General features: G+C 41.6%; 2 protein-coding genes across 5 annotated transcripts; both read right to left on the bottom strand.

The window, feature by feature from the left end:
• Positions 1-18,178: 18,178 nt before the first annotated feature.
• Positions 18,179-41,964, bottom strand: UBQLN1 (ubiquilin 1). 2 transcript variants are annotated; one of them, XM_075278031.1, is made up of 11 exons: positions 41,422-41,964; positions 37,388-37,539; positions 36,979-37,097; positions 36,601-36,863; positions 30,892-31,050; positions 29,451-29,673; positions 28,588-28,727; positions 25,445-25,528; positions 22,324-22,439; positions 21,176-21,341; positions 18,179-19,368 (listed from the first exon to the last, which is right to left on the bottom strand). In XM_075278031.1, the coding sequence occupies exons 1-11, from the start codon at positions 41,554-41,556 to the stop codon at positions 19,216-19,218; spliced, it is 1,710 nt and encodes a 569-aa protein (XP_075134132.1). In that variant the 5' UTR covers positions 41,557-41,964; the 3' UTR covers positions 18,179-19,215. The 2 variants fall into 2 exon arrangements, with proteins under 2 accessions (XP_075134132.1, XP_075134140.1); XM_075278039.1 differs by having other exon boundaries at positions 18,179-19,362.
• A 7,163-nt stretch (positions 41,965-49,127) lies between these two features.
• Positions 49,128-70,866, bottom strand: GKAP1 (G kinase anchoring protein 1). Of its 3 annotated transcripts, none has more exons than XM_075277976.1 (13): positions 70,751-70,866; positions 68,849-68,916; positions 66,726-66,982; positions 65,609-65,749; positions 64,823-64,900; positions 62,361-62,484; positions 60,923-60,945; positions 59,586-59,729; positions 58,589-58,690; positions 58,429-58,492; positions 55,313-55,383; positions 50,197-50,274; positions 49,128-49,301 (listed from the first exon to the last, which is right to left on the bottom strand). In XM_075277976.1, exons 3-13 carry the CDS (start codon positions 66,942-66,944, stop codon positions 49,254-49,256), a joined length of 1,092 nt encoding a protein of 363 aa, XP_075134077.1. In that variant the 5' UTR covers positions 66,945-66,982; positions 68,849-68,916; positions 70,751-70,866; the 3' UTR covers positions 49,128-49,253. The 3 variants fall into 3 exon arrangements, with proteins under 3 accessions (XP_075134077.1, XP_075134085.1, XP_075134093.1); XM_075277984.1 differs by having other exon boundaries at positions 66,726-66,966; XM_075277992.1 differs by lacking the exon at positions 68,849-68,916 and having other exon boundaries at positions 66,726-66,966.
• Positions 70,867-72,089: the final 1,223 nt, after the last annotated feature.

Raw genomic sequence — 72,089 nt, 5'->3', positions numbered from 1 at the left:
GTGACATTAATATTTAGTAGATCCTCCTTTTGCAAAGATAACAGCCTCTAGTCGCTTCCTGTAGCTTTTAATCAGTTCCTGGATCCTGGATGAAGGTATTTTGGACAAACAATTCAAGTTCAGTTAAGTTTGATGGTCGCCAAGCATGGACAGCCCGCTTCAAATCATCCCACAGATGTTCAATGATATTCAGGTCTGGGGACTGGGATGGCCATTCCAGAACATTGTAATTGTTCCTCTGCATGAATGCCTGAGGATTTGGAGCGGTGTTTTGGATCATTGTCTTGCTGAAATATCCATCCCCGACGTAACTTCAACTTCGTCACTGATTCTTGAACATTATTCTCAAGAATCTGCTGATACTGAGTGGAATCCATGCGACTCTCAACTTTAACAAGATTCCCGATGCCGGCATTGGCCACACAGCCCCAAAGCATGATGGAACCTCCACCAAATTTTACAGTGGGTAGCATGTGTTTTTCTTGGAATGCTGTTTCTTTTTGGACGCCATGCATAACGCCTTTTTTTATAACCAAACAACTCAATTTTTGTTTCCAAAATGAAGCTGCCTTGTCCAAATGTGCTTTTTCATACCTCAGGCAACTCTATTTGTGGCGTACGTGCAGAAACGGCTTCTTTCTCATCACTCTCCCATACAGCTTCTATTTGTGCAAAGTGCGCTGTATAGTTGACCGATGCACAGTGACACCATCTGCAGCAAGATGATGCTGCAGCTCTTTGGAGGTGGTCTGTGGATTGTCCTTGACTGTTCTCACCATTCTTCTTCTCTGCCTTTCTGATATTTTTCTTGGCCTGCCACTTCTGGGCTTAACAAGAACTGTCCCTGTGGTCTTCCATTTCCTTACTATGTTCCTCACAGTGGAAACTGACAGGTTAAATCTCTGAGACAACTTTTTGTATCCTTCCCCTGAACAACTATGTTGAACAATCTTTGTTTTCAGATCATTTGAGAGTTGTTTTGAGTAGCCCATGATGCCACTCTTCAGAGGAGATTCAAATAGGAGATCAACTTGCAATTGGCCACCTTAAATACCTTTTCTTATGATTGGATACATCTGGCTATGAAGTTCAAAGCTCACTGAGGTTACAAAACCAATTTTGTGCTTCAGTAAGTCAGTAAAAAGTAGTTAGGGGAATTCAAATCAATAAAATGATAAGGGTGCCCATACTTTTGCACCGGTCAAATTTTGGTTTAATGCATATTGCACATTTTCTGTTAGTACAATAAACCTCATTTCAATCCTGAAATATTACTGTGTCCATCAGTTATTAGATATATCAAACTGAAATGGCTGTTGCAAACACCAAAATATTTAGAACAAAAAATGATTAAGATTAATAGGGGTGCCCAAACTTTTTCATAGGACTGTATGCCTCAGATTCTTCTATATTTTCTGCCCCTGGCTCATGGTGCAGAACATCAGCATTTTGTTGTGGTTTTCCACCCTGATTAGGCCCAAATGAATCAGTCTAACTAGTGAAGAGTCTCAAGCCATAGCCTCCGAATCAGCTGCAGAATCTGTGGCAAGATCCAGCAATACGCTTTTTTTTGTTCAGCTTCCTGCTCCAATTAGTTTCAATAAGACGCAGGATGAGGGAGGAATCTGAGGCTGATTTAGGTGCAAAATCCGCTGAAAAATCAGTGCCAGATTACACTGTGTGAAATGGGCCTGATACTGTTAATAGTGCCACTCCACAGTGGCCCCAACACAGTATTATATGCTCTGCAGTGGCACCCTCACAGCATTATATACCTATAGTGGCCTCCACACAGTGTATGGTTGTTCAAGTCTTCATACACGGAGTCATATAATTTTTCTGCTGCTTATAGCCTCATTATGACTGCAGTTACATTTTGAATTTCTGTCTGAGATGAGGGTCTGTATAGAGCAGTATTCCATACCTCCCAACCATCCCGGATTCCGCAGGACATTCACGGATTCGGTGTCCTGAGACATGAAACTGTGGGCAGAGATGGGGGGACATGAAACTGAGGACCGAGATGGAGGGGGGACATGAAACTGGGGACAAAGATGGAGGGGGTATATGAAACTGGGGGAGATATGGAGGGGGGACGTATAATTTACGGGTAAATGTAGGAGGATTATACTATGTGGGAGCACATGAAAAATTTATGAGAATCGGCGGAGTCAACATAAAAGTGGGCGGAGCTAAATTTGCTGCAGCGCGCTGTGCGCACTGCACATTTTGTCCCTCTTTCTGCTCTTCATAAGTTGGGAGGTATGGTATTCCCCCTCCCCTATCCATTATAACTACTGTTTTTTTTCAGGAGAAACTGTAAAATAGAAAACAAATCCTATTCTATTAATATTATAAATGTGAAAGTTTGTGAGTTTGTGGGTTTGTGTGTTTGGATGTTTGCATGTTCGGATGTTTGTTCCTCAATCACGGAAAAACCGCTCCACCGATTTGGCTGAAATTTTCCACAAACATAGTTAATACACCCGATTAAACAATAGGCTACTTTACGTCACAATAGCACACATACGTTTGTGCCAGGACCCCCACAAAACCCAAACTCACACCACCATCTCTGCAATCTCACACACTTTGGACCATAGCAAGCCACAAAATTCATATTGCCCTCTACAGCCTCGCCCCTAACCCCACACAATCATATATACATATACTTTACCACTTTGCCCCTCACCTTAACGATACTCCAGGAGGCGCTCTTTAACGCTCCGGAGCAGCCATGTTTGCCGACCCCCACCGCTCTGACAATCTGCGACACCGCCCACCCATGTCAATACCCCTAGGCGGTCTAATAAATGCAATAAAAAAAAGTTTAAAAAAAGGAAAAAAAATATAAAAAAATAAATAATGAAGAATTAAAAATTCAAATCACCCCCCTTTCCCAAGAACACATATAAAAGTAGTTAATAACTGTGAAACACATACATGTTAGGTATCCCCAAATCTGAAATCGCCCGCTCTACAAAGCTATACAAATATTTTTCCTGTTCGGTAAACGCCGTAGCGGGAAAAATGGTCAAAAGTGCCAAACCGCTATTTTTTCACTGTTTTGATTCTGATAAAAATTTGAATAAAAAGTGATCAAAGCAATAACATTTCCCGAAAATGGTAGAACTAAGAAGTACACCCGGCCCTGCAAAAAAAGACGCCCTATACATCCCCGTACACGCACGTATAAAAAAGTTACAGCTGTCGGAATATGGCAACTTTTCAAAAAATAATTTTTTAACACAGTTTTGGATTTTTTTTAAGGGGTCAAAATGTAAATAAAACCATATAAATTTGGTATCCCCGGAATCGTAACGAAACACAGAATACAGGGGACATGTCAATTTGGTTGCACAGTGAACGCCGTAAAACCAAAGACCGTAAGAAATTTGCAGAAATGCATTTTTCCTTCAAATCCACCCCATTCTGAATTTTTTCCCTGCTTCCCATGACATTATATAGAATAAATAATGGTGGCATCATGAAGAAAAATTTGTCCCAGGAGAAATTAAGACCTCATATGGGGTTTAGAAGGAGGGGAGTCAAAAACGAAAATCAAAAAATGCCATCGGCGGGAAAGGGTTAACTTCAAATACTTCTGTCCCAAAGTCACTATGTAAAGTTTCTCACAACACCGTATAGCAGCTCAAATACAAATTAACTTCAACACAAAAGTCTCACGTATTCTCTGAATTACAGCAAAAACAAGATACAAAGTTACATTTCATATCCCATACCTTATACACACTACAAAAACCTTACCCATGCCTGTATATACCCACTTCTACAATCACCGCAGACGAAGTCGCGGGTACCAGCTAGTAACATAATACAAGAGACCCAGGGATCCTAAACTCCAAATACAGGTTATGATGCAGCTAAAAATATTCCTTTCACAGAAAAAGGTGATTCTGAGCACAATCAGAAAAGCTGCTTGTTATCTATGACTAATATCCCATCAGCAATAACACAAGCAGCTAGTCAGAAGTACATAGACTCTCCTTACATTCACTGTGAGCTGTGAGAAGCTACAGACTCCTCACTGAGTATTATACAGGCAGGGAAAGCTGTTTGTAAATATGCAGAGACTATTAAGAGAGACCCTTCCCTTCCCTCTCCTTTTCCTGTGTTTCCATCTTGATATTATAGTAGGAGGCAGACACCTAGTGACAAGAACTTTGGAGAGTTTATTTCAGGTAGAAAACAGCAACACTTTTAAATAAAGTGCATTACATTTTCACCCAGAATCACATGATCTATTAAATTAGCTTAAGTGTCTGAAAAGTTAATGAAATGTAACTTCTATTTCTTTTCAGGTTGGTTCTGTTGAAGTTGGTGCCTTTCATTTTTATTTGATCCCATACAATAATCTTATAAGGTACCTCCAAACATGACACAGATGCTGCCACAGTATTCCATTAAAATGTATTACGAGGTTGTTTTTTTTTTTAATGTTTTTGAAGTTTATAGCAGCATGAGTTTGTAGGTTACAACAAAGACATTAACTAGGAAACTGGCTTAGCTGCCCATAGCAACCAACCCCAACACAGCTTTCACTTTTTATGAGCCAAATATGAAATGTGCTTACATAGTGTATTATAAGATGGTGTCATCCAAGCAAGAACAAGCTTTCTCCATGTTGGAATTTGCAAGAGTGGGGTTTGTTGTGACAGTACAGTGAAACTTCCAAAATAAATTTGGCAAATGTGCTCCACATAGAACCTGCATTTTCCATTGGGTGAAGCAATTTGAAACCAAAGGGTGTTAATGTCATGGACAGCCCAAAGACTTCAGAAAAGATGGTGAATAGGGTTTAAATACGAGCGTACTCCACAGGATTTTCCCCGCTGTTTCTGATCGGTGTTGGCGCTGTGGAGTCGAGAGGGGCACCATGATCCACATTTGGTGGGACTGTGACGTTCTTCGGCCCTTCTGGGATGCAGTCTTCTCACTTTATGCTAAGGTATATGATCATCCTGTCACTCCTACTCCTCAGCTGGCCTTACTGTCAGTTATACCTGGTAAGCTCTCCCGGATTAAAAAGAATCTATTGGGTCATTTTCTCATTGCCGCCAGGGCCGTCATCCCGCAACATTGGCGGAGCTCTACGCCGCCCTCGATGCTTGAATTCTTACAGGAATTTCTCCTCATGTGGAGAATGGAGGCTCTGATCGCGGAGGACTCTCCTGACTCCTCCCGGTTTGATCAGCTCTGGCGGCCCTGGGTGATCTTTCAGGAATCTTCTGCTTTCTCGTCTTTCTCCCTTGACTAGTCTCTGGCTGCTCCTTCCTTTCCCTACCCCTCCTCCTTCTTGGCTACCCTCCTTTCCCTCCGTGTCTGCCTTTTCCCTCCATTTTGTGGCTGTCTTGTCATCGTGTTGGTCGTTTTTGTCCCCGTATAGTGGTTGTCGCTGTATTTCCCTTCCCACTTTTTTCTTCTTTTTGCTCTCCTAATGTGGCCTGGTTTTGGCCTGTTTTTGTTATTCTCCTTCCCTTATTTTTGCGTTTACGCGGCCCATGTAGCCTTTTGAGTTGCGGGGTTAGGGGGCTTCCCCCTCTTCCCCATTTATACTGTTTGGGGCGTGCGTGCCTGGTTTGATGACCCTTCTTTCTTTCCTTTATTTTGTTCTGTTGTACTTTTAAAATCTCAATAAAACCCGATTACACATAAATACGAGCGGAATCTTAGAAAGTTGACCAGGCTGCCGTTTATGGAATTATAGGTGCCACAAATTACAGTATGGCATATCTTATGAAAATGTCACCATTGTAAATCAGAATTTGATGACAGGTGACAAACCAAAAGACTGTCACTTTTTTATTAACTTGTACGGCTGATTGCATGCAAACGAATTTATTGGCAGGCTGGAGGTCATTGATGAGGTGACCTTTCACCTCAGTGGGAAGATCAATCACCACATTAGAATTTAGGCCTCAGAAAAAACATGTCTTCAGAAATGTGTTCTGTGCAATGAACAGGCACAAGGTCTATGGTCCTTCCATTTTTGCCAAGGATACTGTCACTGACCACTCCCACCTGTGACCTGTTAAAGGGATTCTACCATTAAAAATCTTTTTTCTGTGGCTAACACGTTGGAATAGCCTCATAGTTCCGAGGCCGCAATTGCGAGCATGCTCAGTCGGCTCTACTAGTGTAAGAGCCGACAGAGGGACGCTGCTGAAGAAAGAAGGTGAGGATCCAGCAGAAGATAGAGGCGACGCAGGATCCTGTTCTCGGGAAGCGGTGGGGACGCCCTCATCGCATTTTCAGCACTGGAGCCCGCCCCCATCGCTGCCAGAGAACTAATTTACATACCGGTAAAAAAAGGCATTACTAATGAATGGCCCTTTCTAAAGGCTATTCCGACGTGATAGCCACAGAAAAAAGATTTTTAATGGTAGAATCTCTTTAAAGGAATGGTTTATGCTAGACATGGAGAAAGATCTGTCAATATAGACCATCAGCGGTATAGTGCACTTGCACATTTCCACTTGGATGTTAGTCAATACCTAAAAAAACTATGAAACTGTATCAGAACATTGGACTGGCCACACGAAAAACAACAATTCATCTATGGTATGCTGGCTACACAATCGCCAAACTTAACACCCTTTGGGGCTACATCAAGGACTTAGTGTATTTGTGTACTCAGAATTTGTACCCACTGCAGCTAACTTATAGAGTCCCTTTTACTGTTTGTTTTCTTCCTACTGGTGGGCCATATCGTGTCACTCACAAAAGTGCAAAAGTAAGAGACAACCCCTCTTCTTGGCATACAGTCCCAGAACTATTCAGGAAACAGTGTTCATCCAGTATGGCTGAGGATGGATCTCCACACGTTAGTACCACATTATTAGCTTCTTCTGAACACTACCCTCCATCAGACACCAGAAGAGAACTCGAGATGGGCTCTAAGTACTCTTGATACAAAAATAAAATAGCTGTTTCCCAATGAACTTTCTAAAGTCATTACAGACTTTACTAAACAGATAAATGACCTAGGCTCCAGGAAGTCAGAAGTTGAAGATCAGATGGATGAATTCACTGATACCCTGGAGGGAGACAAGTCCCACCTAGATGAGTATGCTCAGCAGTTTGAAGCCATGGAACTTAAATTAGAAGACCTGGAGAACAGGTCCAGGAGGGCGATTATATAGAAAAGGGTTGCCAGACTCTATTATCACACTGAAGGACACTGTATAACCTGTTTCAGTAATATTACCTCAAACTGACCCGACACTATAACAGATGGATTATATACAAAGAGCTCTAGGACACCGTAAAACCCCTAATATCCCTAGCAATGTCATTCTCAGCTTGTATTACCCACAACTGAGAGACTAAATCCTAGCAGCAGCACAGAATCTTCAACCATTGATTCAACTTTTTGCTGACTTAGCTCCAGCCACGTTTGGTAGATGCAGAACTATGTATCCTGTCACTGTAGCTCTCCAGAAAGCATAAGTATGATATCACTGCAGATTGCCTTTTGATATTGCTTACTCTCTCAATGATAAAGACTGGGTCCTCCACTCCTTGAAAGAAGACCAGGACGCCTTCAAGATCGAAGGAATTATGGTTAAAGACATAAAGGGTTTGGGACCCCTTCCACTGAAGTCCTAGTCGTATATGGCAAATTAAACAAAAGCAGGCTTCAAACATACTAATGTCCCATTGACCACCAGGCCATACACATCAACCTATGATAAACAAAAAAACTCCAAATATAACAAATGGGCTGAAACAAAACCTTTTTTTTTTTTTTTAAATGTAGATTGTGAGCCCCGCTGAGCCACTGTGTGTCCCCCCGAAACAAAACTAAACACAAGAAGCGGAAAAGGGAAACAGCCCCTCACAATAACTACAAAATACCATAAAAAAAATAAATATAACTTTATTGATAAATACTCATAAGTTATGTTAAAAACAATATACTACAGCAGGGCAGATGGAATATGTGAAAAAAGACTCATGAAACAACAAGGACAAGACTCATGGGCCTAAATATAATACTAAATAACATACAATTCAAAAGGGCATATCAGGATAAACACTCATGGCATGCACAACAAAGTGAGCACATATCATCAATCATACATATAAATATCACGTATTCACAATCATATATACATATACGAGAGCCTATATCTGAAATAAAACCACAAGATGGCAATCAATGTAGATGTCATATATATGTGAAGGTGGCCAGTGCGCAAGGAATTAAAGTCCAACATAAATAACATAAATCATATGAAATAAAGATAAATACCTAGAGACATGGGCACACAAAATAAGCTCAGGATCAAGGGGAGCCCAGTCTTAAACAGACTTCCTCAGGAGGTACGGTACCCATCAACCTGACATGTATGTTACTTCTATTATACCCTGGCTAGGTGGCCCTCAGGTATGGACTTTTTTTTTTCTGTGTATCTGTATTGCTGATATATTATTCCAATGGATCACTCAGTAAGTACTGTGATGTATACTTTGGGTGAGCTTATTGCATATACATTTATATATAAACTGTATAATTTCTAATATGAGCTTATATTGTTTGCTATCGTTGTTTCTTTTCTTTTGTTTTTTGCATATATGAGTGCCTTTCTCTAACCATATAGTGGCTTCCTAAAGTTGCTAACATCTTGTCTATCTGGCCTTATTTAGGTAATTGGGATAATCATTCCCCCCTCATGTGGGGGAAGCCATGGCACCAAATTCCATGTCCCCCCTTCCATGCATTGGGCATTTCGGGGATTGCCAAGTACTATTCTTATCTGTTACTAGCATCTGCCCGCGACTTCGTCTGCGGGTTGGTGTTGGCGCTGAGCCGCTTATATTTAGCCAATTGCTGTTGTGGATGATGAGCCTGCTCCCGCGTCTCGGCTCTGCTAAGTATATGCACAGCATACTCAGTTGTATGTACATCTCTGCATATGGAGAGTGTACTCAGTTGTGCTACAGCACTGCTTAAGCTCTGCTACATCTGGCCATTTGGATTATAGGGGTGTTCTTATGTCAGTGTGTGAACAGCTTCTGTGTTACAAAGAGTTGAATGGATGTTGCTGAAATGTGTGTCGATTAGCCTGCTCCCGCGTCTCGGCTCTGCTACATCGCTGCATATGCATAGGATACCCAGTTGTATGTACATGTTTGCATATGGAGAGCCTATAGAGGTGTGTTACAGCGCTGCGTAAGCTCTGCTACATCGGGCAATTGTGATTACAGGGGTTTTGTTATGTGACTGAGCAGCTTCTGTGTTACAAAGGGCTGAATGGATGTTGCTGAAATGTGCCAAAGTTCTCCCCCCTCCCCCATCAGAGGCAGAACAACACATTCCCCGTTGTACTCACTGAAACTCTACACCCGATATAGTCCTCTTGCCCACACACATCCTGCATGTTCTGTAGTCTCCTGATCTTCCATGAGACTCCATTTTCTTTCAGCTTTTACACTGTCCAGCTTCATCCTATATAGCCCCTACTACAAAATAGCATGTAGCTCCGCCCACTGCCTAGCATGATCCTATCCTAGAATGGTTGAAGGACCTGTTATGATGTCATCACAGGTCCTTTAGTGTTGTATGATCCGAAATTCCTTCATTGCGGTTGTGTAGTGACGTCATTTACCGGGAAAAAAAAGTAGCCTATGTTTTAATCGGGGTTCCTATCTATGTATGTGGCAAATTTCATGCAGATCCATTCAGCCGTTTTTGCGTGATTGAGGAACAAACATCCAAAACCACAAACTTTCACATTTAGGATCAGTAGGATAGTAGGATTAGTAGGATAGGATGTGCTCTCCAGTATCTATTTTTCTTAAGTTGTTTCCTGTTATTTGTGTTTTTATTTGTCTACATCAGAGGTTCTCAATGACTGGGCCATGGACCAGTACAGGGCTATGGATCACTTGGTACTGGGTTGGTCTGGTCATTGGGGACCTCTGTGGGCTACTAGGCATCAGCTGATTCATCGTCTGACACCTGGTAAGTGTCCACAGGACCCGTTTTTTCATTTCTCCCTCTGTGTGTTAGTTAACCTCCTAATCACCCATGTATCCTGTGTTGCATCGGGTTACTAAGCCTGCATCTCAGACAACTATGTCTTATGTACTATTATTCTGCATACTGTCCTTGTTGTTAATCTTCTTTGATACCTTATGATTGTTGTACTTGTTCATCTTATGTTATATTCAATAAATACCTTTGAAACTAAAACTTGATAAAACTTATCTTGTTTTTCTTGTTTCTGTCTCTTCATGTTAATACATTAGTGTATTATTCTCTTGGTAATGAATACCAAGACTTTGGTATTAAGTTTTGTGCTGAACAATATTAAAATGAAATAACAATTTAATATGTTGCTACCGTAGTAGCATCTTCTTTAAATTTGTGCGGAATAAAAGCTAGTGTTCCGCAGAGCTTACTTGGTTTAGAAAAGGATTTTCTCTTTTCTTAAAGGGGCTCTATCATTGGGAAAAGTCATTTTTAGCTAAGCACATACTTGCATAGCCTTTAGAAAGGCTATTCCACACCTACATTTTGTATGTAAATCCTCTCAGTAGTTTTTGAATAAGTCCGTTTTTATTCATATGCTAATTAGCCACAGCGTGCACTCCGGAAGTGTCTGTGATCACCGTCTGCTATTCTCTTGGCACAACAGCACTTCAGCAGGGGCACAGAACGGGAAAGCCAAATTCAGCGCACTGTTGGCTTTCTAGCGGTGTATTACACCGCATGTGCCCTGAGGACGTGAAAGGTCCTCTTAAACAACTGAGCTGCAATAACAAGCACTGCCACAATGTACAATGGAAGCCTCAATAAGCAGTGAAGACTGCTGTGGTTGTCTGAACACTGCAGCCTCTTCAAACATCTGATCAGTGGGTGTGCTGGGAAAGATAGACAGGCTATCAATCTCAGGGTCTAGAAAGGCCCCTTTAACACTAACAGCTATAAAATTGGTTCCAAAATTATTAAAGTTTTCACAATCTGAAAATTCATGTGATTTTGTTGCAAAGTCATTAATTCTTACTCTATTTGTCACAAAAGTAATGACTACTACCCTACTGGCTACTTTTAATATGACTTTCTTATAGATGAAAGAAGAGCTTGTGTGTTGATACTTTTTACCATATCTACTCATTCAGCTTCGGAAAGCATAAGGAAAAGTGGGCCTGAGGCGTCTGCTATTTTGTATTGAATATTTTCAAGTGTTTGATCCACTATGTCATTCTGTGCTGACACTGCAGTAATAGAAAGAAGGGCTAGATGTATTTCTTGTAATATAAGAGCCTGTATATCAGGGATATCTATTTGATGTTGGAAAACCAATTCATGTTATTTTATTAGGACAGATTTGAAGACCACTTGATTGCAAAATTACACATATCTGAGAATAATTTGCCCCGCAATCCCACTCATCTCATTTGTATATGTCATGGCTGACAGCAGGGTCGTAACTACCGGGGTAGCAGCGGTAGCGGCTGTCACAGTGCTCAGGACATTAGGGGTCCCGGCAGAAGCTGCTACTGCTGCAGATTATTTTTTATAGTCTGTTACCTGCTGGAGTAACTTCAGCAGGTAACGGGCCCTATTTATTTACCGATCCTGGCTCCTGCTCATGGCCGCCAGCGCTTCTTCTTCTGCGGAGGCTGTGAGCAGGAGCGGGGGATTGGTAAGTGTGGCCACGGGCCCATAACCCCACAAACACGATCATTATACTCGGGTGGTCTTTTCAGACCTGGGCAAGTGCCAAGGCTCCAGGTTCCCAAGGGGCCCTTCCGCATTGGCGCAAGGTACGGGGTCCTCAGTCAGCTGGATATGGCCAGAACCCCGGACCACCATGATAGTAGCCGGAGAAAGCCTGGTTCCCAGACTGCTATACATACTGCTAAGGGAGAGGGGCCTGGTGATCGCCTGTACTGGGCTCAGCATCCACTCTGGAGCTCTTCAGGCTGGTGAATGACGTCCTGCTCCCCAGGCCTCTCTGCTGGGGCCTGTGATTGAGCCCCAGTGGTCATGTGGGGCATGCCGGCATAATGACGCCATCATGCCGCCACCTGACCGCTGAGACCCAATCAAAGACCCCAGCAGTGACATCTGGGAAACAGGACCTCAGTCGCAAGCCAAAAGAGGAGCAAGAATATCCATTAGAGGTCAGGTAAGGTAGTGTTTATTATACCCCAGAGTATAATAATATCACAAACTCTGGAGGAGGGGGCCCTCTTGGGAGCATATAGTACTGTGCGAGGGACCACTGTGCAGCATATAACACTGTGTGGGGGCTATTGTGGAGTATATAATATTGTGGGGGGGGCTACTGCAGAGCATGTAATACTGTGTGGGGACCACTGCAGAGCATGTAATGCTGTGTGGGGGCCACTCTGGAGTATATAATGCTGTGTTTGGGCAACTGCGGAGCAAATAATGCTGTGAGGAGGCCAGTGCGGAGCACATAATGCTATTTGGGGGCCACTGCAAGGTACCTAATGCTGTGTGGGGGCTACTGCGGGGCACATAATAATATGTGGGTGCACTGCAGGGCACATAATGCTGTGTGGGGGCCACTATGGAATTGCATTATTAACAGTATTAGGCCCTGTTCACACGGAGAAATCTGGTACTGATTTTGCAGTGGATTTCGTACCTAAATCAACAGAAGATTCCTCCCTCATTCTGCCTCCTATTGAAACTTATTGGAGCAGGAAACTGGAATAAAAAAAGTTTCCGGCTGGATTTTGCCGCAGATCTTGCAGCTAATTTGCAGGTCGCGGCTTGAGACTCCGCACTGATTAGACTCATTAATTTGGGCTTAATTCGTAGTGGAAAGCAGTAACAGAATGCTGATACTCTGCAGCTTGAGCCAAGCAGATGTCCACCTAAAATTCCTTTCTAATGTCTGAACAGGTAACGTGTATGAAATGGACTGTATCTTACACAATCCTGGAGCCGGCCCTGGGTACAGAGGTAATAATTGGGTTGTTAGTGCTAGCCCTATCACTGGCTAACACTAAGCTCTGCTTTAGTAAAGTGATAATTGACTCAGTCATAATCTAAGCGATCCAGCGTAAAGTGAAAAAACAGTATGATGAATAAATTTTTTTAATTAAACTCTGACTGTCTTCTGCAGTAAATACGACGGGAGTATTCCTATCACACTGAAGTATAATAATATCGATCTAGCATAGAGGCAGTTGACAAGCAGTTAAGACCTTGGAAAGCTGGGTAATACACGTGTACCACCCAGTAGCCAAGGACCCATGAACTGCCTTGATGCTGGATCAATGTTATAAAGCACTTTAGAGAGGCAGGAGCTGGTGGATCGTCATATGAATTACTGGGCAGCTCCTCACCTGAAAATTAACACAGGCATTGCAGGGCAAATTCAGATGAATAGTTGGCAGCATTACAGGCAGATTGTGCTAGTGGAATCTACCTGTGATCAAACTTCTGCTATATCAGCATCCAGTATTTTGGCATCCAACAAAATAAATAAATAAATGGATGCCACATATCTGACATGGATGGCCGACAAAAATACTCTAGGAGCTATAATGTTTGTAACATATATAATTGTACTGATCTGCTGAATAGCATTAACATGTCACTATTACTGCCCAGGGAAAAGCAAAAAAAACAAGCTCCTACTCCCCCTCCAAAAAAGGTAATATTGCTCATTTTTGGTCATGTGGCCTCCTAAACAAAATGATACATATCCCAGAATACTACAAGAGAACTCATCCTGCAAAAAAAGAAACACTCACAGAGATCCATTGATGAAAAACAAATTTATGGCCCTTAGAATATGGCCCTTCTTAATCAAATTGGCTAATGCTTTCTTAGACACCTTCTTGCCCTTGTTAGGGCCACAAAATATGACTAAATAATCATCTTTTCTCCATTCCAATATGTCGATGATCTCCTTCCTATTTGCAGGATATTGACAAAACGAAGAAAGAATCATTTCCTGAGACATGTGGAACTCAAGACTATTTTTGGGGAAAAAAAGTGGAATCAAGTATAATTTTTATTCTCTCATGTAACTTCATTATAAAATATGGATGGATTTAACTAATAAACTGCATTCTGCAGCCGATATTTCAGTACATATTCAAGTAAGCTGCAAAATTCATCAACTCATTCAGTTATCTGAGGCGACTTGTGCTTTCTTACAAGGATGAGGCAGGCAAAAACCTGTGTACAGTATTCTGAAACAGAACTTCCCTAGAGAGTACTGGGAGAAAGCTAAAGACATAGCTCACAGACATATAGGCATATTATCCAAGGAAAATAGTACAACTCTGCTGAATTGTGAAATGTAGTCTACACTACCATTAAGCACTTGCGCCAGGTCATGCTCACACTCCGTTCTACCACTTTGTCCGAGATACCGCATAAAATCAGCTGAGAGAAAAGCCTTGCAAGGAGGACTTTTCCCTCTGACAATTTCATTGTAAAATCAGCGCAAACCTGGCAGACCCCATTAGAGTCTATGTGGTCTGGGGGTTTCCACCTGTAACCCCTTTTTAAGTGGATAGTGTTTCCATCTTTTGGGTCCCCTCGCGGACCCAAAGGACAGAAACCCTAATGCTAGTGTGAACCTAGTGTTACTGAAATTATTTAATGATGGATAAAATCTCATGAGCTCCCAGTAGACACTATTTATCAATTATCTAAAGGCGCTCTGTAAAGCTATAGCAGTGACTGAAGAGGAACAACAATGGTTTTCATGTATTAACCTAGAAGGACCACTTACCCAAATTCAGAAAGCAAGCTGAGCAAGCAATAACAAATAATAGATGAAGAAGGGGATAAGCAGTTATCAACTGGCTAACAATGCCCTCTTGTGGCTATTAATTGCCTATTTTCCCTAGAATATGGTTGCACCTTAGTATTCATATCCCAAATTTTACCCCTGGAACACCACTATTTAGGTTTAGATCACTGCAGAAACCTATAGTGATCTAGGTTCTTTCAGTAAAAGGAGATGCATGTGCTGCAGCAGTGTTACCGTATTAGTATTACGACAGTGTATCATTGATCTTCATTTCATAGATTTTTGTCAGCTTGTTCTGCACATGAACTAATCAGATCGGATTCGCACAACAGCAGACACCGTGAAACCGTCTTTCCATCAGCCCCACATACATAAAGCGGTACTGTACGTGGTCATACCACTTCATCTGAATCCCCCACCCCGCCCCACTGTGGTCCTGTTGTAAAGAGGAACGAGACACTAAACCCCTTTTACAGTGATTGCCGGGCCCCCACTGATCAGATATTTATCACCTATCCTCTAGATAGCTGATACTTGTTAAGTGTAGGAAAAGCTCTATAAGCTCAATGGCATGTTTTTTTATTGTCAGGTCTACAATTATTTTTTTAGTCTTTTGACACATGGAATAGAGCTCATGCACCGCACTATTATTGGGGTGCAGGGGTCGTCTCCTCTAACTATAAAGGAAAGGGGAAGAAAACGCTTTCTTTTTTAATGAACAGCACTTGGCCCCATAGCAAATAATGGAGGTATTCCCGGTCTGCATGAGCAATCTATTAAATAATAGAATATGCCATTTCTTGGGCAGTTCTCACACATGTCATCTGACAGTACTATGTGATAACTGATTATCCTCAAGTGTGAGTGTGTGTGTGTGAGGGGCACTTCTGCATAGCTAATGACATGGCCCCATAAGCTCTTAGGGGGTAAATAGAAGACTGTAGGTTGCCATCACCTATTTACAGTGGTTTGCAAATGTATTCATACCCCCTGAACATTTTGTCACCTTATAACCACAAACTTAAATTGTATTTTATTGAGATTTTATGTGATAGAATAACAGAGCATAGCAGATAATTGTGAAGTGCAAAGAAAACGATACATGGTTTTCAAAATTTTAATCAAATAAAAATCTGTAAAGTGTGATGTGTAAAAGTATTCAGCCCGTGTACTCTGATACCCCTGAATAAACTCCAGTGCAATCAATGGCCTTCAAAAGTCACTGAATTAGTTAATAGAGTCCGGCTGTGTGTGTGATTTAGTCTCAGTATAAATATACCTGTTCTGTGAAGGCCTCAGTGGTTTGTTAGAGAACACTAGTGAATAGAGATGAGCGAGTACTGTTCGGATCAGCCGATCCGAACAGCACGCTCGCATAGAAATGAATGGACGTAGCCAGCACGCGGGGGGTTAAGCGGCCGGCCGCCGTCAAAGCGGAAGTACCAGTATCATTTCTATGGAGCGTGCTGTTCGGATCGGCTGGTCCGAACAGTACTTGCTCATCTCTACTAGTGAACAAACAGCATCATGAAGACCAAGGAACTCACCAGGCAGGTCAGAGATAAAGTTGTGAAGAAGTTTAAAGTAGGGTTAGGGTGTAAAAACAAGCAAACAAAAAAAAAACAACCATATCCCAAGTTTTGTGCTCTCCACAAATCAGAAAAAGGGGGGGGGGGGGGGAGACCCCCACAATGCAGCACATAGCGTGAGACTGTTTTCATAAACAATGAATTGTGCCCGAAAGGAGGATGATGTGATAAGAAGAGTACATTCACACAGATGGACATGTATGCCAGTGGTCTAGGTGTACTCGCACTTGAGAGGTAGAGAGTTGTCACAAGTAGAAAGTCATTCACATATAAAAACGTTAATAAATACAGTCATTGCACTTTAGTACAACTATTGCTATTTATCCTCCCATTTGGAGCACACAAAAACAAAATCAACTGATCATTTTGCAAATTACTGAGACATCTCATCAGTTGGGCCCTGCTCTTTTTCTGCTTCGCCACTGCGAGTCTCCAGTGTGAACCTATAAGCGATTGCTACTCTATTTCTTGGTTCTTGCAGCCCGAGCTTGCATTCTGCAATTTTGGAAGAGAGTAGAACCTACTCCTATCTCCCTTTGGATTTTCAAGGTCAATGAGATTATGAAAGTGGAAAAACCTCACTTCTTTCCTGCATGACACAGGTGAGGCCTTTAACAAAACTTTGTTTTACTGGTTGGAATTCCAACATTCTGCAGCGTATGAGAGGCTTCTGGCCCATGGACAACCCTCTAGAGCTTAGATGGTGGATTACGAGTCCTGACTGTGATTCCCCACCATTGGCATTAGTACTACCAGTGTCTTTGCATCCAGATCTATCCTTACATGGTGATTTTTCAAGCCCTTCTGCTTTGGCCCTGAAACGGGATATCCTCCAGGCCCACATCTGGTATCTTACTCTACACACTCCCCCATTACTGTTTTTTCCCCTTCTCCCCCCCTCCTCTTTTTTCTCTTCTCCCTTTCCCTCTTAATATTCTTTATTCAATGCTTACGTTATTTTGCTGATTGTGTCCGCCTTGGGTTCCCTTTGGTGGCTCTGATCTGCATTGTTGGTGTGTTATATTCGTGTATTCAGGTTCTGTTCTGTTTTATATTGGAAAAATTCAGACTCCGGGACCGCGATTTACAAATCCAATGCAAAATTTACTTTCATCGGAAAACACCCATGACCACTAACAGTCAGCTTCTTTAGCAATGACGTTTTGTAGCTTTTCTTCCTTGTGGAGTGTGTCAATGACTGCCTTCTGGACATCTATTAAGTCAGCAGTCTTCCCCATGATTGTGTTGCCTACTGAACCAGACTAGGGGTTGGTTCAGTCCATGCGGACTCTTTGTGGATGGAATACAAGCGCTAGTGTGAACCAACCCTAAGGGACCTTTTTAAATGCTTAGGAAGCCTTGCAGCTGTTTTGGGTTAATTATTCTAATTTCTGAGATAATGACTTTTGGGTTTTTCTTGGCTGTAAGCCATAATCATCAACATTAACAGAAACAAACTTGAAAAAGTTAACCGTTTGTAACAACTCAATATAACATGTCTTTCACTTTTTGATATTCTAATTTATTGAGTTCCACTTGTAGGGCGGCTGAATACTTTTTCACATCACACTTTTCAGATTTTGAAAACCCATGTATAATTTTCCTTCCACTTCACAGTTAGCTGCTACTTTGTGTTGGTATAGCACTTAAAATATCAAAACACATTCAAGTTTGTGGTGATGGTGACAAAAGGTGAAAACGTTCAAGGGGTATGAATACGTTTGCAAGGCACTGTACATGGCTACAAAGTGAGGCGGCACAGAAAACTGAATGATGTCAAGTGCAGTGGGAAATAAAAAGGGACCAAGAAGATTTCTTGTTGGCATTTATTTATTACCTGTGCACAGGAGAGAGAACTACTGATAAAAACGCAGGATAATCTGTTTGTACAATGTGGTTAAAAATTATTCGAACACATGACACTTTCTCACATCCTGAAATCAAGTCACATGAAACAGAAGTGGACTGTGGTGCTACCTGCTCGTGTCAATACATACGCTGTTATAAGCGGCGACTGGCAGGACTGCAGGTCAACTTTGTCTTGACTTGATATTAAAAGGATGAAAGCCACCGCAAAAGGCTTTGATATCAATCAAGACGTATGCGATACCCTCTACAACGTCTCTACTAAATTCTACATTGTGTCCATAATAATATTGGCGCTACACTGTGTCTTGTTCACCTTGACAGTTCTTCAAAAGCTTGCTATTTCACAATTCTAAATACAATGGATTACCTATCTTTGTGGGTGTGCGGTCATGACTACTTTAAACGTATTGCAGAAAAATGATAATGATAATGTTTACATAAAGGAGGCAGAAAAAAAAAATTCTAAAAGAAAACTCAAGCAGTATGAATCGTACAGCATTATGCTAGCAAAAATACATGCCGAAGTCACAAAGTGCGATATTGTGTTACTAATTTTAACATTATTGGTTTTAATTTCTGTATAGTTTCTTTGTATTCTATATAAATTACTATCAAAGGCTACAGCTTTAAAGCAAACACCTTTTGACGGAAGTAATAGTTAGTTGAAACCAGTTTACCAACTGCATTAAAAGTCAAGATAAGTAGGGAGAGAAAAAAAAAAAAAAAAAAAAAAAAAAAAATCACAAGCAACGAAGCATTGGGAAGAGGTGGCCTGTGATGCATGCAACACGTTCAAATGAAAAAGCTCGGTTTCCCACGGTTCAGATAACTACTGCACTTCATCCAAATGTAAATGATTCATTAGTTTGTAAGGACAATGATTTCCAGGAGTCAAACTGAAATAAAGCCGGTGTTTTATCGGGACTTAAAAGCCATTATCAAAAATAAATTACACTTTTTTTCTGTGTGGAGAGGGTTTGCTATGATGGTTGGGATCCCAGTAGTCGTTCAATAGCTGCATTGATGTCTCCTCCAGTTGCTATTAAAGCTTGTAAGTTTGCTTCTCTGTTTAGGAAGCCCATTGCGCTGAGCTGGTCCAGCTGCTGTTGGAATCTTACTTCTGGATTCTGAAGCTGCAAGGCAAGAAGAAAAAAAACAAAAAACTCTTATTATAAGTAACAGTGGGTTCTTAAAGAGTTATAACTACTCAAAAGACATAAGAGATAAGATCAAATAATCCTTTAATAGTCCCACAGTGGGGAAATTTCAGCATGTTACAGCAGCATAGTAATACAGATACAGGATAATACACAGTAATATATTACAGAAGCAAACACACATACACTGAGAAGAGAAGATATACTAGGAGTCCATAGCAGCTAAGGAACGGAAGAGAAAGAAGGAAGACCTCATAACTGCACAATTTTGCCAAGACATTACTATTGGCCTATAAAATAGATCAAAAATTACCTACAAAAAGCAGAACAGAATCCAAACTGTCCTTCGAGGCACTGTAAGAGTACGTACAGTCATGTACATGTACATGTAACGCTAGGTTCACACCTGCGTTCAGCCTTCCGTTCTGTGCTTTCCGTCTTCTGCATGCCAGAAGACGCAAAGCACAGACCGGGTCCGGCCGTGAGCGTTTTATGCTCTCCACCGCAAAACTGGATTTTTTAATCCGGACACAGAGTACTGCATGTCCGACTGTGTCCAGATTATAAAACCCAGTTTCGCGGCGGAGAGCGCAAAACGCTCACTGCCGGACAGCTTTCTCACCCATTCAAATGAATGGGTGAGAGACTCCTGCAGGTTTCTGTATCCTGCTCTGTTTTATGCAGGAAACTGAAACCTGCACAACGGAGAGGGCAACGCAGATGTGAACGAGCCCTGAATCACACCCAGGAGGTAGGAATGGAGGGTGCAGGAAAGTACTTGGGTGTTATGAAAACAATGGTGAGGGTTGCCTTGCACCAAACAACTCAACCATATCAGGAGCAACAAAGGCATTGGTCAAGAAGCAGTGGGAGAGGGGGAACCCAAAAAAACCCAGTCAATAGGGACTGTTCTGGTGACAGACTCCCTTTAATTACATTAAACCTTTTAACCTTTGACCTTCAGTGTACATATACAGTTCTTGTACAGTGCAATGAAGGAATGGCTCAGCTGACACCCTGATGAAACATTGACCGTCCTGATATTTTAACCCCTTAGATGCCATGTAAGGGAGTCTTCACACAGAGTTTACGCTTGCTCATTCTGAATGCAAACTCATTCAGAGCGAGCGGTGTAAAAAAAAAACCAAACAAAACATCCCATTGACTTTTAATGGATGCCGGCATATGTGCGCTCCCCATTGAAATCAATGGGAGGCTTTTTTACCTATTGCTTTCAATGTGATATGCGCATATGCCGGCACCCATTCAAGTCAATGGGATCTGTTTTTATTTTACACCGCTCACTCTGAACAAGTTTACATTCAGAATGAGCGAGCGTAAACTCTGTGTGAAGGCTCCCTAAATTGTGACTGTGGAAACTAGATGGGGTACATAGGGAAGCCCTCAATTTGTAAATCCTCAACTTCTACTACAAAAAAAAGAAAAAAACCTCACAGCTCATTCGATTGAAAAAAAACAAAACAAAAAACTTTTGCTTTTTAGATGGCAACTGGCTGCGGTGGTAAATTGTTAAAATAATCTACTGCAGGATCACCCACAGAGAGTGGTGGACAGGGCTCATGGACTGGGGAGATTCTTGGAACAGTCTAAAAGAACAAAGCAAAATAGCAATGTCAGAGCAGCTTTAACTCCCCACAGTACTCTTAAAAGAAATAAAAGCTGCTCTGACATTATTGCCCACAGTACCCAAACTTTAAGATAATTTCATAGAGATATTTATTATGATATACAGTATCAACGCTGACCACTTGAAACAAGTTACCTGAGTATTAGCACCAGAAAGGGCCTGAAGCATTTGCTGTACAAATTGCTGGTGGCCTGGTTCAGATATACCAGACAATGGACTTGTGTTCTCAGTTGATCCAGGAGTGGCTACGGGTGCAGGATTTGGGTTGGCAGACCCTCCAATACCACCAAAACCAGTACTTCTAGGTTACAAGAAGAAACCTTATTAAAGACTTTCTATTAAAAGGGGTTGTCTGGGATAAAATAACATTTTAACACTATACTAACCCCCCCCCCCCCAACATACACACTCCTACTTTATAAATTACTTTAATTTAATTTCCAAAGATGTATATTTACCATTATCGCTGGGGTGGTCACATGACCGCCCCAGGCACATAATCCAGAGACTATCCATTTTCCGGAAATGCGGCGTCTCCGACTATATTCCCTTCCCCCACCCCTCCCAGTCAATACGTACCTTACTTCCTGACGGAAACTCAAGGCATCAGAAACGTGTGCACAGTGACTGTACCACTCAGGCATGCGTAATAGAGCACCCCAGCAATTTAGGTATTGCACAAGCTACATGGCAATGTCTGCCGGTATAATTATATATATATATATATATATATATATATATATATATATATATATATATTACATTGGCAGTTTTACTAATCTGGTTTAAAGCCTTTTTCATGTCATTGTTTGTAAGCCAAGACCAGGAATTTAGACAGGATATAATTAACAGATTCACACCTGTTCTTGGATTTCAACCTTCTCCTTGCTTGCTGTTACAACCACTAGCCAAATCACTGTGTGTATAGGGCCTAATACTTGGGACAGTTTTAAAATGCAGCAGATTTGCCTCCTGGCTGGTGCTGGAAGATAAATCTGGTGCATATTTAGAGCATGTTCACATATAGGAAATTGATATTTTGGAGGTGGATTTCGCCCTTAATCTGGCTTCCAATTGTATTCAATGGGAGACAGAGATCGAATTAGAATACTGAGAATACGTGTCCTGCTTGATCTAGCCATGGTTTCTGTAGCTGATCAGCAGCAGAACCAAACCCACTCCCTCAGTCAAAATTTTGCTGAAGTCACACTGTAGGCCACAACACTTTTTGGCCCCAATCTGTGTTAAACCCTTAGGAAGTAGCTATTTAATGCAAATCTTACCCTGGAACAAGTGAGGGAGCTTCTCTAGCCAGCGTCTGCAATCCCTGCTGGATCTGCAATAAAGCCTGCATTGCTCTAGGATTTGACATAGCTGATAATGTATCAGGATTTTGCATCTAGAAGATAAAAGAAAGAGGTGACAACCAATGATGTGGGCTTCATTATAAAGTACTTCACAAAATGCAGACCCTTTCTACAAGGTAAACCTGTACCACATAATGTAGGGGACTGAAGCAATAAAAAGGTTTTTATCTGAAAAGAAAAATTAACAGTTGTTTCCATATATTGACCAAGACAACCATACCGTGCAGCGACGTATTGGAGCATAGTGGTAAGGCGTTAAATTTGTTCACTGCCCTCATCAATTTAGAACTTAAATGGGTTGTCCATTTTTGCAGTGCATCAAAGGGAAGGAGTGAAACTGGATGTTAGAATAGCAGATTTTACTGGAATAGTTTTCAGGTTCCATGTCTTATTTGCAGAGCCCTTAACCCTTTCCCGACATACGCCGTACTAGTACAGCGCATGTCGGGTGTGTAACTATGGTGACCACCCGGGAGCTGGGCGGCCGCCATATCCACCAGGTCTCTACTGCTTTACGCAGTAGACAACCGGCGCTAATGTCTCCGATTGGTCCGGGGACCAGAGGCATTAACTCTTCTGGCACCTCGGTCAAAGCTGTCAGAAACGCTATTTTCCCAGCGGCGCGTGGGTGCCGCCATTTTCCTGGTGATCGCCGGCACTCGGAGTAAGCTCCGGGGCTGACGTCACATTATTATGACAGCAGGGAGCCTTATGAAGGCTCCCCAGCTTGTCATTACATTGCTTCTATTGCAGGCTATGCTACATAGCCTGAAATAGAAGTGTCGGTATTTTGCAATGCATTAGCATTGTAATGCATTGCATTAGTGATCATACCCCCTGGGGTTCAAAACCCCTAGGGGGTCTAATAAATGCAAAAAATAAAATAAAATAAAAATTTTTAAAGTATTAAAAATTCAAATCATCCCCCTTTCCCTAGAACACATCTAAAAGTAGTTGAATACTGTGAAACACATACATGTTAGGTATCCGAATTTGCCTGTGTCCGAAATTGCCCGCTCCACAAGTGTATAAAAATATTTTTCCTGTACGGTAAAAGCCATAGCGGGAAAAATAGTCAAAAGTGCCAAAATGTTTTTTCCACTGTTTTGATTCCGATAAAAATTTGAATAAAAAGTGATCAACTTAGAACTAAAAAGTACACCCAGCCCCGCAAAAGACAAAAAAACAAACGCCCTATGCATCCCCATACACGGAGGTATAAAAAAAAAAAAAAGTTACGGCTGTCAGAATATGACAACTTTTAGAAATTTTTTTTTTAACAGTTTTGGATTTTTAAGGGGTTAAAATGTAAATAAAACCATATAAATTTGGTATCCCCGGGATTGTACCGAAACACAGAATACAGGGGACATGTCATTTTGGCTGCACAGTGAACGCCGTAAAACCGAAGCCTGTAAGAAAGTCGCAAAAATGCATTTTTTCTTCAAATCCACCCCATTCTGAATTTCTTTCCAGCTTCCCAGTACATTATACAGAATAATTAATGGTGGCATCATGAAGAAAAATTTGTCCCGCAAAGATTAAGACCTCATATGGCTCTAGGAGCGGAGAAAAAAAAAAAAAAAGTTATGGGGTTTAGAAGGAGGGGAGTCAAAAATGAAAATCAAAAAATGCCATCGGCGGGAAGGGGGTTAAAGTGCACTAGTGTCATGGTGACCAAAGACAAAACTGTCTAAATATGTGCGGCAAAAACCAAATTGCACTCATTCTCTTCTTTTCCTGGTTATGTGTCCAAATATCAGTTTATAACCACATATGGCATGGAAAGAATCTATCAAGAGGTGTAGTGAGGATTAGTATCCAAGAATGTGAATACACAGTGGATAGTGAAAAGTGAGTGAGTGTGTGTGTGTGTGTGTGTGTGTGTGTGTGTGTGTGTGTGTGTGTGTGTGTGTGTGTGTGTGTGTGTGTGTGCGCGCGCCGCGCAATGCAGCATAAAGAAAGGAAACATTACCTTATTCTGTGGATTGGTATGATTATGGCGATAGCTAATTTTATTTTCAGCATTTAACCTGTGCTTTTTATTAGTACTGTTGTGGAGTACATATGACTTTTTGATCACTTTCTTATAGCATATTTTGTAATGAAAGATGGTGAAAACATTTTTTTCCACGATGTTCACCATGTAGGTTAAATATTTAAGTTTTATTTTTGGGGTTGTTACAGACACGGGGACACCAAATAAGTATTGTTTTTATTAATTGTTAGGGTTTTATATAACTCATTCTATAGCGGAAAATGACAATTTGGGGTGTTTGTTCATTTCTTTTTTTCCCTCACTTCTTTTTTGTTGATCTCTCACTAGGAAACCTGAACCAGCTCTGGTCACTGGTTCAGTACTATACACTGCAATACATGACATGATCAATCAGGTGTTGTGGCCTTCTAGCAGCCTAAGGCTGCCGGCCAGACCCCAGACTGCAAAGACACAAAAACAAAAAAAAGGCAATCCCCAATCTCACCACAGGGGAAGGGGGGTCAATTACATGTTGGAAACACCCGATCAGAGATCAGATCCAACCGTAGGTTAATGTAGTGGATGTAAGATGTCAATCACAGCTAACACCAGATACCACGCGTACTGATGTGGCTATCACACGACATACTATTACACCAAGTGCCAGGACGTAATAGTACGTCATGTGTTGCTAAGTGGTTAATATGGCCCAACACTTGACAAACAAGCAACAATCAAGGATAGAACATGTCATTCAATGGCCTTGTTTGAATCTGCTGATGTAAACTAAATGGGGGAGGAACAATAACTACTGCAATGGTACTCCCCCCTCCCGCCTTCCCTACAGTTCACAGAACATGAGTTCATACAGATATCTGCTGCAGACAATCAAGCATCCTTTAGGTTGCACACAAGAATTAATCAGATGGATAGCTGATTTACACAGCCTACACTCTCATAATAATTGATCTGTACCATTGCACGTAATCTGTTGTGTGACAAAACCTAAGGCTCAATGTTTTACAGGCTTTTAAATTTGAGCTGATCCTTTAAACATACTTGCTGTAAGAAAATGGGCAACTGTTGTCGCATCTGATCTTGAAGCTGAGGATTTCCAGCAAAAAGGGGATTATTCTGCATCATCTAAAAACAACACAAGTCACACATCACGTAAGAGGGCAAGGCAAAACGAAAAAAACAAAACAAAAAAACAAACAAAACCAGACACTACATGACAGTCAGTAAAAAAGTCGACTACAAAAGATGCCATCAAAATATCAAGTGTTCAATGCAAGAGTAATGGACAACATTCTTAATATAAATATATTACTGCTAAAATAAGAAAACAAATCCTTTGACAATTTTGCAGGCCCACCTGTAGTTGCTATTCAATACCTTAGGACGATTCAAGAGTCATGTAGCAGATAAAACTACTCATTGCTCAATAAAGACATTCAGGTCATAGCATACATTTACGACCTAAATGAACTAGGATCATTAAAAGCTAGGGTACTTGAGTTTTCATGAAAAGTTTAAATATGTGCATAGTCTAGTTGGGCATTCTGTTGTATGACTGTATAAGCCAACACTAGTACTAGCAGTAAGGCCGGTTGCAGGCGACTGTGCTGCAACTGATCTGCGGTTAATTAAAAGCACAGGCTACACAAGGATGCCCCTGTGTGCCGCCCATGCTTCTGCGGCTCCTTTCTTTAAGTGAATAGGAGCCATGGGCTGCAAAACAGGACGTGTCCTATCTGATGCGACCTGGACTGTCAACCAGCACATGGGACCGTGAAAATCACAGTTGTGTGTACAGGCCCATAGAAAAGAATGGGTCAGTGCGCTATCCGTGAAATACACGTATAGAACACTGACCCACACCACGGACGTCTGCAATAGGCGTAACAGTGACAACAATACAGCTGCACAGGGAAAGTCACCAAGCTTTCCCAAACTGCTGAGTGCCAAATATGTATAGTTATTCAGTGATAATTCCATCCCTTCATATTTCCCTGCAATATTATGCATGTTTAAATTTCAGGAGTTTAGAAAGCTGAGTAACAACGGACAGATATTCTGAGTACTATTGCCCCGATACTAAATCTATATGTACTAAATTGTATGGCATACCATGACAGATTTGCTTTTCAGGGTCCTAGGAAAGCTATGTAGCTACCAGGTAATGTTGTCATAGAGACTGGTGAATAATAAATAAACTCACATAATATAAAAGATACAAAGCTTGCCAGATTTAACTTTCAGACTTCTGGGAAAGCTGGGTAACACAGCATGTGGAATTTTAATAAGGAATACTGAAAACTATGTTTACCTACATATATTCACTGTCTACCAATAAGTACTTGGACACCCAGTAAAGTTCTGCGGAGGTGGAGTTATGGTCTGGGGATGTTTCTACTGGTATGGACTGCGCCCCCTGGTCCCAGTGGATGGTAAATGCAATGCCGACGCCTATTGCACTATATTAGACAACAGTGTGCTTCCTACATTATGGCGGTTCTATGGGTCAGACCAATGTTACACGTGTATATAAAAAAAAAAAAACACACTTTATTGGTAGACAGTGTATATATACACACTATATACACTGACGATGCCGGGTGAAGGCGAAATGCGCGTCAGGCGTTTCTTATGGTTCCACTGGAGATGCACTGAATATCTCCCCTTTTTCTACCATTGTTACATGTAAAGAGTAGGAAACATGTTTACGCCTATGGGTATGTATGCGTGTTCCTTTTTGGGACATTTATATATTGATATATGCACTTATATGTTTATCATCTAATATATTGTGGTTGGATAAGCCATTATTTGGGGTTTTAGCCCTTGGCTATAGTTTATAGCTTATGTAGTACCTGTATGGTGGCTCTATATAAGGATCTTTATTTTATACCTTTCCTATTCTAGTATATTTGAATTATTTGGGGTTTGTTCAGTCTTCATCCGTGGGAGGGTTGCGGTATGCCACTGCCACGTTGTGGGGGATTTTTTTTCCCCATTTGTCTTCCCCGTTTGATGTATAAGTTTTATTTATTTTTGGATACTTATCAAAATTATTTATAATTTTATAATATTTTTTGTGCTCTGGGTTGTTTTTAGTTGATATATACTATATATAGCCAATTTCCAACCAGTAATGACACTGCACAGAGGCAGAAAGCAATGGCTGCCCAATTTAGGTCTAAGATTTCAGTTAAACTGCAGTTAATCCTGCAGGCATAACTAGAGATATAGTTTGTTTTTATTCTTTGTTTTCAGGGTTTACTGCCCCCCTTAGCATAGTGACTTCATGAAGTTTTCTGATCTATACCCAACAATTCAGACAATCATGGTGAGATTGTGTGGATCCTCCTGAAACGCATACCTCTACCTTGAGGTATATTTAGTGGATTTGACCCATGAAATGCTTGCACCAAATGGTTGTCTAGCGAACCACTCTACCTCAGTGTCTTTTACTTATTAAAGGGAGTCTCTCACCGGGGTCCAGCATGTCTCCCCAGGGTATTGCTGGTGCTCCAAATAGCTCATTTGCATATTTAAAAAATAAAAATAAAAATGCACTGTTTGATTCACATGACCTCACCTGTGGGGCTGGGTTGCCATGCTGGGCTCTGATCACAGGCTTCCTCCAAATAGAATCCCCAAATACAACAACATTTTTAAAAAGAACCATATGCATAAGCATATGCTCTCTAAGGGTAAGGAATATGCCACAGAGGAATATGCCATGGATTTGGGGCGTATTCCACCTCCCATTGTTTTCAATGGAAAACAGAGATCGCAGAAGGACACAAAAAAAAAAAAAAAAAAAAAAAAAGAAAAGAAAAAAAAAAAAAAAAGCATCCTTCTTGATCTTGCCGCGGCTCCAGGCTCCCTGTTGATTAGACCCATTCATCTGGGCCTAATCAGCAGCAGAAAGCCACAACGGGATGCCAGTGCAGGGCAACAGAATTCAATTGCGGGTAGACCACAGCAGGAAAACAATGGCAGAAAAGATAGAGGAATTCCTCTTCATTTTCCACGATGTAAACTTACCCTTACACAGGATCTCATATGTGGCAGGACCCATTAAACAGTAAGACAAATGTTTATTAAAAGTGTTGCAAGTGAACATAAAGCTATTAGTGTGGAAACATTTTAATTTGACAAAAACATTCTGCTAATATAAAACAAGGGAAGCTCACCTGAGCTGCAAGTTCGGGATTCTGACTAAGTGACTGCATCATGCTTCTCATGTAGGGGGCAGACAGCATGTTCTGCATTAGCTGGGGATTCTCAGATATCTGCTGCATCAGGCTCTGCATTCCTGGTGTATTAAACATCCCTGATTGAAGGCAAGAAGGATGACATTTCAGAAAACAGCATCCCTATTAGGAAGGATCTATTCAGATCTAATATACATCGGAATAGAACCTAATAGTGCAATGCTGTGTGGTGGTATCCATCACAAACTAGTACAAAGGTATATTTCAAATACCCCAATAGATAACTTGCAGGATAACCGACAGTGTAGAAGAGTACAGATACTCTTTGCCTTCTCATTCATTATTATCGTACGGATATATATATATAGCTAATCTATATCTATCTGCTGTGACTGGACCTGAAGTAGACCATACTAGTATATCTCCACTCATTTCTAAACACCAATAGTAACGAATAGCATGCTCCCATAGAAATGACTGAACGCAGCCGACACGCAGTCGGGGCCGACGTCCTACCGCTTAACCCCTGTGCCGCTCCCATTCATTCCTATGGGAGTATGCTATTCGAAACGGCCATTTCGAATAGTACTCGCTCATCTCTAGTAATGAATACATAGAGCCAAGATGTGTAGTCACCTCTAAGTCACAGCAGTGCCACAAGCCCGATTTTTGGTGTGGGTCCAGCATCCAAGAAACATTTATAGCATATCTGTTCATATGCCATAAATGTCTAAGATGGGGGAAAAAACAAAACAAAAAGAACACAAACAAAAAACCATCAATCCACTATTGTAATGTGGGTGTAAAATGTAGTGTGAAGCATACATTAGGTCATGTAGTACCTCCCATTCCAGATGATAGGTTTGGTAAGGTGGAACTTGTCGAAGATGTGCCGTTTCCTGTGGTGTTACCAGTAGAGGTAGCTCCACTTCCACCTGTTGTAGGAGACCCTGTAGAACCAGACTGTGGAGCCCAAGGATTAGGCAGAGGATCTCTGTTTTCTGTTCGTGATGGTTGATTTGGTGATGCATTACTCATTAATGATGCAAATGGGTTTCCTCCAAACTGAGAAAGGGGGGGGGGGGGGGAGAAAAAAAAAAAATCTATATCAATCACATGAGGTTAAAAATTGTTTCTTACTTGCCAGAAAAGGTCTCTCTCACTTGCTTGGAAACATTCAAGAAAAAAAAAAAAAGGAAATACTGGAAAAGATTTGTCCTACTCTTCATAAAATTTTTATTTTTTTATTTATGTCGATTGTGAGCTCCATATAAGGATCACAATGTACATTTTTTTCCTATAAGTATGTCTTTGTAGTATGGGAGGAAACCCACACAAATACAGGGACAACATACAAACTCCTTGCAGATGTTGTTCCTGGCGGGATTTGAACTTAGGTCTCCAGCACTGCAAGGCTGCGGTGCTAACCGCTGAGCCACCGTGTTGCCCCTTATACCCTTCATATTTTCTGTGAGTGCCCCTTATCACTTGATTCTGGTTGCAGCAGACTTCCTGGGAGATGTTGCCTTGGATCCTCTGTATTCAACAAGTCTCCTCTAAACAACTGGGCCACAATTCAGCTACGCCGTTTCAATACGTCTGAACAGCTGATAAAAACCTCATAACCAAGAACTGGAAATTACTATACGTCTCCTTTAGTTCGGACATGCAGACACACATGGGCCATTCATATCCTAGAGTGGAAACTAGTGCCTTGAATAACAGTTTGGAACACCTACTACATATTAAAGCGCCACTATCCCCTGCAGATCAATATGGCCCCTGGTACCCCTTCCCCCTCGAGTTTTGTCATATGTTTTGGTTTATCAAGATTTTATATGCATTCATATAAGCATTACTACTGGATTAGAATTTATAGTACTCTTCAGACTATGTTCATCTTATCCAACATAGAAATTTATACAGATTTGTACTGTTTTGCTGACAGCTTTCATTTGTAATACTTTGGTATTGTTGGTCGTTTATGTATCTTAAGTTTATTAAAATACTACAAGTCGTAAGGAGAGGAAAAAAAAAAAAAAAAAAAAAAAAAGGCTGAAACTAATGGTACAGATATCTCTACAACCAGGGGCAGACACCAGCAAAGCTTTCCAGTGGTATATTACACAGCCAATGTTAGAGGACAAGAAACAACTTCTTTAAAGCAAGTTTCATCCTGCGATTTAACCATTCAGCCAAGCATTTTAGAATATATATTAAAGAATATTTTAACTACCTATATATGCCTTAAATAATACAGCCGCTTACTACAGATCTATATACCTGTTCTTGAGCAGCATTAAGCATTGGCTCCTGGATGTCCGTGTACATTCTACGCAAGGCATTGTAGCCTCCTGGAATGCTTTCAAGATTGCTCAAGGCTCTGTCTTGGTTTCTCATCATCTCCTGCATCATCGCTGGATTTCTTGCCAGTTCTAACGTCTGGAAATTAAAGTGTTGAGACTTATGATTTATTGTAAACAGCATGGAGCATGTTAAACAGCCTTTACACAATCAATGTTTTGTATCGCAGACTGTTGCAAGGTACATAGAAAAGGGCCAATCGCTACCACCACCTATACAGCTGTACTAATTCTGAACAGAACATCCCCGGTTACATACCTGTTACACATTTGTGTTTGCATTAATGCATGCGTTTCTTTAAAGGGAGTATGTCAATTAGAACTGAACTAATGACAGTATATTGTAGGATGTCTTCTACACTTTGAAAAGATACCTTTCTTATTCTGCATTGCAGCTCCATTTCCAGAAAAAAAACAAAAAAACAAAACAGGAATATATGCTTATGCAAATTAGCTTTAGGGCCATTTTATCCTGCTGGGGCTTCATTCTCTGCAGTAGATAATTGCCCCTAACACCCACCCAGCTCTGATCCCCATTGCTTGAGGGACTTATTCCACTTTGACACATTTTGTCCTCAGTTAGGATAGATTATGTAGAGCGGAGAGCAGATCCCTGGCAAAAGAAGAAATGCCACTAAAGCCCTTTTCAGCTAAATGTGCATAAGAATAAAATCTAGATTTTCATGAAAATGGAACTGTAAGATTTTCCTGCTGACAGGCTCCCTATAAACTGATCAAAAACGCAACACACTTTTTAGTTTCAAAAAAGCAGCACGTGCATTTAAGTGAGCAAAAGCAACACATGAAATAGCACCTGCATCACAGATGCAATGAGCTTAAACAAAAAAAAATAAATTTGCTCATCTATCAGCTGATCTGGAGAACATTTGTGCCTTATGCACATGAGGAAATGCAGGTCAGAATATCTGATCCGTACATGATCTGGATCTGGAAGCCGACCCAGTCAGGCTTTCTGCCTCCTCACAGCTCTACTGGCTGCAATATGTATAGTATGGGACAACAAATCAGGCATGAACTCTTAGGCCCCGTTCCCACGGAGTAACGTGCCACTCATATAGACATGTATACACGTGTCAGAGCGAGGCACTTCAAAACAGATCCCATTAACTTCAATGGGTGCCAGGTTAAGCGTGCTACACTTTGAAATCAATGGGAGGCTTTATAACCCATTGATTTCAATATGTAGCACGCTTAAGACCGGCACCTACTGAAGTCAATGGGATCTGTTTTGAAGCACCTCGCTCTGACGTGTATCTGTGTCTAAATGAGCAGCACGTTACTCCGTGGGAACGGGGCCTTAGCATCATGGATCACTGGGATTCAAGGAGTCCTGGTCTCCTGACTGATTCCAAGCCAGAAAATCTGGCAGATGTATGGATCAGATTTTTAGTCCTGGACTGCCTTGGGTGCATGAGGACTTAAACCAATTAAAGGGAGCAAGAGTTCCTAAGAACAATCAGTGTAAAATAAAAAACAAAACAAAACACACACACACAAACAAACAAAACCACACCACAGAAGTCAGTGGGCGACATAAATCATCAATATGGCATACAGATGCATACTTCAGGTACAACAAGTATATTTGTTAGAAAATTTATTTGCAGTATATGAGTGAAACTATGATTGAGAGTTTGAAGTTACATACTATTCCCCCACGTCCAAACCGCAGCACAACAGATGGGGTATTCCTGCCCCTGTGTGCGGTTTAGGACAGGTGGAATTTTAATGAAATTAATTATAATAATTAACCCCCCTATAAGAAGGTAAGAGGAACCTCCTCCTCTTGTGTTTTTTTCTGTCCTGTGTGGGACAGGTGGAGGAGGCTTTTTAGCCTCCTGTATGGTTTGGAGGAAGGTGTCTTAGAGGCCAAGTTATCCAGTTGGCGCGAGATCAGAGCCATCTACCTGGCGCTTCTACATTTTGCCCCCTTACTTCGGTGCAAGGCTGTGAAGGCACGTTCGGACAACCTAACCGCAGTCCTCTACCTGAACAAGCAGGGAGGTACCCGGTCCCCTGCCCTTCTGAGGAAAACAGATCTTATTTTCTCCTGGGCAGAAAAAGAATCTCACACATCTCATGGCGATCCACATCAAAGGGTCCTTGAACGTGTTGGCAGACCAGCTGAGTCGGAGCCTGACTGTCAGACGAATGGTCTCTGAACAAAAATTTTTCATCAAATTACCGAGATGTGGGGAGTTCCAAAGGTGGACCTGATGGCCACCAAGTACAGTGCCAAGGTGGAGAAGTTTTGTTCCCTCTGGAGAACGAGCCCTTGGCAGTAGACGCCCTGTCGATTCTATGGAGGTTCAGGCTGGCATACATCTTCCCTCCACTTTCCATGATACCGAGGGTATTGATGAAAGTCAGACAGGAGCAGGCGTCAGTGTTAAGCAATCATACCCGTTTGACCAAAGAGGGCTTGGTTTACCCAACTCATTCAGATGAGTCGAGGGATATATTGGAGGCTCCCCCCAGTGCACAACCTGGTCACTCAAGGTGCCAGAGTATGCCAAGATCTCAAGAGGTTCAACTTGACAGCCTGGAAGTTGACCGGTCCATACCTGGACTAGAAGAGTTATCCTCAGCCGTCCGGAACACTATAGCTCATTCTAGAGCTCCTGCTACCAACCAGGCTTATCTCAGAGTTCTTAACACCTTCAAGTCCTGGTGTAGGGACAAACAAAGGTCTCATGACAATCCATCCACACAATGTCTGTTGGAATTCTTGCAAGACTGCTTGGATAAAGGCCTTACTCCTGCCACACTTAAGGTCCAGGTGTCCGCCTTGTCTGCCTGTCTGAACAGGCGCTTATCACAGGATGTCTTTACATCCTGGCTTCTGAAAGGCACAACCAGGTTGAGGCCTTCTATAAGATCTCTGGTTCCCCAGTGGGACCTTTCTACTGTCTTAGCGGGGCTCTGTAATCCTCCATTTAAACCAATGTAGGAAGCAGACCTAAAATTTAGGTCTGTTAAGATGGCTTTTAGCAATAACATCAGCTAAAACTTGTAGGTGAATTACAGGCTCTGTCAGCCCATGAGCCTTACACAACTTTTTTCCCTGATCGGGTTCAATTAAGATTTTTGCTGGGGTTTTTGCCTGAGGTTCTCTCCTATGTTAACCTGAGTCAGGTTATTTCCTTGCCTGTCTTTTTTTCCTTTCCCCTCCTCTCCTGAGGAAGAGAAATGGCAAACTCTAGATCTAGTGAGAGTCTTGCATATCTACCTAGAACATATTAAGAGTTTTAGGAAGGAGGAAAAACTTACTAGTTTCCTTTTTGGGGCGATCCAAGGGGGTTTAGGATCTAGAAACCCACATTAGCTAGATGGCTCAAGGAAGCAATAAAGCTGTCCTTTGTATCTCAGGGGTTTACTCCTCCAGATTTGTAAAAGCCCATTCCATTAGGCAATGGCTACCTCTTGAGCGGAAAAACACTCGGTCTCCTTGGAGCATATTTGTTACGCTGCTACCTGGCAGTCTCAATCCAATTTTGTCAAACTCTACTGTTTAGACCTTAAAGGGTCAGAGGCTACCGCCTTCGGCCAAAATGTTTTGTCATCTGTATGCCGAGGGGGCCCTCCCTAGGGGTTATCTCGCTACATCCCCATCTGTTGTGCTGCGGTTTGGACGTGGGGGAATCGAGGGTTATGAATGATAACCTGTTTCCCTTAGTCCAAACAGCAGCACAAGAATCCCTCCCTATATTTGCTATTATTTTTTACTTTATAACTAACACAAGGGGAGGAGGTTCCTCTTACCTTCTTATAGGGGGGGTTAATTATTATAATTAATTTCATTAAAATTCCACCTGTCCTAAACCGCACACAGGGGCAGGAATACCCCATCTGTTGTGCTGCTGTTTGGACTAAGGGAAACAGGTTATCATTCATAACCCTCGATTAGTATCAGAATATAAAAGTGAAAATGTTCTCTTGGCCAAATATGAGGCGGCGGGAATACAAAACAGCCTGCTATTGATCCCACTCCATATTAAGGGCGGGGAGTAAAGTGGTGTAAAGAACCCGGAAAAAAAACAAAAACAAAAAAAAAAACAAAAAAAAAAAACCACAGCCCTTTGCATTTCCTGCAAAGTAGATGGGAATCTAGTGAATCCCATTCACAGTGTGGGAAAATATGCAAAGCGAACATGCTGCGTTTTCCAAAACAGTCATGGTTTTGAAAGTCGCAGCATGTCAATTATACCTACAGAAATGCTGACAGCTTCCCTATAAGTACCGTATTTTTCGGACTATAAGACGCACTTTTTTTCCTCCCAATATGGGAGGAAAATGTGTGTGCGTCTTATAGTCCGAATGCAGCGTGCGCAGCGTCTGTGTCCCGTCTGTGCGAATGAAAAGGAGAGCAGCACGGTGCCTGCCTGCTCTGCCCCTCCTTCCCTGTCTGTGTCGCGTGTTTGCAGGAGCGAGATCTGAGAGGCAGGGAAGTAGGGGCGGGCCAGACAGGTGAAGGAAGCGTGGTTTCAAGCTTGCCGAGAAAACCACGCCTCTTTCACCCGTCTGGCTCGTCCCTCCTTCACTGCCTCTCAGATCTGGCTCCGGCAATGAAACCACACAGACAGGGAAGGAGGGGCGGGCCAAACGGGAGGAGGAGGCGTGGTTTTCTCGGCAAGCTTGAAACCACGCCTCCTTCACCCGTCTGGCCCGCCCCTACTTCCCTGCCTGTGTGGCTTCATTGCAGAAGCGACATCTGAGAGGCAGTGAAGGAGGGACGAGCCAGACAGGTGAAAGAGGTGTGTTTTCAAGTTTGCTTAGAAAACCACACCTCCTTCACCCGTCTGGCCCGCCCCTTTTTCTCTTCTTACATAGCTTCACTGCAGGGTGTCTCTTTCCATCCATGGATGAGATTAGATAGAATAGACAGACAGACAGACAGATAGACAGATAGATAGATATGTTCAAATCACCCCCATAGCCCTACAATACATATAAAACAAAAACATTACTGTGAAACACATACACATTTGGTATCCCTGTGTCCGAAAGCCCCCGGTTCTATTTACATTGGTGAAATATTATATTATTAGGTTATTAAATATTTCACCAATTTTTTTTCCTTAATTTTTTTTTTCCCTATTTTCCTCCTCTAAAACCTTAGTGCGTCTTATAGTCCGAAAAATACGGTATAATTTAAGCAGAAATTATGCAGAGGAAACCTCTGTGGACTTTCACTGAATAGCGATACAGGAAAGCCTCTATGCGTTGCTGCGACAGTTTCTCCCCACAGCACTTTTTTGCTGCAGCCCGATATGTGAGGTGTTAGCCTAAACCTCTGCTGAGGGGAAAAAAAAAGAAAAAGAAAAAGAAAAGAAAGAAAAACCACACACAACAACAATAACATTGCCAGCACGTAAATGGCCATCTTCCCCTCACTGGCAGCTGAAACTAAATCTACTTCCAGCCCCTCAATAACAAATGAACATATTAGTGCATGCAGCCATATTGTTGGTTACTCAGCAAAATATTAATCACTCTCCATTAGATAATTTTGCAGACTATGGGAATAGGAAGGGACAACTGTGTTGCATACAGTAAAGAAGCTAGAAGAAGAAAAAAAGAAAAGAAAAAAAAGTCTAAAACTACATACTTGTCGCATGATGTCTGGATTGTTAAGCATGTGACTGATCTCAGGATTTCTCTGGATCAACTGCTGCATTTGTGGATTGGCCATGATCAACTGTCTCATCAGGTCGGGGTTAGACAGCATGCTCTGAACAAATGGGTTCTCCATGATCTGAACCATCATCTCAGGATTGGACATGAGCTGCCTCTGCATTTGGCTCTGCAGCTCAGAGAAGTTTGAAGCATTCATACCTAAACTGCTAAGCCCAGGCAAGCCCCCAAGTCCCCCTAGGAACAAAGACAAAAATGGAAATGTCAAACAGTCAATATTCCTACGCCATAGCACAGCAATTACTATGATGGCTTAATCTACTTGTACATAAAAAGAGAAGTCTGGCCTTACCTAAGCCAAAAGGTGTAGTTGTAGCAGATGTGGTAGTAGGAGTACTGCTGGATGTGGTAGAGGTGGATGATGGACTACTCGGGCTGTTTGGTTGAGAAGTGGCAGCTGTAGTTTGAGATCTACACAAAGGAAAGAACTTTGTTATAATGAATAAGAGAGTCAACAGCAATCGCAGTGTAGATAATATAGTCTAAGGCTGCAGTCACACTTGCTTGTGTGACCGTTCAGGGACTCCTCTCCCCACCCCCCATTCCACTTAAAATAAGAGAGAAAAGTCCACCGATTTCTGGCAGAAACCTGACAAACCTCAATATAATATATGGGGTTCATGTGTCACCGCTTTTTAAGCAGACTCGAAAAACAGAAACCCGAACAATAGTGTGCAACTAGCGTAAATATAAATGCATACCTGTTCTGTGTCTTTATTACCAAATGAACAGTGAGCCCATCATGTATGCCATGCTGACTGAGGGTGTCCTGGTCTTTTAAGATCTTGCCAGCGAATATCAGCACAAGTTGGTCTGTGTTGGACTTAAACCGTTTTGATATATCCTCCTTGAACTAAACAAGGACAAATACAAGTGTGAATGGGAAGAACCAAAGGTAAAAAGCATTAAGTCCATGTGATTTTTAGCAAGGGGGGGGGGGGGGAAGAGAAATAAACAGACTAAAATAACATTTCTGAAAAAAAACAAAATATAATATGCATGTAGCTTCAGGATTTCTATATACGTTTCATAAGTGTTACTATGTTACTATATTTTTTCATGATACAATGATGAAATTTCCTGCAAGTAACCTGTCAGATTAACTCTAGTACAGGATCTGTAGCAAGATGGAAAGAAGCCCTGCAAGGTTTCTTAACCATAGGGATTAATTCCTTTAGGGAATAATAAAAAAAAAAAAAATCACTAACAATCCCATGAGGACAAAGTCTGGGTCATACTACACAAGCTCAAATGCTGAACAACTTCTAGAAAGGCACATTGAGCTATTGAGAGCAGGAATGCTCATTCTCACATGAAATGATCATTTATGTCAGCTTTAGGTCAATAAACGCTGAGGGTAAATACATGCGCTATCTGTTAAAAGAAACAGTTCTAGGAAATGTACACAGGAGATAGTGCAGTTCAGTGCTGAACTGCACTCTTAGCCCAAAGAAGTGAATGGGTCGCCATACATGATTGCTGCAGCTCTTCATTCCCAAGAGGACCCCCAATATCCTGATCACCGGGTGTTCCACTGGTTAGACCTCAAGTGATCAGGCTCTTATCTCAAGTATGGTTTAAGATTAAAAATCTGCATTAAAAAAAAAAACAACCTGAAATGTGGAGGATTGTAAGTAAACTGAGGATTAAAAGAAACACTCATGACTTTTTTTAATCAATTTATTGTGTAGCCATTCCCTCAATCTATAGATATCATTCAGCCAGTAATCTATTACTTAGCTATAACATTCTATCTTAAGTCTTCTCTTTTGCTAGGTCATGTGACTCACCAGATTGCTGGATCCTTTTATGCAGATTTCAATAAGGGTGTCACTAAATAGGCACAATTATGGCCCGGAGTTACTAATAGTTATGTAGTGCAAATCCAATGTATTTTCAACACTGTATGTATCACAGGGACTGATGCTGGTTAATAAATCTGACATATCCTACACCTTTTTCTGAAAATCCACACCCATATGACTAACATTCCAACATTTTTAAACCAAAACTAAAGTTTTATACCAATGTATAGTAAGAACCACAATAGTAAATCTGGGTACTTGTGCGATTCTGAGATTATTTTTGACAGAGTCAGCCTCTGTCAGAACTCAAAGTCACACCCCTCGTCTTTTCCTGCTTGAGACAGTAGAGAAACTAATTATCATATCAGGCAGCAAAACTAACAGAAGTGATTAGTCAGGGACAGTAGGGGCTAGAGGAAAATAGCAACTGTGCCAAATCAGTGGAGCAGTACCTAATGCCGGTGGAGGAGATGGAAGGTCCTCAGTGCCTTTACACACAGTATTCCTGACTGTATTCTGGTAAGTGGGTTAAACACTGACAGCACATCGCCACTCTTTACTCAAACAAGCTGTCAAGGCCACAGTGTGAGATAGTAACATGGACTGCAAACTTATTTTACTGTGCAATGTCATCAGATGCCGGGTAACAATGCTTCCCTGTCTATGAACAGTCACATGTTCAATCACACTGCTGTGAATGGTAAATCACTCTGTGCTATACACAGTAAATATACTGAGATGCAATGCTTGTTTAAGCCCAAGGCAACAAAACAGGTAAAACTAAACAGAACATGTGTTACACCTGCTTGAAACTAGGCAACACCTCATAGTGTAAGGGCTCGTTCACATCTGTGCCCAGGGTCTCCGCTTTCAGGTTTCCTGCACGAAACAGGACACGAGACGGAAACCTGCAGGCATCTTTCAAACCCATTCAAATGAATGGGTTTGAAAAGTGTCCGGCCGTGAGCGTTTTTGTGCTCTCCGTGGCGAAACCGGGTTTTTTTTTTTTTCTTTTTAACCGGACACAAACTTAGACATGCAGGACTTTGTGTCCGGTTTAAAAAAAAAAAAAAAAAAAAAAAAAAAAAAAAAACTGTTTAGCCGCGGAGAGCATAAAACGCTCATGACCGTACCCGGTCTGACAGATTTCCGTCTTCTGCCAGCAGAAGACGGAAACCTGAGTACGGAGACGAAACGCTGGTGTGAACCCACTGTAACTTTAATTTCAGAAAACTTGTGGCATGTCAGAAGTTGTGGTCACTGGGTGACCAGGAGCTGAAGTCCTCAGGGTTGTGTCATGGTGTAATGATTTTGGCTAGATCTGCATCCAATCTCCAGACTGCTGAGGCTTTCACTTTTTAGTAAGTGTGAGTTTACACGGTGCTTTTTTATTGAAGAACTACACTCCGTTTTTAATTGCAGTAATGAGTAGCAGTTACTATGTATCTCACCATATGCTAGTAGCCAGTATACCAGGTTTCCAGTTTAATGGTTATACAGGTGAAGGTCCTTTCACACCTGTGCTCCTTGTCCAGTTTGTGCATTCCGCTGGGTTTCCTTCTTCTGCCCCGGTGAAACTGGACAGGGGATGGAAACTTGGAGGTCAGTTAAAATCCATTCACTTGAATGGGTTTGCAAAGGTGACTGCCCGTGTGCCTCTTCTGCCTGTCCACGGGGAAACAGCTTCTTTTTTTTTTAGCCGGACATGCAGGACTTTGTGTACAGTTAAAAAAAATAAAGAAAGTTTCCCCTGCAGACAGGAAGAAGACGCACACGGGGGTCACCTTTGCAAACCTATTCAAGTGAATGGGTTTGAAAACTGATCGCTGGGTTTCCATCCCCTGTCACTGGGGCAGAAGACGGAAACCTAGCGGAATGCACAAACTGGACAACAAGCGCAGGTGTGAAAGGACCCCGACATGTTCTACAATCTGTGTAATCCCAGCCTCACTGAAACGCTAATTCATTCCATCAGTGTTTCACTCACTTAGTCTGACAGATTGATTATAACTTATACAAGTTTTCTGATTTGAATTGCAATGGAAATCTGGGTCAGTTCCTAACTGGCGTAGATATCCATCCTGAAGCTGCAGCCTCTTTATAAGTCTAAGTCCCTATGCAAATCGGTTCATTTATTAAGACTGGCATTAAATTACATAGACTTAACCAGTTTGCCCCATTGTGTTTCACCACCCTTACTGATTGTTAAAGGGACAGAAGCGCTCAGCTGAGAGCAGAGCAGTGTCTGGACTCTTATATAGATTTCTACACCATTTATGCCTCCAAAAGCCACTGGTCGCTTAAAGAGCCTCCCAAGTATTTTACTTGCTTGATGGATACCAGATGTTAAAATAAAGCTTTGCAAGGTACCTGCTGTGCAAATAAATGCCCCTGTGTGTTGTTTAAACAGTGGAAGTGGTGATTTCCAGAAATATTATATCATCCATGTTTTATAATCACCAAGATATAACAGGTTAACGTGACCCCAACACCCAGTTTCCCTGCTTTATTATAGCCCATACACTTCAGGAAGAAACAAGGCAAAGAATACAGAAAAAACAGAAGAGGGTTTGAGCACAGGATTTCCCTAAATCCATTACTATAGCATATTACGATCTCTATAGTGTTGCATATGTCACTGAGGACACAGACTCTACTAGCTGTTCTGGTTAGGCATTGGAAAGCAGTTTCTAACAGACTCCAGGTATTAGCGCGTGACAGATGACGTACACATTGCTTCTTGTGCATGAGGGGAAAGTTCAAAGACCACAAAGCAGTGCTACATTACCACCCATGAGCAGAATGCCCAGCTTACAGCAATGCACAGACCCACGGCCCATCTGACCAATGGAGCCAGTTACCTGTGGCAGCACCATGTCAGTAGATCACCACACAATATGTCTATAGCCTGACACACAGACTGAGCTCACCTCTCTGACACTGCTATTCTCCGGGACAGCAAACTCTTCCTTCTCCTTAGGAGTCTTCACTGTTACTTTAATAATCCGGGGGGAGTCAGAGGAACTGGAGGAGGGGGTGCTGGAAGAAGCTGGGGGGTCCGACATGACGTCAATAGGACTGAAGAGCGAGAATGCTGAGCAGCCGGGGTATGAGGAGCGGTGCGGTGCGTACACAGCCGGCCAGACAACGCTATGTATGAGGCGGTGATGTAGAGCCTGGAGGTCCGGGGTAATACGGCTCAGCTGCTGTACATGGGTGACAATTCCGGCCGGCTCTCGGGTGGTGCTGGCGCAACTCAGGCCGCACTAAGAGCGCTTCCTCATACCACAGCGTCACTGCGACGTCACCACCGGGAACTCTGGGAGCCAGAAGGTAGCCGGCCGCTCTGTACCGCCAAATAGTCTAGTAGTATAGCCTGTCACTGGTAAACCGTGAGGAGAGCGGGGAACTACAGAGGTCCTCACAACGCAGTAACATCACACTGCCATCTCCTACAAGGAAAGGAGCGGAATGCTTAATGGCGCTTTTTGATGACGTAACCACTGCCTTAGAAACTGCTAGAAAAGAACGCAAGAGTTCCAGAAACGCTAGAGGCTTCGCTCTGTGCCTGATGTGTCGCTGCTCAGTAATGCCACGGCCATTTTGGTGGTTATGTACACATCTATATCTCTGTGTACATACATATACTATATATATATATATATATATATATATATATATATATATATATATATATATATGTATACACATACACACACACACAGCTATGTGAAACTTTAACTTGAAATTTACTATACTTTAGAACTGTGTATGCCTATGACAAGGCTGAATCAGTGCTGTAAAATAAATCCGCCGTGAGTGCATTTCTTTTTCCATCTGTGACAGCACATTGTTAAATAAATGGTGTCTTTAAAGCTTCGTTCACATTAGAGTCGTCCAGTACAGAGTCTGTCTGAAATGGTGGGCAAAAAAGTTTTTAGTCCACTGATGTCAGTGAGAAAATAACGGTTACCTGACAGATCCCATTATACAGAATTGGGTCCAGCAGGATCCACTATATGGTTTAAACGTCACAGGAGTGAACCCACCCTCAATTGTGTATCTAGCACTCCAGAGGGGTACAGAATCAAACATTGCCATGAATCACTTGTCATGACATCAACTAACATAGTGGATCGTGGATAGGCCAGGAGACTTCATGTACTGTTATGTGTATTGATGGCATCCAACAATGTTCAGAAGGGATGAAGAGGAGGTTGAGTGTTTTGATTCTATTTTTGATGTCTTACCAATCAATAATTGTGGAAGCGAGGGTTACTCTTTGGGAAGCTCCTGTCTATCACATATCCATGGCCATCTGTGGGTTGTGCTGTGCTTCCACACATTTGGGCCTTCATGCAGTGGCGGATCCAGGGTTTGCGGGGCCCTGGGCAATTGACTTTGGCGGGGCCCTACTTACTGGCCCCGCCCACTTTTATGTTGACTCCACCCATTCTCATTCAATTTTCATGTGATTCCACACAGTATAATCCTCCTACAGTCACCCGTAAATTATATCTCCCCCCCCATGTTCATATACACCCTTCATCTACCCCTAGTTTCATGTCCCCCCCTCTATCTCTGTCCCCAGTTTCATGCCATTCTCCCCCTTTATCTGCCCACAGTTTCATTTCCCCCCGTCTCTGCCCCAGTGTCATGCCGTTCTCCCCCCTTCATCTGCCCCAGTGTCATGCCGTTCTCCCCCCTTCATCTGCCCCAATGTCATGCCATTCCCCCCCCTTCATCTGCCCTAGTGTCATGCCGTTCTCCCCCTCCATCTGCCCCAGTGTCATGCTGTTCTCCCCCCCTTCATCTGCCCCACTGTCATACTGTTCTCCCCCCCTCCATCTGCCCCAGTGTCATGCCGTTCTCCCCCCTCCATCTACCCCAGTGTCATGCCGTTCTCCCCCCCTCCATCTGCCCCAGTGTCATGCCGTTCTCCCGCTCGCCCGGCCCTGGATCCGCCCCTGCCTTCATGACTTACATGTGCTCTTAACACACAATTACTTGCGAAGAACAGCACTAAACTTTCCAGCTCTTGCTCCATTCACAGGGTCAGAAAATGGAATCTCAGCTAGCTAGCTTGGTGGTGCTCCAGTTCCTTATTCACTAGGTAGTGGACAGGGGCGGATCAAGGGCCGGGCGAGCCGGGCAACCGCCCGGGGCCCCGCACTTAGCGGGGCCCCGCGGCCCGGACCTAACAAAATGGTCCCGGTCGGCATGTCCCGATTTCCTACGGACGCCAATGAGCTGAATACATGGGCGTTTAAAGCAGGAGCTGTCACAGCTCAGCTCCTGCTTTAACGCTGAGCTCCGGCATTTGTAGCCGTGATGTGATGACGTCACATCGCGCCTACAATATGTGTATGAGGGAGAGAGCTGCGGGGGAACGAGGAATGGTGAGTGAGTGTGTGTGTGTGTGTGTGTGTGTGTGAGAACGGCATGACACTGGGGCAGATGGAGGAGGGAGAACGGCATGACACTGAGGCAGATGAAGGGGGGAGAATGGCATGATACTGGGGCAGATGAAGGGGGGGGAGAATGGCATGACATTGGGGCAGATGAAGGGGGGAGAGCAGCATGACACTGGGGCAGAGACGGGGGGGACATGAAACTGTGGGCAGATAAAGGGGGAGAATGGCATGAAACTGGGGATAGAGATAGAGGGGGGGGACATGAAACTAGGGGTAGATGAAGGGTGTATATGAAAATGGGGAGAGATGGAGGGGGGACATATAATTTACGGGTGACTGTAGGAGGATTATACTGTGTGGAATCACATGAAAAATGAATGAGAATGGGCGGAGTCAATTTAAAAGTGGGCGGGGCCTAATTTTATTCCCTCTTTCTAGTCTTCAACAGTTGGGAAGTACAAGTTAGAAGTGCGAGACCCCCCAGTAAGTAGGGCCCCGCCAAACCTGGATCCGCCACTGGTAGTGGACTACCTCAATTTGATGATGTTATCGCAGCTAAGATTCCATGTTGCATCTTCGACACAAGATTGTCAGAAAACACATGGCAGACTAGAGCCAGCCATACACAAATTTTCATTAGCCATTTTGGTATACATTGCAAATAGTAGTCATTTGTGCCTGAATGACAGCGGATTATGGCCTGCCAAAAACATGGATGTTTTCAGCCATCTATTGGCCAATTTTTAATTAAAAAAAAAAAAAGCCATCTTTTTTTTTTGTGAGCAATATAAATGAGAAGACAGCTATCTAATCTAAAGTGTAGGACTAGTCTAACTACTGTGTATCTGACACCTCCAGGACAGTGTAGTGGGGTGGGGGGATTTTAAGGATCTGAGTGCATATGCAGTGCAATTGTCTTTACTGCATGCTGCTCAGCTTAAAGCCAGGCCATTGGTAGTTCATAAGGGATGCCTGTCAGGCCCAAAGCAGAAGCCACTGATTTTGTAAGAAAGCCAAAAAGACAAACACCCCCATCAACAATCTCATTATGTTTGTTTGTTTGTTTGTTTGTTTTACAGGAATTGCTCATCTTAAAGGGGCTCTATCAGCAAAATGATGCCGTACGAGCCCCATATATGCCTGAATAGCTTTTAAAAAGGCTATTCAGGTGCTGCTAATCTTATTTTAAAAGCTCCCCCCGTTTTTAAATAATACCCTAAAAACGATTATTAAAATCATACTTACCCGTGCACGGTGGGCAGTTCGTGCACTGGTGGACGACATCTTGCTGTCACGCCTTCCTCTTCTCTCTTCTAGTGATGTCCTCCTGTCCTCACTCTTCCACGCCTTGATCTTCTTTTCTTTCGGAATGAATGAGTTCGCGAGCGTACTGCACTATGCATGCACAGCACGCTCGCGTAGTTCTAAGGGGAACTTAGAACTACGACAAAAATGGCACCGGAGCGTGCTCAGTAGCACTCCGGAGGGAGCGATACTGCGCATGCGCAGGATTTGAACACAACCCGCTGGAAGATAAGAAGATCAAGGCGTGGAAGAGCGTGGACAGAAGGACGTCGCTGGAAGAAGAAAGAAGAGGAAGGCGTGACAGCAAGATGACATCCACCAGTGCACGAACCGCCCACCGTGCACGGGTAAGTATGATTTTAATAATCGTTTTTAGGGTATTATTTAAAAACGGGGGGAGCTTTTAAAATAAGATTAGCGGTGCCTGAAAGGCTGAAAATTTTAAAGGCTATTCATGCATATGTGGGGTTCATATGGCATAATTTTGCTGATAGAGCCCCTTTAATGTAGCAAAATTAACAAAAGTAACATTATAGTCTACACCCTACACAGGTTTCTGTTGGGAATCAGGATTAAGGCAGGAGGAACTTAAAGCAGCACTATGCAAAATAGTCATTAAAGTAGATTCAAAATATGTTTTTTCGTTTATTTAATTGGGGGACACAGCACCACATATACTGTATAGAGCTGGACACTAGGAGACTGATACAAGGAATAACAAAATATGTTATTCCTGACTCAGGTCTTTTGTCTTACATCATTTTTCTTTCTTTCTTTCAGGTACAGTGGTGGCTTCAGCATGTACTCCACACTAGTCATACACCCCTGTGGGCACTGCACTCTGTAAGGGCCCGTTCACATGGAGTAAACGCGCGTGCATTTTGGCAAAATACACGTGTAAAAAAAATACATGTGCAAAAATAAGACTCCCATTGACTTCAATTACATTTTACATGTTTATTTTGACATGTTTTTTTTCCAGACCAATATACAGGGTGGCCGTAATATAACCTCAGGTGTTTGGAGTCGTGTGCAGGCTGACCCAATGGACGGAATTGCCTGAAAATTTGTATGTGTGCTAATCAAGGCATGGGGAAACGGACGGCACGAAAAAAAAAAAATTAAAAAAATTTAATACAAAAACTCCCCACCAGGGGATAATGTAACGCTGTAAAGTGAGCGCGTGGCGCAAAACCCGTCTGTCGATACTTGGGGATGTCCCATTTGGACCACCGACTAACATGACTGTTCAATGTGGCCACCATCATGCATGGTGAGCATGGTCATCCTATGCAGAACGTGCTCGACGCTTGCGTGTAACCTCTCTGGTGAGATGCTGCGCACTTCCAACATGATGCGGTCTTTGAGGTCAGGCAGGGTTTTGACATTCCCCCGATAAACATGCTCCTTCAAGTGTCCCCACAACCAAGAATCACAAGGAGTGAGAGATACGGAGAGCGCGGTGGCCACGATGTAGGAAATGAGTGGCTCAAAATCCTGTCATTGGGAAAATGTGCACGAAGAGCGTTCTTCACAGGATTTGCGATGTGAGGAGGGGCTCCATCCTGCATGAAGGTGATCGTCTGCACACTTACAACTTTTCAGGCAATTCCGTCCATTGGGTCAGCCTGCACACAACTCCAAACACCTGAGGTTATATTATGGCCAACGTGTATTTCCAATTCTTCAAAGACTCCCGCGATAGCTAAGCTTTCCCAAGTTATAATTCTGCCTATGGTAGATTCTGCCCCTCTCAGCAATCCCTCGGACAAGAAGGTGGACTCCCTCCAAAGCGGCCTTCTTAGTGTCTAGCAGCTCCCTGCGGCCTTTCTTTGCTGCATATTGGGTCAGCAAGGTCTGTATTTCTTGGGGCAAACAGCTTCAGAAAGGCCTCTGCATTGGAGTCCCCCTTCAGGACAATCAGCTGCTGGTCCTTAAATCTTGAATGCTTCCACGTACCTGTGCGATGCCTCTCTGCAGGCAGCTCGCTGTTCTGCCAAGGCTGCAGCCAGCGCAATGGCAATCCGCCATATTGTTTGGATTCGATCATGGAATGCTGAAACTACTTCTAAGAATACGATTGTGGCCCTTCCTTTCCCTCAGGACAAACAGGGCTGGCTTTTTAACAAAGTCCTGGAGAAACTCATCTCTGAGGCTATAGGGGCAAGGAGCTCTCTCCTCCCCAGGGGCATTCTAAGCGCCAGTCTCCCTCCTCCAAAATGTTCTCGGCAGTTTTGCTCCTTACGTGGTTCCTTCTCTCGCTCTGGAAAGTAGTCTTCAAAGGACTCCCACTTCAAGAAGCCCTTCTTCAAGACCAGACCTGACTGGCAGTCTTGTACCAAGCCCTTCTCTGTATGAAGGTTTTTCCCCACTCAATGTTTCTTGGGTGGGAAGACGGCTACTTTCCTTCCTGGACATCTGACTTGCCAGTGTCAATGACACCTGGGTCCAAGAGATGGTGTTACTTGGCTACTCCATCGAATTCTCCTCCCTTACTCACAAAGGATTTTTTCCATCCACTTTGTCTTCTCCCACTGCTTGAGCAGCCGCCATTCTACAGGCAAGTCCTCCATGGTCAGGGAGATGAGAAATCTGTATAATTTTGAACAGACACCTTTTAATTTCCAATGATTTACGGAGAGGGACTCTAACCAGGAAAGAATATAGTCAAGTGTTTCGCCAGGTAGATTTCACAACTAAATGTATTTCACTGAATTTCAAAAAAGCCCCTCAGCACTAGGGCTGTTTTTTTTTTTTTTTGAGCAGCCAGGATGGGGGACGGCTGTATGTCTCTGTCAAAGAAGGAAGAGCGAGTGCGATGGTGCAATCTGTTCCAGAAGTTAGATTGAGCATATCGCGTGGGGTTGGTCAGGTATGGCATGTAGTATGGGGCTAGTATTTGTGAGGGGGGGGGGGGGGGGAGATTATGCCCCAGAGTGCAAGCTTGACAGAGACAGGAGGGAGGTCTCTAATTGTCTAGCCAGGGAATCTACAGGGGTTTTTGACACCACCGCTAGGATCAGCTCCAAGACCATTCCCTCAACACCAGAGAACATCTTGCTGTGGCTTCCACACACAGATTTCCAGACATGCAGAGACCTGGCCACCCATCTGCTGACAGCAGCCATTCTCTGCTATGTTCCATTCCCTCATCCTTCTCACAATGGGCTGGCAATGTCAATGACATCTGTAGGATGGAAGAATTGGCACACTAGTACACTATGACACTTGACTATGTATACTAAAACAACTACTGTCAGCCCATACTCACTCCTAATCTACACCTCCGGCCCCCCTGCCTACCCCACCTCCTTGACCTGGCTGCTCTTACTTTCGGCCGTGCAGGAAAAAAAAAAAAAGTGGTACAAACTATCAGTTCAGCATCAGTATCAGTGTACCATTCAGAAAATGTTTTCAGCACAGCAATTATCTTCAAAAATTCAAAGTACACATTTCAGCCATCTGTGCCAGATCTGACCGATGGTGATCTAGAGAGTAAGGGGAAGGATGGACAAAAACCGTGTTCTCTAAGAAGCGCATACCAGAAGTGTGTGAATGACTAACCTGGTCTGCCTCCAGAATATTGGTTAAAATGGTCCCTTTACATATTGTTGACAAATTTGTTGCATGGGCTCCATCCTGTGCCAGATATGCACTACTGTTATTTTCGTTGCTCAGCTCCTATAATAGAGCACAACAACAAAAATAACAGCGCTTGTGTGAACCCAGCTTACAAAGTGCACTTTAAATCAATAGTACTACACGCCTGCTGCTTTCTGGGCCATTTGAGAATTATTTATTGGCAATTCTAAGCCATTATGACAATGTAGTTTATTGGTTATGCCAATTCATTACTACAAAAGATCTGTTTTTCACATAGTTCCAAGTGGTATCAGATGTAAAGACAAAGTTTGCAAATGGAAGAATAAGTTTTATTTAGTCATGAAAAACCTAACAATGTATGGCATTGAACAGCAGTAAACTCTGCAGAAAAAGTAGTGTTTTTTTAATTTGTTTTTTATAAAACGTTCATTCTCCACTTATCACCGGCCATGGTCAGATTCAGAGTTCTTCTTCCCTTTCTTACCACCCTGTAGAAAGAAAATAAATTAGAATGTAAATATGTCAAGTATGCAAGAAGCAAAACAAACCACCATTACACATAAACTAAATATAAATGCAACATGATAGAAGAATATGGTTTTTGTTCCATGTATGAGAGCATGGGGTCTCAAACTTGCAGCCCATGAGGCTGTATTCTGTGGCCGACAGCCTTCTACCCTGTTCTGCTGAACCAGTTGGATCGACAGAACGTAGGAGAAAAGAATCACCTGCCCCGATTCTAAAGGTTCCCAAGCTTGTAGGCTTAAAAACTGTGGCCTACAATCTCGAGGAAGTTTCATTGTGAATAATTACCTCTTTGCTCCAACAGCAACTCCCATTCTGTTCCCCTACCCCAGATATGTTGCTGTGATGTATGTGCTCCTGGAGCAAGGGAATTTGAAAGTATTGCAGCCCATCAACCTCAATTTTTTCTATGTGCAGCCAATTTGCCCAGCCAAGTTTGAGACTCCTGCATTAAAGACTGTCTTCTAAATCCTGAATAAAAACCCTTTAAAACACAATTAAAGGATTTATTAAATTCAGCATTGGAAACGTGGGCACTAGTTTCTGGCTCACTATTAAAAGATCTTACAACAAAAGCAGCACACTAAGAATTTTATAAGTAATAGCAGTATACTGTTGCCCATTTTCCTATAGGTGTTTTGCCCTTGATCTCCAAGCACTTGAATTTATGCAGCCACATATTTAGTGCCAAAGAAAGGAACAAATCCTGATCTGCAAGATCAGAAAAGACTTTAACGGCTCTTTTCCGAACTGAAGTTGTTTGTTCTTATATTTTCCAAAAAATGCTGCATTTCCGCAATATGAGGCCTTAGCCTAAACATTTTTTTTTTTTTGCTGCTATCTTTCCAGTAAACATACCTGGTATTTCAATAGCTCAGCTTGTAAAGCCTTTACTCTAGATCGCTCTTGTTCTAAAGCAGCATGCAGTCCAGTGACCTGGTAAATAAGGGAGGGAGGGGGGGGGGGAGGGGGAAAGAGAAAAAAAATCCATAAAAACAAAGGTTCATCATTGATACTATTTTAGGAAGACAAAAAACTTCAGGTGGCAATATATACAGGCATTTATAGGCAATATTTTGATGTTCTGTATATATTCTGGCAATATTTATATTTTGTACATTCTTGTGAAGAATTGCTTAATTCTCAGGATCCCCAAAGCAAAGTTTGTGCCAGGCAACAAATATGCATACACTCAATGACCAAGAACAATAGAACGTATCCAGATAGAAATGTTGGATTGCTGCAAAACTCTTATGTTTATTAGGCACATATATAAAATGATTATTGCCACAAGAATATATCCCCTGCTGCTCCATTTAAAAAAAAAAAAAAAAAAAAAAAAAAAAAAGTCTCAGGCTACTTTTGGGTAATGTACCTCTTGGAGAGAGATCACGACTATTAGACATATCTCTACATCGCACTCTAAGACATTTAGAATTTTTAAAGGGGACAAGTGACTGGAATGAGAGAAGCAAGATGGTGGTTTTGCTGAGCTGCCTGCCATCGAAGCCATTTTGATCCAACTTTAAGAAGTGGTTACATAAAAACACGCAGAGATGGTGAAAACTCTTTAAATGACCAGACAGAGCAACTTTTGAAAGAATTGTTTCATCATTCAAAGGTGGCCCCTTTGTAAACTCCCATGTGCCTGCCCAGACCATTTCAAGGCACCTATCATGTCCATTGTTTGTCCTGCATTTGACAACCAGCCAGCATCACCTTTGTTTGCTGTGGTGTTGTGAAAGACTAACCAGGGATACTAATTATACATTATTTGGATATTAAAAGAAAAAAAGAACACATCATAACGTACAAGCACAGAGATGTGTCCAGAATTATTTTTCTTTTTGGTGAAAGACAAAATATCTTTAAAGGGGCTCTATCAGCAAAAGTATGCTGTACGAGTCCCACATAAGTGTGAATAGCCTTTAAAAAGGCTATTCAGGCACCGCTAATCTTATTGTTAAACCCCCGCCCGTTTTCAAATAAAACTATAAAAACATATATGTAAATCATACCTTTGCATGCACGCTGGGCGGTCGTGCACGATCCGATGTCATCTTCTGTCCCGCCTTCCTCTTCTTTCAGCCACGTCCTCCTGTCCTGGCTCTTCTCCGCCTTCATCTTCTGTTCTTCCGGCGATTTGTGTTCAAATCCCACGTATGCTCAGTAGCGTTCCCTCCAGAGCGCTACTGCGCACGCGCAGACGCCATTTCTGTTGTAGTTCTAAGTATCCCTTAGAACTACACGAGCATGCGCAATACACTCGCGAACTTCTTCACTCCAGATGAAAACAAGATGAAGGCAGAGAAGAGCCAGGACAGGAGGACGTCGCTGGAAGAAGAAAGAAGAGGAAGGCGGGACCGAAGATGACATTGGATCGTGCACGACTGCCCAGCGTGCATGCAAAGGTATGATTTACATATATGTTTTTATAGTTTTATTTTGAAAACGGGCGAGGGGTTTACAATAAGATTAGCGGTGCCTGAATAGCCTTTTTAAGGGCTATTTACGCATATGTGGGACTTGTACAGCAGAATTTTGCTGATAGAGCCCCTTTAACAACGAACTCAGGTTGCTTAGGATTTGACAAACGTCGGTTAAGTCATGTCCGTGCATGCAATAGTGGGTAAAAGTACGTACCCATATATGGAGGTCTTATGGTAAGCACTTCAATCCTACCTGTGCTATGGAGTGGCACACTGCTCCAACTGCTGATACGATCATTTGTCACTATGGGTCCGATATGAGGGACACTAACAGCTCGGCAATATGTGCAGGATGTCCTACAGTCACGGGTTTCCTTTCATGTCAGAGCATCCAACTGGCATTTTTCAGTAGGGTAATGTTTGCCCACACACAGCAAGATTTTCACAGGAATGTCCCTGCCAGATTGCAACACTTCCTTGGCCTATCTAGTTGGCATATTTATCACCAGTTAAGAGCTCATGGGACCAGCAACTTTCAAGTGTGCAGAATATTCAAACCTAGCTGCAACATTTGCAGGAAACTATACACAACACATAGGCCTCCTCGCCCAACTGTACCTCATCTTTTATCCAGGCTAGAGGTGGCTCAACAGGATACTAAAGCCTCCTTTCAATTAGAGTGGAAGAGTAAGTATACTAGGGGAGCATGTCTAATACGGTCATCACTTACATATACCTTTATCATATTCACACACAGAAAGTGTCATTCATTTCCAACAACAACATTTTTTGGTCAATAGGTGTAAGAGATAAAAGTGATTTATTGTATATCAGTAGGGGTAATTAGCAAGAGATAGTATAGGGACTTATAAGACCATGCATGTCCTGCTAAGAATTCTGAGTAAGGAATATGCAAATCTGACCTCATTGGTGGAAGATGGAGCACATAATATTGTTTGGGGGCACTGTGGAGCATGTAATACTGTGTGGAGTCCACTGCAGAGCATGTAATACTGTCCCAGTATTGTTTACTTGCTGGGTGCTGCACTGCTCGCTCACCGTATTCTTGATAACTGCAAGTGTGGGTACTAAAGGTGTAGCCCTTTCCAGTATCTTGAGATGTCGGTTCAGCGTCAGCAACCGCCACAATCAAGAATTCACTCTAGGAACGGGGTAGGGGCCCCGGACAAAACTTTGCACTCGGGGCACACAAGACTTTAGTTATGCCACTGGCCATCCCTGAATAACTCCTCCAAAAAGAAGAATCCCCCATCTTCAGACAGTTATTTCAAGGCTGTTTCCTCTCATCAATGCAGAGCAGGGTACTGTACTGCTCTTTGGGAGGTCGAGAATTAGTAAAAGCTTATTCACATCTTGTAAAGGAAAACCACATTTTCCATCCATGAAACATTGTCCATGTGTAAGCCCATATTTCTCAGAATGAACTTTGTGAATTTTACTCGCTGCAACAAAGCGAGTTATGATGCAGTATGATGCACAACAAACTATGATGCAGTAAATTCCATTCATTTAGCCATGGCCAGTCAGGAAAATAGAACATACACATGTGAATAAGACATAAGATAGAAGTTCTGCCTTCTGTGTAGTCTTGTCCTTGCTGCAGCTCCTACTGTATGGCTTCCAATAGAGGAAGTTTATGATAAGCAATCACAAAGTTACAATATATTTGTAACAAAGCAGATTAATTATACTGAAAAAGTATAGACGGATACAAGTTCAGCTTCACTTCGTTTCTTATTCTCATCATGTACACTAATGGTTCTAAAGAAAAAACAGGAAACCATACAAAACTAGTAGGAAGTACACAGAGACAGACGGCAATCACATAGTATGCAATATCCCAGTACAAATTTGGGCCTTCTTTAGATACAGATTGGCAAGACTAGTAAAAGAAATACTGGTGGGCTATAATGCTGCATGCGACCTCTGCCTCAACAAAGGTGGCCAATAGTGGTGTATGAAGAATGAAATATTGCATACTACATGATTGCCTTTTACACTTGACCACTTCCTGCAGCTGCCATGTTTGCATTTTCGTTTTTCACTGCCCGCCTTCCAGAAGCCGCAACTTTTTTTCCCCTGTTTAATGAGACATATGAGGGCTTTTGTTTTTTTTGCAGAACTTTGTAATGGTACCATTTAATAATATTCTGGAAGATGTACTGGTAAGCTGTAAAAAAAAATACAGAGCAATGTAAGGAGTCTTTGTGAGACTATGAGAAAACAGTTTGTCCATTTGAATTATTTTTCCCCCCGGTACGATATTCACCATAAGGGAAAAATATTTTTAAGTTTATAGCTTGGGCATTTTTCAGACACAGAGATTCCTAATTTCTATTTTTTTTTTTAATTTTTATATGCTATCTAGGGATAGCGATGATTTGAAATAGATTAGATAGATAGATCACTATATCTATACAAATGAATGGCAGACAAGCCAGTATGGGCATTGATCGCGGGCATAAGTACTGGGTCTCTAGTGTATAACACAGTAGAAACACAGCAGCTATGGCGACTGCTCAGCTCCTGGTCGCTATATTTAGATACCCAAAATCCATCGTACTATAAGTATCCAATCACTAGGGGCTCGAATGCCAGGTCCTCCAGTGATCAGGGGACCAAAAGTCCTCCTAAGGGCTGGGATATTATAAACCAAATCAAAATCATGTTTAATAGAGCATTTTACTTTGAATACGATTAATGCAAATATTTAGATCATGCCCTTTTTAAAGTATAAGGATGTGTTGGATTAACCTGAAGTTCAGCCGGCGGTTTTGTTCAGACCAAATACAGGTGAACCAGAATTGCCATTATAGGCTGGTCTTACACGACCGTAATGCATTTGCGGTCCGCAAGTTGCTGATCAGCAACTTACACTCCGCAGATGTCCGTGACCTGCCCATAGAGTTCTATGGGCGAGTCCGTGCAGTGCCGTGAATTGCGGCCATTGCGGACACGTTCCAAAAAGTGCAGACCTCGGTTGCGGCCCGGCACACCACGGATAAAATATCCGGTGGTGTACGAGGCCGCATTGACTATAATGTGTCCGCAAAAGGTCCGCAATTGAAAACCCTCAATTGCGGACTTAAACTACGGTCGTGTAAGACCAGCCTTACTCTGGGCAACTCCCTGCTTGGGTCTTTTGACTGGCACCAGGGATCACTGAGGCCCAATCACAAGGGTCACGCAGCCTTGTGTCACCTGCATCTATGGGACATGAAGCAGGAAGTCTTTCTGGAGATAAGGAGAGGTGAGTAACACTGTTTTTAATGTTTGATCACTTCCACTGGGCCTTTGCATAACAGTATGATTGCAATTTGGATGAGTTTGGTCAGAATTAATCTGCAGGTAGTACCTCACAAATATTATATTAATTGAGAAACAAACGCATTGGTTTATCCTGGTTGATATTTGGCTTCAGTTATTTAGTCAATTCGATTAATTGCTTAGCCCCAAGTTAGGGTTATTCTTTTAGATGACAGAACTAGCCAAAATAACCATATTATACTTGCTTGTTTTCTTACCTGTAATGTTAATTCATTCTTAATAGTGACCAATTCTTCTACCTGCAGGAGAATTTCAGCTTTGTCTTTCACTAAATTAGAAATAGGAAAAAGAAAACCCAAGGATTAAAAGAGTTCTCTGGGAAATGGGGAAAAAAGTGAAACACATATCTATCAGGCCAAGTACACCGGCACATGACACCTACGTACCCTCTGTTAGATGCAGGAGTTTATTTTCCTATAAGAGTAGGATTATAAAACACATTCTACAATGTAGCTAGTGGAAGTACCATTTTATAGTCCACTGGTAAACAACATATGGGGAAAAAGAATCAATGCTTAAAAAAAAAAAAAAAAAAAAATCCCCAAAACATTCAGATAAGTAATAGTTTCAAAACTAGAATCACAAATGGAGGCTCAAAATACCACTGAACGTGCAGTTTTTTCCCACAGGAAGCTGCTAGTAATCAAACAATTTTCTCTCTGTTTCTTGTCTTACATAAGGTTCAGACTAGCATTCGGCTCTCAGTCGGCCCACGCAGACCTGAAATACGGAGAGACTGTCCGCTTAGATAGCGCTTGCTCCTTGCAGGACTTTTCTCTCTGCCAATTTTAGGCAGAATCTGCGGCGGAGTCTCCTACAGAGACTCCAATACAGATGTGAACCTAGCCTTAATAGAAAGTTGAGGGTTGCTGTTAGTACATCAGGGCACTTGGCGCCTGTAAATCCCCCCACATGACCTCAGGTTTACAAGGGACCTTCTAACAACTCACAGTCTTTGCATAAACTGAGAGAATCTACAAACCCTTACATAAGCAAATCCAACATAAAGTGCACCCAGTGCCGGGGAATTTATACATCAGAACGTACTAAATTTATCCTAGGAAACAAACCTCCAGGGTAACCAGTAGTTATAGGTATCCTGTATACAATATTCACAGCTGTTAGATTAAGTGAGTGATTACAACAAAATTGTCTATACTATAGAGAACTGTAAATTTCTCATTTTGACATATCTTTGTCATACTCCAACCCTGAGTCTGATGAAGGCTTAAAGAGGTATTCCCATAACTCTTGTTCACCAACCTTCAGGCTCTGTGCTCTCTTCTTTTCCTGGATTTCTCAGCACATTGGTGGGCGGGGTTTCACTTGCTATGTTATCTGCTATGTTTGCAGTCAGTAATGAGGGATTGGTTGTACATTCATTACCACAGTATGAAGCTGATGTAGTAGAGCTGGATTTGAGTCAGCTTGCATTACATACAGAGGTAAAGGACTCCTTATCTCAGCCCTTATCAGCCAAATTCAATTAAACCTGCTAAGTGTAAGAGCAGAGTTCAGAAATTCCAGAACTCTCACCTCCCCCCTCCTCTATCTGAGAAGCTCCGTTACTTGTTAGACATAAACAGCCACAAGCTGCTCCCAGCACTCAGCCCCTCCCTCCCTCCTGAGAGCAGGGAGCTACATCACTTGGGAATTGAGCAGATAAGCCCAGTGGCCATAGAAACTGGGTGTAAACAATGAAGTGAATAAATTAAGATAGCGGTCAAACAAAGGAGTTTTGATAGAGCAATGTATTTAGGAAAAGTCTTAAAGCCACATATACTAGCAGTATAGATAGAATCCTTGTTGGGACAACCCCTTTAAGTAGAGCCGAAAACGTTTACTGTTACCACATGTTGAATAAAATTCACTTTGACCAAGCATCTATGACTCAGTAGGATCATCTTGTCAGCATTGAAACAAATATTATCCATGTTTTGCATGTGCAAACAGTAAAGGGGTGTTTGTATGTAGGAATTGGATGCTGAATTTAAGGTGGAATATGCCTCAAAAATCTGTCTCCCATTCATTTCAATGGGAGGCCGTAGCTAATTTTTGCTGCTAGTGGAAAAAATAAGCATACTGCTCGTTCTTCAGACAGATTCCGCCTGAGAACTCCCATTGAAATCAATGGGAGACAGAAAATACACCTTTTCTGTTGGTGTCGAATTTGTCAAAATTAGCTTGTACAGTTTGGTCCTGTCCAATAAAGGCAAAATAGGCAAAGCACTCTTCTCCAAATTCAGCGTCAAAATGTTTGCAAATATAAGTAGTTAAAAATTCTGCAACGTTTTAAAGATTTTCTCTAACTTTCTTAGTAGTAACATCTTTTGTCTTGATCCGTTGCTAATGGATACGAAAGCAAAAGCAGAATTTTCTGTAGTCTGGGACTTGTCAGGAACCCAGCTATGACTTTCTTATTGTAGCCGGGTTATCAGGCAGGGACACTACATGTATCAGGAGATATCCCGGCCACAATAAGGAAACATTGGCTGATTTTCTGACCTTAGAAACTGTGACCACAAGGTATTTAGAAAAAATCTTTAGAACTCTACAAAAATTTTCTTGTAAATTTGGAAAATTGCTGTTAGACTTGAGTGGTATAACCATTTGTCTGAAAAGTACAGTATTTCACGTTTTGAAATTTTTTTTTCCCAAGTTCCACCAAATTTATTATTTTTTTCATAAATAAACGCAAAAAATGTCGACCAAAGTTTAAAACTAGCATGAAGTAAAAGCTGTTACACAAACAATATATCTCAAAATTACTTGGGTAAGTTAAAGCATTCCAAAGTTATTATTACACAAAGTCACGTCAGTATTGAAAAAAAATGGGCTGTGTCTTTAAGAGGTTTAAGTATATATAATTTCCTGCAGACATATTTTACTGTTATACTGCCACCTTTAGGGGCCATTCACACAGTGTTTTGGCGAGAAAAAAAAAAAAAAAAAAAAACTGCATTCAGGAATTGGGAAACTTGCCAATTTCATGTGGATTTTCTGCCTCCTGTTGACTGCGTTGGCTTTTGCAGGCGGAATCCGACTGAAGGAAGCTTTTTTTTTTTCCACTAGCACAAAAAAAACAAACAAACAAAAAAAAGCTAGCAGAACCCATAGAACTCTATGGGGAGGCTTTTTTTCCACATGGATTCTGACACGGATTCAGCGCCAAAATTCTTGCCAAAAAACTCTGTGTGAATGGAGCCTTAGGGATTTAAAAAGGCAAAGACAAGAATGGAAACAAAAAGTTGTCAAAAAGGAATTAAATAATTGCAGCATTTAGTAGAACTACAAACAGTATAAATCCACTTACTTTCACCTTCTTGCAGCATTTTAAGAACTTGTGCATTCCTGGCTTTAACTTCTTTGTATTTTGCCTTTAAAGAAATAATACGAAAAAAAAACAGTGCAACTTAATATCAAAGGTGAAACATTCTGTAGTAATAAAAACACTTAACAATACTTGTACGTACCTCCCACTGCGAAATGATGCTTTTCAGATGCTGTATCTGTGTGTCTTTCTTTTCTAATTCCAGCTTCAATAGCTCTGTTCTTCCATCTTTTAGGACAGGTTCCTGGATATTGAAACATTTAAATCAAGGATTGTATTCTACACTTTTACATTTTAGCATTTAGTACGACTGGAGACAATGGGAAGAAGCTAAAATCCTGCAAACAATATGCGTTATCTGTTGTCTTGTGCACAAATCTCAAGATTTCCTTTATTACCAGGGATGAGGATTTGGTAGGCTCCAACATCAGCTCCTTCATAACCCGCTGAAAGCCATGGACAGTAAAACAGCTCTAACTCACTAAAAAGCCAGTGAGTGAATTCCTATGAAAGTAAATATGTAAAACTATTCATCTAATTAATAGAGATGAGCGAGTAGTATTCAATCGAATATCAAATATCATTATAGTTTATGGGAAAAAACTAGGAATGTTGTTCCGGTTTCCATGGAAACCAAAGTTCGACACATTGGATCCTCCAAGTTCAGGAAGTAGCATGAGGACGAGGAGGTTTTTGAATTGAATTCAATGGAATTTTCCTGCGTGGTATTCAACCAATACGAGTATTCGATCGAATACTATTCGCTCATCTCTACTAATTAGACAATATTACTAATTGTATAATACTATTAAAACTATGTCATTTTATTTTGAAGTCAGTGAATAACTTTTTTTCCCCCCACCTTCATGGCCTTGTTTATAAAGGAAAATATAAACATCACACCCTAAAGTTTAGATTTTTGCTAGCCAAAGCCACAGAAAATAACATTTTCCCGACCTTTTCAGACTCTGGGCACCCCGTTGATCTAATTTTAATTTTAACAGTACAACCTTGTACCCAAGACTAAAACTGGTCCATTCTCAAGACTGGTTAAAGTTTTAGTGACAGGGCACACCATCAATGACTTTATCACTTCTTCTATGGGATGGTACCGTCTACTGATAAACACTCCCACATACCATACTGTAATCAAAGCTTTCCAATACTTCAGGAACAGAGTTTTGTTCTTTTCTTTTTTCTTTAAGAAGTATTTTGGTGACATCATCCTCCAGCTTATTGAAAAAGCCACGATCATGAGGTAATATCAGAGGGGATTTTATATCCTAGACAATTAAGACAAGTAAATGGTTATAATAAAAATGATCTAAAAAGATTAAATGTATACACACACACCCACTCTTCAAGGGTATATTGACACCGTACACAAATATATTTTGAAAAGCTGCTTTGGCAACCATGAACATACCTTTACATATTCAGCAAGTTAGAAATTTAGCCAAAATATCCTTACATATTTTTCATCATATTATTTCAATACAAAGTTGACAGTAAATTTTATTGATATAAACAAAAGAAATGGGGAAATAGCCTCTGAGAAATGTAATACACCCCCAGTTTCAAGCCTGTTCTGCAAAACAGAAATAAAAGATAGGAATAGGAAAACTATGACAAGGTGAATCAGGGAATAAAGACCAAATAGTGAAAAAAGAGCTAGGGACTCTGCTCTCTTAAAAAGAAGGCTACCAAGGCTCTCAGACCTTTACAAACAGATCTTTGTACTTGCAGAGCACTATACAGTTTTGCCAAAAAACAAAACATTTTTAAAAAAATATGTAAGTTAGACTATTGATGCAACAGGGACATTCCTTCACCTGTTGGAGCACTGTCTTTTCCCCTCAACTTCCAAGTGGCTTAAGGCATTGAAACCTTATCTTTTATTCACACAATTTCTTTCTTTCCCTGGACCTGGCATCGCAGCACAGCTTCAACAAGCTCTCCCAAACCTGCCGCATTTGCCATATGGCTGTTCTTCCTCACCAGACGGACAATACGGTTCTTGCATGTTTGTCTCACAATAATACTAAGGAGCATGCGTAGATTTCGGAAAGATTACTAGAGCTGAACTGAAAAGCCACACTACAAGAAAGACCTTTATTCCTTTCAAAATCACTGTTTAGGCCTTCTGCACAGCTAAGTGCATTTACATGATCAGGTTTTGACATTGAAGCCAAAACCAGGTGTTGATCATAATAGGAGAGAAAGTATGGACAAGCTATCCTTTTTCTTTTTTTCTCTCTTCAAAACACTCCTGGTTCTGGTTTCAAAAACTGCATGCCAAATACTGAATGTGTGTTCCTTATGTATATGGTCCCAATTTAGATCAATAGAATGTATAAAGCATATTTGTAGCAATACATGAAAATATAATGTTAATGTAGCCGGATTTCTAAAGTCTGTGAATTTGACTGCAAGAAAACACTTGTCCGTGTTACACTTGTCAAAGTCATACACTTACCTCTGTTTTTTTCACAGACTGTTCTGAAATAGAAAAATAAATAAAATAAATTGTTTATAAACAGTACCAAACAAGTAATTTGTTAGGAAACTCTTAGGCTAGGTCCACATGACTGAATTTGCAGGAAGATTCTGCATGCTCTGTGACCTGTGCAGATCATCAATGTGCTGATAAGGGAGATGACTGCTGCAAAGAAATCTTCAGGAAATAGTGTCAAGATATTTGGTTTAGTGGCCTGAGACAGAACTGCAGAAGCTGGTGCACTGGATGGGAAGCGCATTCAGGCTGCTTCTGATTAAAATGGTTGTGCCAGGAATATGGACTCTTATCCTCTATCCACAGGACAGAGGACAAGTATGCTAATGCTGGGTTCCCCAGTGAACAGGAGGACATGAGAACAAAATTCCCCTTTAAAGCCTCCTTGTGCAAGAAGTTTCCAGTGGTCCACTCACTTCTATGGGTCTGCAGGCACTTGCAAAGATTACAGTACCAGCAACCCCATAAGAAATTAATGAAGTGCCGGTAATACAAGGCGGCTTTTGGGGGACTTTCACTGGGGCCCTGGTGTCCTAATCACTGGGGCCCCGGTGTTAGGGCCTCCAGCAACCAGACACTTTTCCCCTATCCAGAGGACAGGGAGAGTAAGTAATAGGGGTGGAGCTACAATTCTCCGGAACCATGACTATGCATATGTGGATAGGTCATTAGTATATAATATCCATTTAGGACTGTAAAACATTTAAAAAACAGTTATTTTTTGGTAGCACATTCCATTTATAAACCCATTTTCTGATGTGGTGAAACCTAACCTGGTTTTTTTTGTATATTTTTATACATGCTGCATGTAGCCGTTTCTCTGATGACAAGCCTATGAGCCATCAACAGGCTCTTGACTATCATGACAATCGAAACTGAGACGCTATGTTATAATTATCTAAAGCAATAAAGTGGTTACTGGAGAGCGTCTGCTACATAACTTCCAGAGCATGTGCCCTATAGTCCCTGACAAAAGTTCTGTCGCTTATCCATGTTGTGGAATCAAAAGCTTATAAACTGACTTTAAATTCATCCATTGGTTTAAGAAATGGCTCATATGAAAGCTGAAACCCTCCCAAATGTGTTTTTTATTAAGAAAATAAATTGGCTTCACTGCTGAAATATTGATCATTTAATGAACACAGAAAGGTCAGATTTTGGCAAGACAAAAGTTTTGTCGCCCACATAAAGTAATGTGAAAATCAAACCAATAATTCAGTTCAAATACAAAGATATGTTTCTTAACATTGGTGAATGAAGTTGTGGTGCTATTAGAGCCATATTTAATATTTTGTGTGACTTCCATGAGCTTGAAGGACGGCATCCATGCGTTTCAACAATGATTCATACAATTTATTGATGAAGTCATCAGTAATAGCTGATGACTTAGCAAGTCGCTCACCTTCTGACTGGAAGTCTTTTAGAGATACTGTGAGAGGCTTGTCTTTCCCTTGGTGGTTCTTTCGTTTATCCTTTTTGTTTGCTCTTTTAGACTGAGGTGACACATTTTCCCCACTGTCATTTTCCTTTAATACATAACAAAGGCATATTATTTAAGGATTAAAATATTTCCTGATGGCCCAAATAACCCCTCAAGATGCCACAATCAGAGGTTCACCACTGTATGCTGACAGAGCATGACACAATAATAACTTGTCTTTACAAAGATCAACGTGACCAGAATAGTCCTTATAAAATTTCCTACCCACTTAAGCAGGGTTCACACTACCGTTGGATTCCGTTATGAAGGTGTCGGTTTAAAAGAAAAAAAAACAAAACAGACACCTATCATAACATACATAAACTGACACTAACTGATGTTAACTGATATTAATGTGTCCGTTTTATAACTGATGCATTTAATGAATCAGTTAAAAAAAACGGACACATTAGTATCAGTTAGGACTCGTTCACATCTGCGCCCAGTCTCCGTTTATACAGGTTTCCGTTTCCTGCCCAGTTTCACAGAACATTTGTTACACCTGCTTGAAACTAGGTAACACCTCGTAGTGTAAGGGCTCGTTCACATCTGCGCCCAGGGTCTCCGCTTTCGGAAACCTACAGGCATTTTTCAAACCCATTCATTTGAATGGGTTTGAAAAGTGTCTGGCCGTGAGCGTTTTATGCTCTGTGGCGAAACCAGTTTTTTTTAACCGGACACAAAGTCGGACATGCAGTACTTTTGTCCAGTTTAAAAAAAACAAACAAAAAAAAAAAAAAAAACGGTTTTGCAGCGGAGAGCATAAAACGCTCACGGCTGGACCCGGTCTGACGTTTTCTTTTTTATACTGTCCGTTTTTTTCTTTCTGAGCATGCACATAAAATAAACGGACACAAAATAACAGACAGTAACTGATGGCTATCAGTTACTGTCCGTTATATGTCTGTTGCCCATAGACATGGTTGTAAATGGACACAAGATAAAATCCCATTGAAATGAATGTATATTGCAAACAGACCAGCTACTGTCCAGAGACAGTACAGACAATAGCAACGGACACTGCTGAGCGGACACCAACGGTAGTATGAACGCCCCCTTAATCGCACACTTCATTGTATATTACTTGTTTTTAGAAAACAATATCCAATTAAAACCAAAAAGGAAGCATCCAAGACATGAACACTGCAATGTAGGATTCTGTTAAAGCGTAACTAGACTTTAGGACATTTGGATCATTTCTGTGAAATCCTGGATTTTTCACTCTTCCTCTTGCTCCTGTATTGAAAACTTTTACTGCATCTCACTGAATGTTACTGAGTATAGGTATATGGGCTGTATAGTAGAGAAAATGAATTCGGATGGGGGGGGGGGTCACTTCAAACAGTTATATCTCGGACATTATAAAACATACAAAGTTGATGTGACAATAAGGCTAGATATCACTTGTTGAAAACACACGGTCTGAATTAGGATATTCATATGCAGCTGTATAATATATATATGACATAAAAATCCCAATCCTGCCTGCGTATTCAATCAGATCAGTGATATCGTTTTATAATGTGCGAGATAAGTGACCCTCCCCCACTCTCATTCTCTACAAACTACACAGCGCCGTACACAGTAACATTTAGTATGAGACAGAAACAACTCTAAATATAGAAGGGAAAGAGTAAAAAAAAAAAATATTATGGATTTTACAGAAATGATCTAAAATTTGTTAATATACTATATTACACAGTTAGTTAATGACATAAATATTGCCAGAAAATCAAAAGTCGTCTGATAGTTTAATTCCATGTTAAAAGTTGCTCTAATTGTTAAAATGGTTACATTAACTATATTCCCCACATGGTGCTCTTGCAGCATATTTAGTCCCCCACTGAACAGCAGGTCATAAATCACGTGTCATATTGGTGCGGTACTAATCCAAGCTAATGAGCCTGTACTGCTGTGCCGCAATGTAAATTGTTGATATTGCACATGCACATACTCTCTTTGTGACTCTTGGGGCATCACAGGATTTATAGTTTCCAGCCTATGTCTGACACTGCTATCACACCCCACTAACGTCAACCTAGAAGCAACACAGTGACAGAGTGCAGGGACTGGCAAATTTTGCAAAGAAGTTGCATTTTCTACATCTACTAACACTAGTTAAACACTAGTAAAAGCTGTAGATAGATATTTTTGGGAGCCTCGAAAGTATTTTATTGTGATAGTGGTACAAGGTTCAGAGAAGATAAGTATGCTCTGTGCTTTTACCATTTTAACAAGAAGTGCTAGATCTGTGACCCAGATACCTTCTACTTGCTTGTTCTCTGAATCAGGCCCCATCTGGGTCTGTAATATGGAATCTGAAGCTGGCCATATTTTGAATAATATAGTTTCCTGCTGTTCTAGATTACCATACAACAACATACCTTTTTCAGTTCTTCATACTCCAGCTTGCTTAGCATTAAGGCTTTTTCCAGGTCTGCTTCATACATATCAGATGTAATCTAAAAGGAAAAGAAATAAGGTAGCAGACATCCAGTATTATAGGTGGACTCTTCAGCTGCATTTTTAAAAGGTGGGAGAGATATATTTATATAGCCATCTTAAAAAACAAAAAAGCAAAATTTACTTAAAGCTGGGAATATGATAAAATGAAAATTTTACCTATATTCAACTAGTACATCCCCTGCCAACTGTGACAGCTACTGCCGATCACTGGCCTCAGTGGTGATGTCTGGAGGTCAGAGAATGGCTGCAGCTGTCACACGCACATCTATAGCAAGTCATTGCTGCAGGACAAGTAAACGTAGACCAGTAAGGATCACCAGATTGGAAGCAATGTAGCAGAGGGGAATGTAACATACAACTTATATTATTTAGCATATTCCTAACTGTTATTATACATATTATTAAAAAAAAAAATACAGTTTACAAGTCAGTTTGACCCATTATCTCCTATTTTATGCATGTAGTGTATTAATTTAACTTCCTCAATTATGGAAATGCTGTCATTATGGTATGTGCTATATATTGTAAGTGTCCTACTTTACCACACTAATACTGTACAATAAGTGATATTAAAACAAGCTACAACTTATGAACATCTGATAAAAATATAGTCACACAATGAAATCACACTTTCTTATACCACTTTTACTAGAAAAAGTAATTTTCTATATTGTACAGAATTTGTCACATTCATGTTAAGGTACCTGCTCATCTTTTTGCCGCCACTGCTGCCAATCTTCTTCCTGAGCATCTTTAGGTAAACCGTGTACTGCAGAGTCCTGCTGAGATCCAACACTTATGTGTGAAGATTTTTGTGGAATTTTCTTAAAGGCAAGATTCCTGAGCTGTGAAAAAAATTGACAATATCAGACTTTTCTTACTAGAGGCTGTGGGGAAATCACTCAGGTAGATGCTTGTAGCAGAGCAGGAAACAGGGACACAGACACTGGATTGAACACAAGTTCAGGCTTTATTCACTTGTCGCACATACACTGCTTTTGCAAAGCCACAGGATAAACAAAACAAAACCCTTATCAGCTGAGAAACTAACTTAAATGTAAGGAAACTTTTCCCTGACTATACAGGAGACTGGCTACCAGTCTCCCACCTTGGCAACAACAACGGATGGCACAGTACCTACTTTGGAGGTCTGTTCTGGACAGTTCAACTCTGATAGTGTGGTGCCACACTCCTAGTCTTCACACACAGACTGTTATTAGGGCCTGATTACCCAGCTGACCTCCCTGGTGTGGGTCTTTACCATACACCCTTTAGCTGCCTGGTGGGGATATACCTGTCTTCCCAGACCACACCCTTCACTCTCTCACAAGGCATATTTACAATATACAACAAGACAGTTTTATTTATTTTTAGTTGTAAAACCCTGCACCAGAAATCTGTGTCTGACCATCAGATTTTTTGATGTGAATTTGCAGTTTGATATGCTGTAGATCTGGTAGGTGTGGTAGCCGGCTACTGTTTCCATATCAATAAGTACCATGTGACTTATTGACACAGAATTCCAATCTGTGCAAAGAAAAAAAGAATCTACAGCAGTATGAACACCAAATCGATTCCCATTGCACCATACAGTTCCTTTATAATGCCCCAAGAGGGTTGTAATAGACAGTCTGCACAATGAAACTGTAGTTATTGGAGTTGTGTTGGTGACAACAGCTGATCATGCAGCAACTACTTGAATTTTACAAAGTAACGTGGATAAGAAAAAAAAAAAAAAAAAACCTTTATTTGAGAAAGATAAGTAAATTTTTTTGTGCAGAAATATAACAAGAACAATTTGACCACCGCACCAGAAATTACCTCATTAGCCTCACTCTGTTGCTGTTCCTTCTTTTTTCTCCTTTTCTCCCGTTTTTTCTCATTTGTATTGTTTTTTCCACCAGCAGCAGAACCACGCAGTTTTCCTGCACTTCGACTGCCCTTTGTCTTTTCAGAATCAGAATCACTGCTGCTGTCTACTTTCAGAAGGGCAAAGCGGGAAGCAGTGGTGGGGACCAAACTCACCACAGCTGAAGCCATTGCAAAAAAGGATAGCCACTTCCTTTTATTATAAAAATCTAAGTAAAAACCAAAAAAAGTGAATTAAAATTTCCAAAACGGCAATCATATCACAATCTAAAACGCCACTGTAAGTATAAAAGAAATGTAAATTATTTTGTATATGTTCTCTGCTTTTCTTATTAGGTAAATACCATGAATGAAAGGAATTTAACATGTTGCAGGTGATAATGGGGAAAAATAGTAAATTACTTGTAAATTTGGTTATTTTTGCCTGTAGACATACTATTTGCCTGCTTATTGTTTGACCTTTATGAGGGTCATTATTCCTTTTTTGTTTTGCTAATGGAGAAGTCTTAGGCTACAGCTATATGGCAACATGTGAACACAACAAGATCCCAAAGTACTTTCAAATTTGAATTTTATTAGTTTACATACAAAATGAAGGAAGAACATGGGAAAGGGAGCTATGAAAAAAATACAATGTACATAAATACTTTGTTCTTCAAATTTAGTCCATAATGAATTCAGGTTTTTGGTGAAAAGGAGTGTCACAGTTATCTCACTATTCATAATGATAGATTTGCTTAGTTTCTATACAAGTAAAGACTAAAGCAGCAGTCACACGGCTGTATTAAAATTAATGCATTCCTGTGCGCCTAGTCATTTTTATTTTTTTTTAAGCAATTAACCAAGGAGCCTAAAGGGCTATGTGCCCACTATCAGATATTTTTTACCTTGTTGACAGAGCTATGTGAGGGCTCTTTTTTTTGCAGGACAAATTGTAATTTTTCTTCTACATATCATTATCTGGTATGTAAGTTTTTGATGACTTTTTATTTTTTTTTTCCCAGAGAGGCAAGGTGACCAAAACATATTAATTAGTGCCATTCAATTCTTTTTTACGGCATTCATCTTGTGGAAGAAATTACATTATTTTTGGATAGTTCGGACCTATACGAATACAGTGATACCTAAAACGTTAAGTAATGCAAACGAAAATATAAATTATTTTTTTAAACTGTTTATAAAAAAAAAAACAAAAAAAACAAAACACAAAATAGGGCATTTGAACCAATGATGGCTTCTATTGCAGTGTACAGTACATTCACTGGCAAGGCAGCTGGCAGACTGTTAATTGGCCTCCTCACAGGTACCATACCAGGGGATGAAAGAAGGGGCAACTAGAAGCAGTGATCGCCATTGACCATAGCATCTGAGGCCCGGTTCACATCTACATATGGGCCACTCCATTCCCCTCTGCACATGAAAAATGCAGAGAGAAAGTCCTGCAAGCAGCACTTTTCTCTCCGCATTTTTCGTGCAGAAACTGCACGGCCCCCGTTATAGTCTGAGTGGTCCACGGGTTTACTGAGGCATCCACTTTTTTTTTTTTTTTTTTTAAAAAAAAGCAGAATAGGTTTCCGTTCGGGTGTCAAGAAGCGGACCCCCTGAACGGAAACCCATGTGCAGATGTGTACGGGCTTAAGGGATAAATCACGTTAGTCAGTTAAATTCACTGACGGGTAATTTACTCAATTATTAACTGTCACAGAAAGAGTAAATTTAAAACATAACTTTTAATTAAAATTAAAAGTTATGTTTTAAATGTACTCTTTCTGTGACAACGTTAGTCAGTTAGTAACGAGTCCGGACTGCATAATACACCTGGAACTCAAAAGTGATGTAGCAGGCATACAGTGTGTAAATGGTACAATCTAAAAATACAACTAGTTACACAAAAAAACAGGGCCTCATGATATTAGGTCAACAGAGAAATAAAAAAAAGGGTTTTAAAATGTTAAGTTAGAAAACAAAACAAGCCGGTTTCTAAAGTCTATAACATGCAGCATCCTTAAAGGATTAAACTTAGTTGGACAGACAAATATTATTTTACAATTCACAGTAGTAAACCATTTACTCACCCAACAAAATGAAACGAAAATCAATTTATATTGGTGGTGACTGAAAAGCTCACTGACAAGTTTCCAATCTAAAAAAGAACACAATAAAAGAACACAACTGTGACATACAGAACAAGAAGATTATGAAGCAGATATAACTTCCACCCCAGGGTAAGGGTCAGTTCACACAGAGTTTTTTTGTGGGTGGAATTTGAAGCAGAATCCTCCTCAAAGAACACCTGCCATTCATTACGTTACGCTCTGCTCATTCTGAACGTAAAACTCGTTCAGAATGAGCACGTAAAAAACAGATTCCATTGATTTCTATGGGTGCCAGCATACGTGCACTCCCCATTGAAATCAATGGGAGGCTTTTTTTCCTATTGCTTTCAATGTGATACGCGCGTATGCCGGCACCCATAGAAATCAATGGGATCTGGTTTTTACACGTTCATTTTGAACGAGTTTTACGTTCAGAATGAGCGGAGCGTAACTCCATGTGCAGGCTCCCTAATAGCGATATAAGGTCCTCTTTCACATCTGTCATAATACCATTATTTTGAATGGACACTAAAGTCCTACATCCTGTAGTATTATGTCCACTTTAAGGCTAAGGCCCCACGTGCCGGAACCGCCACTCTAAAGTGCTGCGTGAACAACCCCGGCGTGAACGCACTGCGGTTCCTCCCGCAGCGCTTTGAACAGAAAGCTCACGGAGTTTTCCTCTACGGACTTTCTGTTATAATTATATCTATGGGAAAGCCACTGGCGTTTCTGTAAATATAACTGACATGCTGCGATTTTCAAATCCGCAAAGGTTTTGGAAGTCGCAGCGTGTCTACGCTGCAATTATTTCAGCAAAGTGGGAATCCCATCCTCTGTAAGTACTGTAAAACCCTGTGATTTTTCCTATGGTGTTTCCGCCACGGCCAAATCGCAGCGTTTCAGCCTAAGAGAACAAAAAAAAAAAAAAGGACATGTGCAGTATTTAGTGAAAATGGAAACTGACGGATCAGTGGGATTTTTAACGAATTTACAACAGATCTGTTAGTGTACGTTGCTAACATTTTGTACAGATGCTCACAATGCCCCCCTTATGCTAAACCTGCATGCCAAGAAGGGACTAATTTCATAACAATCCAGTGGCCTTAGCCCCCACTTCACTTCAATGGGGATTCCATTCCAATGTCATGGAGCAGGACAGGATCTGCCCAATGTCTGCCCAGTTAGTGAGGGCACTGCCTAGAATGGGGGGACATGACGCCTGGAAGAAGGACTGAGGGTAGGGGAGTATGGCTTTATTTTAGGCCACCCCTTGGGGTTTTCAGTTTGCCTGGAAAACCCACACTAATTTTGAGCTAACCCGGCTTCGGTAGTCAGATGGTTAATGTGACATCATCTCTGCAGGTAAACAGCAGTAGGGAGCACCAGACTGGCAGGGCGGGATCCATCGGGTAACTTCTAGTTTTGGTATCTTATAACACTGGCTTTACCTCATGTTTTTGTCATATCAAACTACTCCTGTAACCATCCAGGTTATAACCCAGCTTTTCTAGAACCCTGACCACTTAGAAGGAGGTGGATGTATCACTACATGATGAGGCAGATCACAGTGCTGGGTGACAACCTCTCTAATAGCTGCCAGTATGCCAGAAGAGAAGGACTCTTTATTAAGCAGGACTATGTTACTGCCTCTGCCGGAGCTCGGGCTCCATGTAAAATCCGAGCTCTTCACAAATCTCTGCCCACATAGTGTGATGGCGCCCGACTGTGAGCTGCAGAACTAACAACTGTCAGAACTGGAGCAAAGGCCTCACACGGAGCGAGAACAACGTACACAGCCCGGTGTACAGCCCAGCGGGAGCTACGGGGACTGCGGCGTCCCGAGCACACAACCCCCTGTGTGTTATTCCTGGAGTGTACCTGATGTCCCACTAGGCTCTGACGTCAGCGCCGGTACTTGACTCCGTGATGAGGCAATACCCGCTAAGGTAACCAAGACACCGTCCACACACCTGCTCTCAGCAGCTGCACACACTACGGAGGCCTGCTGCGGGCAAAAAGAAGAATGCGTCTGGCAAGCTCCGCCCACCTGGTCAGCAGAGGCAGCAGCAGCAGAGGCTGGCTAGAGACTGCTGGGAGGGAGCCGCAGATTACACAGTCGGTATCCGAATACACCGCAAGCAGTAGATTAAATAATAATGAATAATATGAACAGAACGAGAGCCCGTGACCAATATCCTAATGTATAGGAGTAGAAGACTGTGGTAAAACCCCACAATGGGGGAGATTGTTCTAAAAGGTCATTTATACAGCTGTGCCATGGCGTCACTTATTAAGACTGGCATAGTCATTGTGCAGAACATTTGTGAACATGGAGAACAGTGTGCTGCAGAGATGGTACACCCCAAATTACTAAGGTCACTTTTCAGGATGGGGGACACACCTTTTTCTCACCTGTGTCAGAACCAAAATGGACATGCCATCATGCTGGCTCTACCCACACACACTTTTCTTTTTTTTTCTATAAAGAGGGTTGTCCAGACAAAAAACTTTTTTTCTTTTTTTTTTTGTAAAAAAAATAAATAAAATCCTACTCTTCTTTCTCCAGTGCTCCAGTTCCTCCCAGCGCACTCTGTTGCTGATGGTCTGTTGAGGTGTTCTGGCGGAAGTCCCTGCTGCTGGTGGCCGTTGAACAACACGTGATGTCACTACTTGTGAAATCCTATGTCCCTTCTTGAAGCCACCGATTGGTCTTACGCCGGGTCCGGCTGTGTGCGCCGGTGAGCGTTTTATGCTCTCCGCCGCGAAACCGTTTTTTTTAAAACCGGACACAAGGTACTGCATGTCCGATTTAAAAAAAAAAAACGGCCGGACATCTTTCAAACCCATTCAAATGAATGGGTATGAAAGAGTCCTGCAGGTTTCCATCTCCTGCTCAGTTTTGTGCAGGAAACGGAAACCTGCAGAATGGAGACCGGACGCAGATGTGAACGAGCCCTAAGTGGTCAATGGATCCACTGAGGCCAATCAGTAGATTCAGCAAGAGATCTGGACATCACAACTGGTGAGGAGTTTCAGGTCAAGTAGACACCAGAGCTTCAGGACCCCATCGCGCATGTCTATCAGCCATTTTCTGTGGGCCAATCGGGAGAGGCCTAATGAAAATGGCCGACAGACATGTGCAGTCAGCGCTTTTGGACCTGGAGAACAGGAGCACGAAAGAAGAGGCGGGAGGCAGAGAAGAAGAGGCCATCGCCGG

Source organism: Leptodactylus fuscus, chromosome 1, assembly GCF_031893055.1.
Source record: "Leptodactylus fuscus isolate aLepFus1 chromosome 1, aLepFus1.hap2, whole genome shotgun sequence".
Classification (NCBI taxonomy): Eukaryota; Metazoa; Chordata; class Amphibia; order Anura; family Leptodactylidae; genus Leptodactylus; species Leptodactylus fuscus.
Note: the sequence above shows the minus strand (reverse complement) of the source record. Positions and strands in the feature narration are given on the sequence as shown.

Excerpts from the sequence above, each read along its gene's own strand:
- UBQLN1 (XM_075278031.1), bottom strand. The coding sequence starts at position 41,556 with ATGTCGGACCCCCCAGCTTCTTCCAGCACCCCCTCCTCCAGTTCCTCT. Across the intron at positions 29,674-30,891 it reads TTAATGCTGCTCAAGAACAG|TTTGGAGGAAACCCATTTGC; the intron begins GTATATAGATCT and ends CCCCTTTCTCAG. Across the intron at positions 22,440-25,444 it reads TGCCCATTTTCTTACAGCAA|ATGCAAAATCCTGATACATT; the intron begins GTATGTTTAAAG and ends TTTATCTTCTAG.
- GKAP1 (XM_075277976.1), bottom strand. The coding sequence starts at position 66,944 with ATGGCTTCAGCTGTGGTGAGTTTGGTCCCCACCACTGCTTCCCGCTTT. Across the intron at positions 59,730-60,922 it reads AGTCTGTGAAAAAAACAGAG|GATATAAAATCCCCTCTGAT; the intron begins GTAAGTGTATGA and ends TTAATTGTCTAG. Across the intron at positions 50,275-55,312 it reads AGAATGAATTAACATTACAG|GTCACTGGACTGCATGCTGC; the intron begins GTAAGAAAACAA and ends CTTATTTACCAG.